The 69,283-nt window shown below is 53.1% G+C and overlaps 4 protein-coding genes and 1 long non-coding RNA gene across 12 annotated transcripts in view; 1 reads left to right on the forward strand and 4 right to left on the reverse strand.

The window, feature by feature from the left end:
* Positions 1–6: 6 nt before the first annotated feature.
* Positions 7–9,693, reverse strand: LOC140904500 (uncharacterized). Its single transcript, XR_012156539.1, has 3 exons — positions 9,573–9,693; positions 4,726–8,995; positions 7–4,063 (listed from the first exon to the last, which is right to left on the reverse strand). It is a non-coding gene; the product is annotated as an uncharacterized lncRNA (long non-coding RNA).
* Positions 9,694–19,188: 9,495 nt separating this feature from the next.
* On the reverse strand, positions 19,189–36,740 carry LOC140904505 (uncharacterized). The gene is given in 7 exon segments (XM_073326881.1): positions 19,189–21,183; positions 21,928–24,286; positions 24,288–25,642; positions 26,003–26,116; positions 26,797–26,923; positions 27,561–27,628; positions 36,585–36,740. Coding segments are annotated over 6 exon segments (1,962 nt in total). The 5' UTR covers positions 36,694–36,740; the 3' UTR covers positions 19,189–21,183; positions 21,928–24,097.
* Positions 36,741–41,289: 4,549 nt separating this feature from the next.
* On the forward strand, positions 41,290–47,708 carry LOC140904506 (uncharacterized). 2 transcript variants are annotated; one of them, XM_073326883.1, is made up of 6 exons: positions 41,290–41,385; positions 43,910–44,136; positions 44,504–44,642; positions 45,726–45,856; positions 46,362–46,414; positions 46,569–47,708. In XM_073326883.1, the coding sequence occupies exons 2-6, from the start codon at positions 43,922–43,924 to the stop codon at positions 47,351–47,353; spliced, it is 1,323 nt and encodes a 440-aa protein (XP_073182984.1). In that variant the 5' UTR covers positions 41,290–41,385; positions 43,910–43,921; the 3' UTR covers positions 47,354–47,708. The 2 variants fall into 2 exon arrangements, with proteins under 2 accessions (XP_073182984.1, XP_073182983.1); XM_073326882.1 differs by lacking the exon at positions 41,290–41,385 and adding an exon at positions 43,659–43,682.
* A 1,243-nt stretch (positions 47,709–48,951) lies between these two features.
* On the reverse strand, positions 48,952–63,170 carry LOC140904507 (lysophosphatidic acid receptor 6-like). Of its 7 annotated transcripts, XM_073326889.1 has the most exons (4): positions 61,120–61,302; positions 57,059–57,164; positions 53,353–53,512; positions 48,952–51,852 (listed from the first exon to the last, which is right to left on the reverse strand). In XM_073326889.1, the coding sequence occupies exon 4, from the start codon at positions 51,702–51,704 to the stop codon at positions 50,691–50,693; it is 1,014 nt and encodes a 337-aa protein (XP_073182990.1). In that variant the 5' UTR covers positions 51,705–51,852; positions 53,353–53,512; positions 57,059–57,164; positions 61,120–61,302; the 3' UTR covers positions 48,952–50,690. The 7 variants fall into 7 exon arrangements, 6 of the variants coding, with proteins under 6 accessions (XP_073182990.1, XP_073182988.1, XP_073182986.1 ...); XM_073326887.1 differs by lacking the exons at positions 53,353–53,512; positions 61,120–61,302 and adding an exon at positions 63,137–63,170; XM_073326885.1 differs by lacking the exons at positions 53,353–53,512; positions 61,120–61,302 and adding an exon at positions 61,971–62,110.
* The window catches only part of LOC140904501 (beta-galactoside alpha-2,6-sialyltransferase 1-like), a 14,361-nt gene continuing 8,239 nt past the window's right edge, over positions 63,162–69,283 (reverse strand). The window contains 3 exon segments of the mRNA XM_073326877.1: positions 63,162–63,388; positions 65,895–66,034; positions 67,014–67,119. Of these exon segments, the coding sequence (XP_073182978.1) occupies positions 63,162–63,388; positions 65,895–66,034; positions 67,014–67,119 (473 nt within the window).

The raw sequence follows: 69,283 nt of genomic DNA on the forward strand, positions 1-69,283 counted from the left end.
TGGAAACTGGAAACCCTGCTCAGGGGAAAGACGACCAGTGAGATCAGATAACAGCAAAAGAAGAAGTTACTCAACTTGTGCATCAACGATGGTTCTTTGAGATGTGCCTCCCTGTGGGTGCTCCACTGTAGGTGCTAGCCCATTAAAAACAGCTGTGTAGACCAGTGGCTTTCCACACTACTGTGCCCCTTCCAGGAGTCTGATTTGTCTTGCAAATTACACCAAGTTACACCTCATTTAAAAACTACTTGCTTATAAAATCAGATATAAAAATACAAAAGTGCCATTGCACACCATGAATTGCTGACTTGCTCATTTTTACCATATAATTATAAAATAAATAATCGAAATATAAATATAGTACTTACATTTCAGTGTATATGTCAAGGTTCCTTCCCCACTCTGTACTCTAGGGTACAGATGTGGGGACCTGCATAAAAGACCCCCTAAGCTTATTCTTACCAGCTTAGGTAAAAAACTTCCCCAAGGTATAAACTTTGCCTTGTCCTTGAACGCTATGCTGCCACCATCAAGCATGTTAAACAAAGAACAAGGAAAGAGCCCACTTAGAGACGTCTTCCCCCAAAATATCCCCCCAAGCCCTATACCCCCTTCCCTGGGGAAGGCTTGATAAAAATCCTCACCAATTTGTACAGGGGAACACAGACCCAAACCCTTTGATCTTAAGAATAATGAAAAAGCAATCAGGTTCTTAAAAGAAGAATTTTTATTAAAGAAAAGGTAAAAGAATCACCTCTGTAAAATCAGGATAGTAAATACCTTACAGGGTAATTAAATCGATGATTTAACTGGGAATTGATGATTTAACTGGGAATTGGTCCTGCTTTGAGCAGGGGGTTGGACTAGATGACCTTCTGGGGTCCCTTCCAACCCTGATATTCTATGATTCTATAATGAGATTCAAAACATAGAGAATCCCTCTAGGCAAAACCTTAAGTTACAAAAAGACACAAAAACAGGAACATACATTCCATTCAGCACAGCTTATTTTACCAGCCATTAAACAAAAGGAAATCTAACGCATTTCTAGCTAGATTACTTACTAACAGAAGTTCTGAGACTGCATTTCTGATCCGTTCCCGGCAAAAGCATCACACAGACAGAGAGACCCTTTGTTTCCCCCCCTCCAGCTTTGAAAGTATCTTGTCTCCTCAATGGTCATTTTGGTCAGGTGCCCACGAGGTTATTTTAGCTTAACAACCCTTTACAGGTGAAAGGGTTTTGCCTCTGGTCAGGAGGGATTTTATAGCACTGTATACAGAAAGGTGGTTACCCTTCCCTTTATTCTTATGACAGCATAGTATATAGATCAGCATAAGCAAGTCATTGTATGAAATTTTACTTTGTACTGACTTAGCTAGTGATTTTTCCATAGCAACTCTGGAAGACCTCTGCGTACCCCAGGGGTACACAGACCACTGGTGTAGACACTGCAGCTCAGGCTTAAGAGACTGAGCTCCAGAACAATCTGCAACCTCTCTCTCTCTCTCTGTGTTGCCTTGTTTTTTTGCCCTGGATAGCAGCAAACTTAAGCCCAGTCTGTTTGTACCCTAATACCTGTGTCCCAAAGTGCAGTGCAGTTGTGTTCCCGTGTTCTGCTTCCCTTGGACCCAGTCATTACACATTAACCTCCAGGAGACTTCCATTGTCCAGTGTGCTTCATACATATGTGGATAGTCCTTGATAGTGTTTCCATGTAAATGGAGACAGGCCTATGATACTTCAACAGGAATCACATCCCCATCCCAGAAGAGGAATTCACTCCTTCACACCCAGTGGCTAACAAAGCAGATTGAGAGGGAAGCTGACCCATGCATATTTTTCATTAAAAAAACCTACTAAATAAAGCTGCCATTCTCCAGAGGGAGACAAGGTCAAAGTGAAGGGCTAGGATAATGAAACATAAAATCACAGAAACACATGGGGTAAAAGGACCTCAAGATGTTAGCTAGTTCATCCTCCAGCCCGGAGACAGGACCAAGTATACACAGACCATCGGTCTAACCTCTTCTTAAAAACCTCCAGTGACCAAGATTCCACAACCTCTCTTGGTAACGTATTCCTGTACTTATCTATATGCACAGCTGGAAAGTTTTTCCTAATATCCAACCTAAACATCCCATGCTGCAGAACAAGCCAGTTTCTACCTCTCCCTACCTTCACCCTAAGCAGGAGAGGATAAGGGAAGATCAGATTTCAAGAAGACGACCATGGTCAGTGGTGTCAGACAGCTGACAGGTCAAGGAGGAGGAGGAGGATGGAGTGCTGGTTCTGAGCTTCGCCTAGGGACCGGTCATTAGAGACTTCAGCAAAAACAGCCTCGGTGAAGAGCTACAATCTCTGACTTCCTGAATCCTTCCCTTCCTACCCCTCACCAGACCCCCCTGTGATGGGTTGGGTCACAGAGACCCTCTGGTCACCGAAGGTGCTGGAACTACCTCTGAGCCCATTGCTCTGTCAGTTAGTGATGTCAAAAATTGCATCCCCACCTGACATAAATTGCAGCAAAAACTGTAGTGTCAACATAGTTACAGTGGCTAAAAAGTCCATTAAACAGAAAACCAAGAAAATTAAAGGCCCATAAAGTACATTAAGCAGAGTTAAGGATGCCTAGTGCTGCCTCGTGCCCTTCCAGCATGTGGATGGTGGTGAAAAATAAAACCTCTGAAAATCAGGAAATGAAGAATTAAACTACACACCACTCCTGCAATGTAACCTTAACTTCGCCCCTACCCCCTAGCCCTGGAGCTGGAAAATATCATTGGGAATAGGTCAGGAAGGGTGGTGCCAAGGTTACCAAACTACCCAAGGAAGGGGAAAATTTTCCATCTCTTGAAGTCTTCAAGTCAGGACAGGATGCCTTTCTGGAAGATGTTTTCGTCAAACACAAGGAATTCAGCGCACTACAATGGTAACTAGATGAAACTCCATGGCCTGTATTACACAGGAGGTCAGACTAGATGACCTAATAGTCTCCCCCAGCCTTAAAATTTATTGATCAACAGAAGGAAGGACTAAGAACATGCCGCTGTGTGTTTTACATTCCTCAGATTTGAATACCAGCATTTCTCCCCATTCACCCCAGCAGTGTGCACCGTGCCAGCTGCAGCTTTAACTGAACGGTGGAGGGACTAGTTGGAGCAGCTGGGCAGAGCTGTGCCATGGAGAGAGGTGCACATGAAACTGTAAGGAACGGGTATTCCTCATTTCAATGCTGAGCGGCGTAGGCAGCGTCAATAAAGGCGCACAAGGGCATGTTCTTGCCACAAGGATTGTCAGCAGGCTGGTGCCGTACATGCTAGGGGTCTCCAGGGCTCAGTAAGGGGTAAGTGAAGGCAACGACTCAGAAGGAATCCTCATTGGAAGGGTAAAGGGTTGGTGACATTATGGAAGTCTGAGATGGACTGTGCGCAGTAGGCTCAGTGTCTGAGTGCAGGCCAGAGGTAGGCAGCTTCCGTTCCCTACATCAGACCGAATCCCAAGTTTTGCCCTAGCAAAGAGACGGTGTTAGCGTTTGTGCTGTCCTGCGCCTGTGCTCTGCTCCCAAAAATCGCATCCCCACCTGACATAAATTGCCTCAAAAACTGTAGTGTCAACATAGATACAGTGGCTAAAAAGTCCATTCAACAGAAAACCAAGGAAATTAAAGGCCCATAAAGTACATTAAGCAGAGTTAAGGATGCCTAGTGCTGCCTCGTGCCCTTCCAGCATGTGGAAAGAGACGGTGTTAGCGTTCGTGCTGTCCTGCGCCTGTGCTCTGCTCCCAAAGCGTTCTGTAGCGGGGAGGGTCGAGTGCTAAGTCTGTGTGTCATTGGCCTGCCAGGGGGTTGCTGAACCAGGGAAAAACTGAGGGTGCAATGTGAACCTTAACTCTTCATTTCTCCTTCTAAGAACCGAGGGGACAGGAATCCTTACCCAGCGAGGTCACATTCTTATAGTTCTCCTGCATGACATCTCCGTAGAGGGCTCTCTGAGCGGGGTCCAGCAGAGCCCACTCTTCCTCAGTGAAATACACAGCCACCTCCTCGAAAGTCACCGGCCCCTGAAAGAGCAAGAGCCCCCCACTCTGCGCCTGCTGCCCAGTGACAACCCCACCGTTCACAGGGGAGGAGGGCCAATCACATGGAAGCTCTGGGAGGCAGGCAGGCAGGCTCCGACCCCCTCTCCATCAGAGCAGCCAGGAGGCATCAGGGTGAGGGGAGAAAGAGAGAGAGCCAGACAGAGATGGCCAGGGTCTTCACAGTCAACACTCACCTACCAGTCAGAAGTGGATACAAGAGATAGAGCCCCCAGGAGAGTCCAGGGACAGCCAGTCCCCTGGTAGGAATCCCAACTCCCGTCCCCGTGCCAGCAGTTGGATGGAAAGGGATGGGGTGTCTTCCCTGGGCCTCACTGGAGGTTACCCTCTGGCTATTAAGTTCAGACTCCAGTATTGGAGTCTGGTACATTTCCCCAGCCCAGTCCAGGGGGGTATTTCCTGCTTGACAAATTAGGGAATTTCCACCCACAAACCCCATGGGTCTGTTGCTAGAATCTAGGCCCCACTGTAAACAAATCCCAGCAAGTCCCCCTCCCTTTCTCCAGCCTGTGTATTTCCTGCCCCCTCCCACCTGCCGACCACCCACAGAAGCACCCACCTCCTATGTCTTTACTGCCCTTCTCCTGCCAACAGGAGCCCACCAGCAACTCCCCGATAATCCCTACCTGAACTGGCCCCACGGCAGCCATTTCCCTTCCCTGGTCCCTGGAAGGATGGGACGTAACGTTGCAGCCTGTCAGGGCAAGAAGGGGACGTGTCAGAACAGGACAGTAACGTCATATCACAATTCCCCGTGGCTCTTTCCCTGCAGACTGATGTTCTCGACTCTGTCATGCAAATAAGAGAAATATTCAAAACACAATTAGTAATGGGGAGGGATGGGGGAAAGACATGGGACTTTAACTACCCAGACATCCGTAGAAAAGGTATTCAAACAAACACAAAGTGTCCAATAAGTTCTTGGAATGTGTTGGGGACACCTGTTTGCTTCAGAAGATGGACGTAGTAACCAGGGGGATGGGCATTTTAGGGTTGATTCTGACTAAAAGGCGGGAGTTAGTTAGGAAATGGAAGGTATCTGGCTGGTGAATCTTGCCCACATGCTCAAGGTTCAGCTGATGGCCATATTTCGGGTCGGGAAGGAATTTTCCTCCAGGGCAGATTGGAAGAGGCCCTGGGGGTTTTTCACCTTCCTCTGTAGCATGGAGCACGGGTCACTTGCTGAAGGATTCTCTGCACTTTGAAGTCTTTAAAGCATGATTTGAGGACTTCAATAGCTCAGACATAGGTGAGAGGTATATTGCAGGAGTGGGTGGGTGAGATTCTGTGGCCTGCATTGTGCAGGAGGTCAGACTAGATGATCATAATGGTCCCTTCTGACCTTAATATCTATGAATCTATATGGGTGAAAGTGTTCATAAAATGATGATTTTGTGATTCTAAGAGAAGGAAAGTGTTAGAGCAGGAAAATAAGGACAACGGACTTCAAAAAAGCAGACTTCAACAAACTGTGAAAACTGGTATGTGAGTGTGACATTTCCCTCCATATTCTTTATGAAAATATGCTTATGAAATGAATAGGCGATAACGGAGATGTACTCTGTGCAAGATAGGTCTTGTAAGATATCATTGGAAAGGTTATAATTTACTGACTACGATTATCCAATTTGTGTGCACGTATCATTTCTGTATCTGAAGTTGGGAATATTGACTACGCATTTGTATTTCAACTATGCTACTTTGGGTGACGCCCACTGCTCACACTTCAGGTACAACAGTGGAAAAGCCAGACAGGGCGGATGGGCCATCAGCAAGAACAATGGACTGTGAAAAGGCTCCATACTGCCACTAACTCCTGGACGCTGTGATACTACAGAGTCAGGTGGTCTTGTCACCGGATACTCAACATTACCTGGGACTTCTTGTAACTTTCCACTGGAAGGGAAGGGGGATCAAGTTTGGGAAACAAAGGATTCCCACCTTATGTAAATCCTATTTAAGGCTGGGGAGGTAGGCAAATAAAACAACTCCTCTCCAAGGCCTGTCTACCCAAGAAGAAAGACTGCTAAAGCCACCTGAAGAGAAGGCCGGGGGGGGAGGGAGGGGGGGCGGAGAGAAGGGGGGAGTCCAGACTGAGACGGGTCCAGTCTGAAAAGAAATATAACTGGAACTCTGAAACACAGAAACATTGGAACCTGCCTAAAATAACATTTCGGGAAATTACATGGTGTAACCTGTTTTTTAAGTATATTGAGCTTAGCTTGCGTATTTTGCTTTATTCAGTCAGTAATCTGATTTGTTCTGTCTGTTAACTCTTATATTCACCTTTTGTAGTTAATAAACGTATTTCTTGTTTATAATTTAACCCAGTTTATATAATTTCTACCTGCGGGAGGCAAGAAGTTGTGCATATATCCCTCCACATTGAGGGAGGGGGCAAATTTCATAAAATCCTTTGAGTCTGTACCACTTAAAGGGAGTCGGCACCAGAGTGCTGGGGCAAGTCCCTAAGGCTGAGTATTTCCAGAGCGGATCTCTCTCTTTCTGTGCAGCTGAGCAGGGCCCTGCCCGTGTGCTTGGCTGGAACAGGCTTGTGAGCCTAACCCAGCCAGGTAAAGGGTACCGAGGCTGGTAGAATAGGCTGCCTCACTGGCACCCCAGCACATCAGGTGACACCCCAAAGGACCCAAACCTGTCACAGTGAAGTCCCACGGGAATAAGATTCTAAGGAGACTAAAGCTCAGGAGAGCTGGCCGTTGCTCCGTTAATGTGAAATCATAGAATATCAGGGTTGGAAGGGACCTCAGGAGGTCATCTAGTCCAGCCCCCTGCTCAAAGCAGGACCAATCCCCAATTTTTGCCCTATATCACTAAATGGCCCCCTCAAGGATTGAACTCACAACCCTGGGTTTAGCAGGCCAAAGCTCAAACCACTGAGCTATCCGTCATGCTGTCTCTGAGAAACAGCAAACTATCCCAATGGGAAGGAAAGACAGAAAGAATAGTAAACTGCGAATATGGCTCCGATAGGAGCTCTTTCATGACCAGACAATAAAAAGGAATCCTACAAAAACTTGAATCATGGACAAATTGCTGTGGAAGAGTTACACGTTAGATATGTTAAAGTCAGCCATAAAATTCATCTTAGGGCGCTCAAGTAATTAGCTGAAGCAATCTCGGAACCATTAGCAATTATCTTTGAGAACGCCTGGAGAACAGTGAAGACTGGAGAAGGGCAAACAGAGTACCGATCTTTTAAAAGGGGAACAAAGAGGACTGGGGAATAAAGCCAAGTCTCACTTAAATGCCTGGAATGAACCAATTATTAAACCATCAATGTGTAAGCACCTAGAGGCCAGTAAGGTGATAAGTAATAGCCAGCATGGATTTGCAAAAACAAATAATGCCAAGTCAATCTAATTTCCTACTTTCACAGGGGTACTGGACTTATAGATCCAGGGGACACTGTAGATAGGACATATCTTGATTTTAGTCAGGCTTTTGACACAGGCCCCCATGACATTCTCACCGTGAACTAGGGAAATGTGATGTACATGCAAGTGCTATAAAATGGGTGAAAATGTTGTTGAAAGGCTGTACTCAGACAGGAATCATTACTGGTTCACTGTCCAACTGAGAGGATGTATACAATGGGGTGCCCAGGGGCCAGTCCTGGATCTGATATATTCAATATTTTCACTAATTACTTGGATAATGGACTGGAGAGCATGCTGTCTAAATATGCAGATAATAGCAGTTGCGAGGGGTTGCAAGCACATTGGAGGACAGGATTAGAATTCAAGGTAACATTTACAAATTGGAGAAGTGGGCTGAAGGAATGAGATGAAATTCAATAAAGACGACTGCAAAGTACTAGACTTAGGGAAGGAAAACCAAATGCACAACTACGAAGCGTTAGTTACGAGGCAGTACTACTGAAAACGATCGGCGGTTAGCGTGGATCACAAATTGAATCTGAGTCAACAACGTGACTCAATTGTGAAAAAACCTAATAAAGCACTGGAATAGACTAACAAGAGAGGTGGTGGAATCCCCATCATTAGAGGTTTTTAAGGACAGGTTGGACAAACATCGTAGTGCTGGGGGCTGGTCTAGATGCCCTCTCGTGGTTCATTCCAGCCCTACAGTTCTACAATTCTATGCTGGGGAAACGTCTGGCCACTTGATTACAACCAGCCCCTCCCACTAGCACTAAACCACCGAGACATTTTGAAACCCTCGCAGTAACAAAGTCTGAAAACCGAATGGGAGAGAAGAGCAGAACAAAAGGAGTGACACTGGGGGATTCCCCCTGACATTGTCCCCAGGGCAGCACACTCCTACAGCAGGGGGTACAGGGAGAGTCAGGAGCTGGCTTTTCCTCCCCCTGTACCTCATCTTGTTCGTAGCAAAGTGAATCTGCCCAGGGATGCAGCAATAAACGTGCGTGGGCCGGTCAGAAATCTGGGAATCTCTCTCCCCAGTTATTTCTCCCACTGCCCTTTTCAGTCTCTCTCTCTCTCCTTTTTCTCCTTATGTCTCCCTTCCCCTGTCTCTGGCTGGCAGCCAATCCTGGGGGTTTGCTCTCCTATGGCTGGATCGGCTCCTGAAATTGCTGAAGGGAGGAGAGACATGGGGTGAGGAGGGGCTGTTTGTGCAGAGTCCTTTCATGCCCAGGCCCTGCACGTTCCCTGAGGTCTCGATCAATCACCTGGAGTCTCTGGCTCAGACGTTGGAGTGGGCAGAGCCTTGAGTTGACGTATGGGGCTAATTACAGCTGGAGAAAATCCTCACCTTGGCTGGGCACAGAGGAAGCTTTACTCACAGTCGCTCCCCAGCCCCGATCCTGCTGGGGGAGCAGCAGCTGCTCAGCCTGGGCTCCCAGATCACAATCGAGGCAGCAGCGCCTGAACCAGGAAGCTCAACCCCAATATCCTGAGGCAGAGAAAGAGATGGAGAGAAAGTGAGTAACTTTCCCCCTTTAGCAACAACTGAAACCCCCTCCCCACAGGGACACACCCTGATCGTATCTGCCCCCCATGTTAATTTGGAGTCACTCCCTGTTCTGCCTTGCAGTGACTCCGGATTAACACGCCTCTCAGAGAGACCAGAAACCTGGCTCGGGCAGGAGGAGGCCAGACTCCTTTGAAACGGATCATTGCGGCGGGGATCGAACCTGCTCCCGCCCCCCTCGCTGAGAGGGATTCACAGCTACAGTTTTCCATCCCCCCCCACCTGACCCCCCCTTCACACCCTCTGCCCCCCCCGCCTGACCCCCCCTTCACATCCTCTGCCCCCCCGCCTGACCCCCCCTTCACATCCTCTGCCCCCCCCGCCTGACCCTCCCCTTCACACCCTCTGCCCCCCCCGCCTGACCCTCCCCTTCACACCCTCTGCCCCCCCCGCCTGACCCCCCCTTCACATCCTCTGCCCCCCCCGCCTGACCCTCCCCTTCACACCCTCTGCCCCCCCCGCCTGACCCCCCCCTTCACACCCTCTGCCCCTCCCCCACCCCTGGCTCCGGGAGTCTCTGTCCGCGCGGCTGCCCCCGGGGCCTCTCCGCCAATCAGCGAGCGGAGCGCCCTCACGCGCGCCGTTAACTGCCTCCGCCCGTCGGTTGGGAAACGTCATTTCCGGCCTGAGGTGCGTCAGAAACTACATCTCCCAGCCTGCCCTGGGGAGCTGCCGAACTCTCGGGCCAGGCCCGCACCCATCCCCCCGTTCATACAGACCCTCCCGCCCCGCCTGGCCGGTCAGACGCGGTGTTGTGTGTCGTGTTGTGTGTCTGTGACATGCTGTGTGTTGTGGGTCGTTGTGTGTGTGTCTCTGTGTGTTGTGTTGTTTTGTGTGTGTGCCATTTTGTGTGTCATGTGACGTGTCGTGTGGGTGTGTGACGTGTTGTGTGTACGTGTGTCGTGTTGTGTGTCATGTTCTGTGTGTAGTGTGTGTGCGACGTGTTGTGTGTCTTGCTCTGTGTGTGTGTTTCGGTGTCATATGTTGTGTGTGTGGAGTGTTGTGTATCGTGTTCTGTGTGTGTGTGATGTTTTGTGAGTCGTGTTGTGTGTGTGTTGTGTGCCCTTTTGTGTGTCCTGTTGTGTGTGTGTCTCATGTGTTGTGTGTGTGTTTGTGAGACTGGGTGTGTGTAGTGTTGTGTGTGTGATGTGTTGTCTTGAGTGTGTGTTATGTGTCGTCTTGAGTGTTGTGTGGAGTGTGTGTGTGTCATCTTTTCCGTGTGTGGTGTTGTCTAGTGTGTGTGTGTGTGTCGTATTGTTTGTCTCTGTGTGAGATGGGTTGTGTGTCGTGTTCTCTGTGTCTGTGTGAGACGGGTTGTGTGTGGTGTTCTCTGTGTGCTGACGTGCTGTGTGTGCGTGCGCGTGTGCGACGTTTTGTGCGTGTGCCTGTACAAAGTGTGACGTGTTGTGCGTGATGTGCTACGTGCGAAGTACATGCGATGCACGACGTGCGAAGTGCTCTGTGTGCCATGTGTGACGTGTGGTGCGTGTATGTTGGTGTTGTGGGTGTGATGTTTTGTGTGTGTCATGTTGTGGGTGTGTTGTGTTGTGTGCCGTTTTGTTTGTCGTGAGGTGTGTGTTTGGTGTCGTGTTGTGGGTATGATGTTTTGTGTTGTGTTGTGTGCCATTTTGTTTGTTGTGTGGGTGTCGGTGTCATGTTCTGTGTCATGTTTTGTGTGTGATATTGTGTGTTGTGTGTGTCATGTGTTGTGTGCCGTTTTGTGTCTCGTGTTCTGTGTTTGTGTGTCGGTGTCAGGTGTTGTGTGTGATTTGTGTGTCGTGTGCCGCTTTGTGTGTTGTGTGACGTGTTGAGTGTGTCATCTTCTGTTTATTGTGTGTTTCCTTGAGTGTCATGTGTGTCAGTGTCCTGTGTTGATGTGTTGGTGTGTGTGAGACGTTGTGTGTCGTGTTGTGCATTGTCATAAGTGTTAAGTATGCATGTGACGTGTGGTGTGTTTGTGTCGGTATCGTGGGTTTTGTGTGTGATGTTTTGTATGTGTTGTGTTCCATTTTGTGTCGTGTTGTGAGTTTGTGTGTCAGTGTCGTGTGTTGTGTGTGATGATTTGTGTGTCGTGTGCCATTGTCTCATGTGACGTGTTGTGTGTGTGACTTGTGTGACTTGTGTGTTGTGTCTTTTGAGTGTTTTGTGTCATGTTGTGTGTGTGAGACGTTTGTGTATCTGTGACATGTGTGTCGTGTGCGAGGTGTTGTATGTCGTTTTGGGGGTGTGTGTGTCGTGTTGTGTGCCGTTTTGTGTATCGTGCAACATTTTGTGCATGTGTCGTGTTGTGTGTGACTTGTAGTGCATTGTGTGTCATGTGTGTGTCAGTGTCATGTTGTGTGTGTGAGAGACATTTTTGTGTGTGTGACGTGTTGTGTCCTGTTCTGTATGTGTGTGACACGTGTTGTGTCGTCTTCTGTGTGATATTTTGTGTGTGATGTGTGCGTGTGGTGTGTCATGTGCCTTTTGTGTGTCGTATGACGTGTGTGTGGTGTTGTGTGTGAGCTGTTGTGTTGTGTGTTTCCTTGAGTGTTGTGTGTCATGTGTGTCGGTGTCAGGTGTTCTGTGTGTATGACGTGTGTCATGTTGTGTCATCGTGTGTGTGTTGTCTTGAGTGTTGTGTTGAGTGTGTGTGTGTAAAGTGTGTCGTATTGTGTGTGTGATTTGTGTGTGATGTGTGTGGTGTGTTTGTGTGTCGGTCGTGTGTGATTTGTGTGTCGTGTTGTGTGCCGCTTTGTGTGTCATCTGACGTGTTGTGTGTGTTTGGGTTGTGTGTTGTATTGTGTGTGTCCTATGCATGTGACGTGCTGTACGTGTGAGTGTGCAAAGTGCGACTTTTTGTGCGTGACTTGCAAATTGTGACGTTCAACGTGCTGTTTGTGCGACATGTTGTATATGTGACATGCAATGTGTGACTTTTGTGCGTGACGTGCGACATGCGATTTTTGTGTGTGATGTTTTGTCTGTGCGACGTGCAATGCGTGTGAGCGACGCGTGAGCGAAACGCGACGTACGATGTGCGACGTGCGAGCGATGTGCGACACATGTGAGCGACCTGCAAAGCGCAATTTTTTGTGTGTGATTTTGTGGGTGTGGTGTTTTCTGTGTCAAGTTGCGTGAGTTCTGTGCGTTTTGTGTGTCGTTTGTCGGTGTTGTGTGTGATTTTTTGTGTGGTGTTGTGTGTCTTTTTGTGTGTGTGTTTTTGTCATTTTTGGATCATTTTTGTGCATGATGTGCATGTGTGAAGTGTGTTGTGTGTGTGATCTTGTGTGAGTCGTGTTTTGTGTCTTTTTTTGTGTGTCGATTTTTTTTGTGTGGTGTTTTGTGTGTCTTTTTTTGTGTACTTGTGGCACCTTAGAGACTAACCCATTTATTTGAGCATCAGCTTTTGTGAGCTACAGCTCCCTTCATCGGATGCTCATGCTCAAATAAATGGGTTAGTCTCTAGGGTGCCACAAGTCCTCCTTTTCTTTTTGCCAATACAGACTAACATGGCTGCTACTCTGAAAGCTTTTTTTGGTGTGTAATTTTTTTGTTTTTTTGTCATTTTTTTGCCGAGACGTGCGACGTGCGATGCGCAACGTGCCTGCGACACCCTATTTTTTGTGTGTGATGTTTTGTGTGTTGTGTTGTGTGCATTGTCAGCTATGTGCAACGTGCGATTTTTTTGTGTGTGATGTTGTGTCGGTGTCATGTGTTGTGAGTGTCTTTTTGTGTGTGGTGTTTTCTGTCTCTTTTTTGTGTCGATTTTTGTGTGTGGTGTTTTGTGTGTCGTGTGTGTGATATGCAAAGTGCAATGCACGACGTGCAACATGCATGCGATGCGTGACATGCGACACATGATTTTTGTGTGTGATGTTTTGTGTGTGTTGTGTTGTGTGCGTTGTAAGCGGCATGACGCACGATGTGACAGCGACGTGCAAGTGACGTGAGTGCGATGTGCAAGCAACGTGTGGGGACACACGTCATGTGAGCGAAGTGCAACGTGCGTGCGACGTACGTGCGATTTGTGTGTGTGATGGTTTGTGTGTGTCTTGTGTGTGTTGTGAGCGACGTGCGAGCGACGCGCAACATACGATGTGCGACATGCGTGCGACGAGTGACGTGTGAACGACGTGTGAGCGACGCGTGATTTTTTGTGTAGTGTTGTGTGTGTGGTGTTTTGTGCGTGGTGTTGTATGTGTTGTGTGCGTTGTCTCATGTGAGGTGTTGTGTTTGTGTGTCGGTGTCGTGTTTTGTGTGTCGATGTTTTGTGTGTGTCAATTTTGTGGTTTTGTTCTTTTGTTTTTTGTTCTGTGTGTCGTTTTCTGTGGTGTTTTGTGTATCATGTTTTGTGTGCGATGCACGATGTGTGAGTGACGTGCGACACGTGTGCAACATGCGACGTGCAATGTGTGTGCGAAGCGCGATTTTTTTGTATGTATGTTTTTTTGTGTGTCATGTTGTGTGTGTTTTTTTGTGTATGGTGTTTGTCAATTTTTTGTGTGAGATTTTTTGTGTTTGGTGTTTTATGTGTCGAGTTGTGTGTGTTGTGTGCATTGTGTGTCATGTGAGGTGTTGTGTGTTGTGTGTGCTTTTTTGTGTCGTGTGTCATGTTGCGTGTGTTGTGTTGCATGCGTTTTGTGTGTCGTGTGAAGTGTTGTGTGTTTGTCGGTGTGATTTTTGTGTATTTTGTGTGTCTTTTGTATGGTCTTGTGTCAATTTTTTTGTGTGTGACACATGCGACATGCAACGTGCATGTGATGCGCGCCATACAACACTCCACGTGCAACACGCATGCAATGCACGACGTGCGACGTGTGTGCAACGCACAACGTGCGATTTTTTGTATGTCTTCTTTTGCGTGTGATTTGTGTGTGGTGTTTTGTGTCATGTTGTGTGTGTTCTGTGCGATTCATGTGTCGTGTGAGGTGTGGTGTGTTTGTGTGTTGGTGTCGTGTGTTGTGGGTGGTGTTGTGTCATGTGTGTCAACTTTGTGTGTGCTGTTGTGTGTCGAGTTGTGTGTGTTATGTGCATTTCATGTGTCGTGTGAGGTGTTGTGTGTTTGTGCATCTGTGTTGTGTGTGATTTTGTGTGTCGTGTTTTGTGTGATTTTGTGTGTCGTGTTTTGTGTGTGTTGCGTGTTCTGTTGCATGTGTTGTGTCGTGTTGCATGTGCGTGTTGTGTGTGTTGTGTTACATACGTTTTGTGTTGTGAGGTGTCGTGTGTTTGTGTGTTGGTGTCGTGTGTGTGTGTGTGTGATTTTTGTGTTTTGTGTGTCTTTGTTTTTGTATTGTCTTTGTGTCAATTTTTTGTGTGTGACATGCAACATGCAAGTGATGTGCATGTGCGACACGCGAGTGACGTGCGACTGCGGTGCGCAATTTTTTTGTGTGTGATTTTTTTGTGTGATGTGTTGTAAGGCCGTTTTGTTTGTCGTGTGAGGTGTTTTCTGTTTGTGTGTCGGCGCGTGTTGTGTGTGATTGTGTGGTGTTTTGTGTGTCGAGTTGTGTGTGTTGTGTGCATTTCATGTGTCATGTGAGGTGTTGTGTGTTTGTGCATTGGTGTAGTGTGTTGTGTGTGTGATTTTTTGTGTCGTGTTTTGTGTGTAGTGTTGCGTGTGTTCTGTTGCATGCGTTTTGTGTGTCGTGTTTTGTGTGTGTGTTGCATATGTTGTGTTTCATGCGTTTTGTGTGTCGTGAGGTGTTGTGTGTTTGTGTGTCGGTGTCTGTGTGTGTGATGTGTTGTGTCTTTGTTTTTGTATTGTCGATTTTGTGTGACATGCGACATGCGAGTGATGTGCGTGTGCGACACGCGAGCGACGTGCGACTGCGGTGCGCAATTTTTTTGTGTGTATTTTTTTCTGTGTGGTGTGTTGTGTGCCATTTTGTGTGTTGTGTGAGGTGTTTTGTGTTTGTGTGTCACGTGTTGTGTGTGATTGTGTGGTGTTTTGTGTGTCGTGTTGCGTGTTGTGGTATGTGCGTTTTGTGAGATTTTTTGTGTGTGGTGTTTTGTGTGTCATTTTTGTGTGGTGTTTTGTGTCTTGTGTCTTTTTTGTTTGGTGTGTCTTTTTGTTTTGTTTTGTGTCGATTTTTTTGTATACCATTTTGTGTGTCGTGTGATGTGTTTTGTGTTTCTGTGTCGGTGTCATGTGTGTGATTTTTTGTGTGTGGTGTTTTGTGTGTCGGTGTCGTGTGCTGTGTGTCGTGTTGTGTGCTACGTGCAATGCGCTTGTGACGTGTAGCCCAGAGCTGCCCCCCACCCAGCAGCTGTAGCCCAGAGACCCGAGCTTCCCCCCTACCCCAGCTGGGCCTTGGAGTTTTTAGAGCATGTTGCGGGGGGCTCAGAAAGACAAAGGCTGAGAACCCCCCGGTGCAGGGTGTGAACATGGGTGTTCGTCTGTCACAAGAGCCTCTTTCAAAACTACCTTGGGAAACAGAGACAGGGGCCTTTTGCCCAGTTCTTCGTTACTGACTGTGGAATTCTCTCCCCGATCATGAGACAATATTGACCTAAAACAATCGAGCAGCAGTGTGATTGTGTGCAGTCGCTTCAGTTAGTTGCACAAGTTGGGGTGTGCTCTAGTTTGCCATTTGTGACTGGAGATTTAAAACCAGTTGGTAGCACGTCCAATAGCTTGGAGGAGTCTCTCCTGTTGATTGAACTGCACTTGAAGTTTCTCCATGTCACCATGGAGGGAGCAGAGAAAAAGCAAAAATAAAATAAGAAATGACTATTTCAGTAAATAGTCACTTTCTCAAAGTCCCCAGGAAATCTGAGCTACAGTCTGGCAAATAAAATCAATATCTGATTTTGTGAGCAAATGTCCTGGAAGAGGAAGAACCCACATCACACAAGATACATCCAGTTTCATATAACTACAAATTCCAGGGCAGGTTAAACATGATGACTGTAGCCTGATTTAGGGTATGCTAATATAAAATAAATTAATTAAATTAATGTTATTTTATTTTATTAATTAATAATATTAACAGTATTGGTTTTAGGCTTCCGAATTTGTTTGAAGAGAAGATAAAAGTTTTTGTTCCGAATTAGGCTTCACGGAATTTACTAAGGACCCTCGGGGGTATAGAACCATAGAATATCAGGGTTGGAAGGGACCCCTGAAGGTCATCTAGTCCAACCCCCTGCTCAAATCAGGACCAATCCCCAACTAAATCATCCCAGCCAGGGCTCTGCCAAGCCAGACCTAAAAAATATCTAAGGAAGGAGATTCCACCACCTCCTTGGTAATGCATTCCAGTGCTTCACCACCCTCCTAGTGAAAATGTTTTTCCTAATATCCAACCTAAACCTCCCCCACTGGAAGCTGAGACCATTACTTCTCATTCTGTCATCTGCCACCACTGAGAACAGTCTAGCTCCATCCTCTTTGGAACCCCCTTTCAGGTAGTTGAAAGTAGCTATCAAATCCCCCCTCATTCTTCTCTTCCACAGACTAAACAATCCCAGTTCCCTCAGCCTCTCCTCATCATGCATTCCAGTCCCCTAATCATTTCTGTTGCCCTCTGCTGGACTCTTTCCAATTTTTCCACATCCTTCTTGTAGTGTGGGTCCCAAAACTGGACACAGTACTCCAGATGAGGCCTGACCCATGTCGAATAGAGGGGAACAATCACGTCCCTCGATCTGCTGGCAATGTCCCTACATATACATCCCAAAATGCCACTGGCCTTCTTGGCAACAAGGGCACACTGCTGACTCATATCCAGCTTCTCGTCCACTGTCACCCCTAGGTCCTTTTCTGCAGAACTGCTGCTGAGCCATTCGGTTCCTGGTCTGTAGCGGTGCATGGGATTCTTCCATCCTAAGTGCAGGACTCTGCACTTGTTCTTGTTGAACCTCATCCTATTTCTTTCGGCCCAATCCTCTAATTTGTCAAGGGCCCTCTGTATCCTATCCCTACCCTCCAGCGTATCTACCTCTTCTCCCAGTTTAGTGTCATCTACAGACTTGCTGAGGGTGCAATCCACACCATCCTCCAGATCATTTATGAAGATATTGAACAAAACCAGCCCAAGGACCGACCCTTGGGGCACTCCACTTGATACCAGCTGCCAACTAGACATGGAGCCGTTGATTGCTACCCGTTGAGCCCGACGATCTTAGCGAACTTTCTATCCACCTTATAGTCAATTCATCCAGCCCATACTTCTTTAACTTGCTGGCAAGAATACTGTGGGAGACCGTGTCAAAAGCTTTGCTAAAGTCAAGGAACAACATGTCCACCGCTTTCCCCTCATCCACAGAGCCAGTTATCTCGTCATAGAAGGTAATTAGATTAGTGAGGCATGATGTGCCCTTGGTGAATCCATGCTGACTGTTCCTGATCACTTTCCTCTCCTCTAAGAGCTTCAGAATTGATTCCTTGAGGACCTGCTCCATGATTTTTCCAGGGACTGAGGTGAGGCTGACTGGCCTGTAGTTCCCAGGATCCTCCTTCTTCCCTTTTTTAAACATGGGCACTACATTAGCCTTTTTCCAGTCGTCTGGGACTTCCCCGGATCGCCATAAGTTTTCAAAGATAATGACCAATGACTCTGCAATCACATCCGCCAACTCCTTTAGTACCCTTGGATGCAGTGCATCTAGCCCCATGGACTTGTGCTCGTCCAGCTTTTCTAATTAGTCCCGAACCACTTCTTTCTCCACAGAGGGCTGGTCACCTCCTCCCCATGCTGTGCTGCCTAGTGCAGCAGTCTGGGAGCTGACCTTGTTAGTGAAGACAGAGGCAAAAAAAGCATTGAGTACATTAGCTTTTTCCACATCCTTTGTCACTAGGTTGCCTCCCTCATTCAATAAGGGGCCCACACTTTCCTTGACTTTCTTCTTGTTGCTAACATACCTGAAGAAACGCTTCTTGTTACTCTTAACATCTCTTGCTAGCTGCAACTCCAGGTGTTATTTGGCCTTCCTGATTTCACTCCTGCATGCCCCAGCAATATTTTTATACTCTTCCCTGGTCATTTGTCCAATCTTCCACTTCTTGTAAGCTTCTTTTTTGTGTTTAAGATCAGCAAGGATTTCACTGTTAAGCCAAGCTGGTTGCCTGCCATATTTACTATTCTTTCTATGCATCGGGATGGTTTGTCCCTGTAACCTCAATAAGGATTCTTTAAAATACAGCCAGCTCTCCTGGACTCCTTTCCCCCTCATGTTATTCTCCCAGGGGATCCTGCCCATCAGTTCCTTGAGGGAGTCAATGTCTGCTTTTCTGAAGTCCAGGGTCCGTAATCTGCTGCTCTCCTTTCTTCCCTGTGTCCGGATCCTAAACTCAACCATCTGATGGTCATTGCCTCCCAGGTTCCCATCCACTTTAGCTTCCCCTACTAATTCTTCCCGGTTTGTGAGCAGCGGGTCAAGAAGAGCTCTGGCCCTAGTTGGTTCCTCCAGCACTTGCACCAGGAAATTGTCCCCTACCCTTTCCAAAAACTTCCTGGATTATCTGTGCACCGCTGTATTGCTCTCCCAGCAGATATCAGGGTGATGGAAGTCTCCCATGAGAACCAGGGCCTGTGATCTAGTAACTTCCGTGAGTTGCCGGAAGAAAGCCTCGTCCGCCTCATCCCCCTGGTCCAGTGGTCTATAGCAGACTCCCACCACAACATCACCCTTGTTGCTCACACTTCTAAACTTAATCAGAGACACTCAGGTTTTTCTGCAGTTTCATACCGGAGCTCTGAGCAGTCATACTGCTCTCTTACATACAATGCAAGTCCCCCACGTTTTCTGCCCTGCCTGTCCTTCCTGAACAGTTTATATCCATCCATGACAGTACTCCAGTCATGTGAGTTATCCCACCAAGTCTCTGTTATTCCAATCACATCATAATTCCTTGACTGTGCCAAGACTTCCAGTTCTCCCTGCTTGTTTCCCAGGCTTCTTGTATTTGTGTATAGTCACTTGAGATAACTTGCTGATTGTCCCTCTTTCTCAGTATGAGGCAGGAGCCCTCCCCCCTTGCGCTCTCCTGCTCATGCTTCCTCCCAGTATCCCACTTCCCCACTTACCTCAGGGCTTTGGTCTCCTTCCCCCAGTGAACCTAGTTTAAAGCCCTCCTCACTAGGTTAGCCACTAGGTTAGGGTATGACAGAAAGCTCATACTGAGACAGATATAGCCTTACAGACTTTTTATTAAAATTTATAATAGTAAGTAAATGGTAAAATACCCAGAATTACAATGTTACAATTGCATTACTGCTATTCAAAAGATACATATGATAATATAGTATTATATGCTACAAAGCTTTGGTTAATGTACTCACACCCTTCCTTGAAAACCTGGGGGTAAGAGACACAGGACCAGCCTTGCAGTTCAGGTTTCTCAATTCTTGATGCAGAGCTTAGAAAAACTAATGCTAAGAGCTAACTTAGGGTTTACTTGACTAACTTAAACTTAAAACCTAATAAAACAAAACTCAGAATAAAAGAAACCAAGCTGAGCCTAGTTCCCTTGAAACTTAAAGTTTAAGAAGAACAAGTATAGCCTACCAATAGTAGTAGCCATTGTAGATAGAAAAGATAGAGTGAGTGTAAGACAGAGTAAGTGAAAATGACAGAGCGGAGTGAAGTGAAGTGCTCTAGTGAGGTGCGTCACCTCTTTTATAGGGCACAAGTGCTGGAAATCCTTCCTCTTATGCCCAAATTTTATTCCTCACCCACAAATGTTAGGGTACACTTACCCCATAAGCTAGAAGGTTTGTGCGTATTGATGACACATATACAGTATACGCATATTAAGTTTCCTTGTGATGTACCTGTTAAGTCTGTGGGTACCACATTGAAAAACCCTCTATGCCATTCTTCATTATCTATTGGTCTAGGTAGAAGGTTATAGACATATGCGTGGAAACTTATTTATTTAGGTAACAAGATATAGGTTAACTTTACTTTTCTGGGTAAATGGTCTTAATATAGATGTGTTAACTTCCCTAAGCTTAACACACAAGATATGGCCTTTAGGTCTCTTGCGTTACAGCCAAGTTTTACTTTAATATAAATCTATAAACCTATTACAAAAAACCCAAATACTTAAACTTAAACGAAAAGATACATCTATGCAAGCAAGCCAGTTAGTCCTATAGGCTACACCTGTGGACTCCCAAGTGGGGTGCGCGCAACACAGCGGGTGCGCAAGACCATCCCTGGGGGTGCGCAGGAGGGTCACCGCTGAAGGAGCTGCCGCCTTTGATTCTTCGGCAGCATGCCTGCGGCAGCTCTTCCACATTTTTTCTTTTGTTTTTTGCTTTGCTAGAGCTGGCCCTGGGGGTGTGCGATCAAAAAAGTTTGTAGACCACTGAGCTACACGACTCAGAATCAGGACAAGAAATTCTCCCATTGCATTGTCCTCTGAGCCATTGAAACCTCCTTCACTCATTAGTTTTGAGTCATATTATTTACAAAAGTTCCAGTATTGTCATAATGGAAAAACCAAAAAACAAACCAACCAGCCAGCCTCCCCATCTGCAAACAATCCCATCTCAGTAGGAAAAGTCCTACAACAGGCTTTGCCAACAGTTGGAAACTGGGATTTAAACTCCAAATGATCTCACTGTATTTCAGATCCATTCAAATTCCCCATCCAGGTCTGTGACACTTTCATCTCAGGCCCTAAATTACTGTTTTAGGAGCAAAGAAAACAAACTGTGATCCACAAACAGAGGGCTGAGAACCCTGAATCATAGGACACATTGAGCGGTGGAACTGCAGAAAGTGGAGAAGATCAATTCTACATGGCTTAAAAAGAGGAAACACTGCTGGGGTAATTCGGAAGGTGGGAATCCCTCCGACTAAGCACTTCTTCAGGCGTCACAGAGGTTGAAAAAAAACCACTTTTTTCCCCCTCAGTCACAGAGTCACCAGGCAATGCTCTGGAACTACTCCATATAAAGCCAGCCAGGACTCTGGGGGCCATGTCTCCTCTCTCTCAGCACACTGTCACCAGGGCAAGAAGCTGACACAACTTCGACCTTCCTGGGTCTGACATCGAAGCATTCAGCATCCCCTTCCACACCATGCGCTTCCCGCAGCGAGTCCACCCAGACGAGGCTCCCAGGGAAGCCAGAGGGCCCTGCCCCCCAGCTCCGCATTCAGCAGTGACTCTCAGCCAGCTGGTAAAACAGAAGGTTTATTATTCGACAGGAACACGGAGTAGAACAGAACCTGTTAGACAGAAATCACTGACTTTTGGCCAAGTCCATTTTGGGGAGTCGAGGGCCAGATGCCCAGGACTCCTCCTCTTCCAGTCCCCCCAAGCAGACTGCCAGCTTCCAGCGACCCAAAGTCAGACACCCCCATTGCTCCTCCTCCTTGTCTTTGTCTCTCTTTCTGAGCAAAGAGTCACCTGGTTGCATCCCATTCCTGGGTCTCAGGGTACAAAGGCCACCATGTGACGTGTTTCAGACACAGACACCCCCTTGGGACTGTCACCCGATGTGCTGAAATTACCTTGGAGCCCATTTTCCCTGCCAGCTTGGGACTTCCAGAACCCTGTCTTGTTGAGTCAGACACGCTAGCCTGCTGCAACACAGACCCAGGGTCTGGACCATGCCCCCAAAGCTGCAGGCTTTAAGTGAAAACAGCTCAGCAGCTTACTTGTCTCCAGCACCCAGACACCAAGTTCCCAATGGGATCCAAAATAAATCCATTTTACTCTGTATAAAGCTTATACAGAGTAAATTCATAAATTGTCCGCCCTCTGTAACACTGATAGAGAGATATGCACAGCTGTTTGCTCCTTTAAGTGGTTTCAAGTAATAACAGACAGAACAAAGTAAGTCACACAGCAAAATAAAGCAAAAACATGCAAGTCTAAGCCTAATACATTAAGAAATTGATTACAGGTAATATCTCACCCTCAGAGATGTTCCAATAAACTTCTTTCACAGATTAGACTCCTTCCTAGTCTGGGCCCGATCCTTTCCCCAGGTAGTGTTAGTTCCAGCAGACATCTCAGGTGGTAAGCCGGGGATTTCTCATGACTGGCCCCCTTTGTCCTGCTCCACCCCCTTTTATAGCTTTGACACAAGGCAGGAATCCTTTGTCTCTCTGGGTCCCCACCCCTCCTTCCAAATGGAAAAGTACTAGATTTAAGACGGATTTCATCATCAGGTTACATGGTCACATGTCACTGTAAGACCCCTAGTCTCCATTCCCCATGGGCTGGCCCACACATACACAGGAAGGGTTTCAAGTAACTTAGGCCATTTAACTGATTGTTTCTGGAACACCCTTAATGGCCTCCACTTAATATATTTACATCAGTGATACAAGTTTATAGCTTATTCTCCTACCTCAAGATAATACATAATACATGCAAACAAATAGGATGGACATTTCGTAGATTACAAGCTTTCTAACGACACCATACAAGGGGTATTTAGTGTAAAGCATATTCCAGTTCTGTCATATTCAAAAGCATATTTCCATAAAGCATAGAGACTGCAACGTCACACAGCCTCACCAGCCCCAGACGTCTCAGCCAAAGTCACACACCCCTATTCCCACCACCGAGGTATTGGTGCAGCACACAGGAAAACTGAGGCACACGCAGTATTAATGCAAAACAGTAAAACTCACATAGGCCCAACAGTAAGGCTCACAAACAACATAAGGGAAAATCCCCACTTAGTCACACCCTCTATCCCTGCACCTTCTCTGTTATATTTACTTTGAGAAAAATGGTACAAAACCCAACTGCTATTCAGCAGAACCCAGTGCAACGTGGGAACAACTGGGAATGAGGCAATCTGTCCCTAATGGGGGAACCTGAAGACTAACAATCACTTTGCAGTGGGAGGAAAAGTATAAACTTGATGCTCCAAATTTGGTTAGACTAGGAAAAGTGCTGGAGCTTGTGTCCAGTGATGAGGAAATTTGCTATGTTACCCTGGCCGCTATATGGGCTATTTTCTTTCTTGAAAAAATAGTTGTGTCACTCCTGGTTCCCCCACCTGGGACTGATGGACATTCCTGTTGGAGGGATACACACTTCCATCACTGTCATAAATATACAGGGAAGGGTCACCACCTTTCTCTATACAGTGCTGGAAAATCCCTCCTGGCCAGAGGCAACATCCTGTTACCTGTGAAGGGTTAAGAAGCTCAGCTAACCTGGCTGGCACCTGACCAAAAGGACCAATAAGGGGACAAGATACTTTCAAATCTTGGGGGGGGGCTTTTGTTTTGTGCTCTTTGTTCACATGTTTGTTCTCTCTTGGGACTGAGAGAGGCCAGACAGAAATCCATCTTCTCCAACCCATCCTAATCCAAGTCTCCAATATTGCTACCAGCAGAGGTAAGCCATGCAAGGCAGATTAGTTTATTTTTTGTTTCATGTGAATTTTCCCTGTGTTAAGAGGGAGGTTTATTCCTGTTTTCTGTAACTATAAGGTTTTGCCCAGAGGCGGATGCTCTGTGTTTTGAATCTGAATACCCTGTAAAATATTTTCCATCCTGATTTTACAGAGATGATTTTTACCTTTCTTTTTTTTTTAAATGAAATCCTTCCTTTAAGAACCTGACTGATTTTTCCATTGTTCCAAGATCCAGGGGTTTGGGTCTTTGATGATTTTGTAACCAATTGGTTAGGATATTATTCTCAAGCCTCCCCCGAAAAGGGGGTGTGTAGGGCTTGGGGGGATATTTTGGGGGATGACGTCTCCAAGTGGTCTCTTTCCCTCTTCTTTGTTTAACACGCTTGGTGGTGGCAGCATAGGGTTCAAGGACAAGGCAAAGTTTGTACCTTGAGGAAATTTTTAACCTAAGCTGGTAAGAATAAGCTTAGGGGGTCTTTCATGCAGTTCCCCACATCTGTACCCTGGAGTTCAAAGTGGGGAGGGAACCCTGACAATGACACAGGACAAAGGAGTTGATGAAAAACACTGTGGGCTTCACTCCAAGGAAGGGTGAGCTGCAAAAGGGAAAAGCAGACAACTCACCTGAAGGAGCTGAGACACCACAAATGCTGCCTTAAAGTGCACTACTTGGGAATTAGGAAAAGGAAAAAAACATCTTTTCTGAGCCCTAGACAAGATTTTCATGGTGTTTATCTCCCTTGCAGCTTCTCTGGTGATAAATAAGAGAAGAGCTGTGATGGAAGGTTTTCCCGCACTCACAGCATTTATAGGGTTTCTCTCCTGTGTGACTCCTCTGATGTATAAGGCCTGATCTCCCAGCAAAGGTTTTCCCGCACTCACAGCATTCATAGGATTTTCTCTCCTGTGTGGCTCCTCTGATGTGTAATAAGGCCTGATCTCCCAGCGAAGGTTTTCCCGCACTCACAGCATTCATAGGGTTTCTCTCCTGTGTGACTCCTCTGATGTGTAATAAGGCCTGATCTCCCAGCGAATGTTTTCCCGCACTCACAGCATTTATAGGGTTTCTCTCCTGTGTGGATCCTCTGATGTATAATAAGGCCTGATCTCCCAGCAAAGGTTTTCCCGCACTCACAGCATTCATAGGGTTTCTCTCCTGTGTGGATCCTCTGATGTGTAATAAGGCCTGAGCTCTGAGCAAAGGTTTTCCCGCACTCACAGCATTTATAGGGTTTCTCTCCTGTGTGCCTCCTCTGATGTGTAATAAGGCCTGAGCTCTGAGTGAAGGTTTTCCCGCACTCACAGCATTTATAGGGTTTCTCTCCTGTGTGGATCCTCTGGTGGCGAATAAGGTGTGAGCGATCAATGAAGGTTTTCCCGCACTCACAGCATTTATAGGGTTTCTCTCCTGTGTGGATTCTCTGATGTGTAATAAGCTCTGAGCTCCCACCAAAGGTTTTCCCGCACTCACAGCATTTATAGGGTTTCTCTCCTGTGTGGCTCCTCTGATGTGTAATAAGGCCTGAGCTCTGAGCGAAGGTTTTCCCGCATTCACAGCATTCATAAGGTTTCTCCCCTGTGTGGATCCTCTGATGGCGAATAAGGTGTGAGCTCCGAGTGAAGGTTTTCCCGCACTCACAGCATTCATAGGGTTTCTCCCCTGTATGGATCCTCTGATGGCGAATAAGGTGTGAGCTCCGAGCAAAGGTTTTCCCGCACTCACAGCATTTATAGGGTTTCTCCCCTGTGTGGATGCTCTGATGGCGAATAAGGTTTGAGCTCTCAGCAAAGGCTTTCCCGCACTCACAGCATTCATATGGTCTCACTCCGGTGTGGATGCTCTGATGGCGAATAAGGGTTGAGCGCTCAGTGAAGGTTTTCCCACACTCACAGCATCCATAGGGTCTCACTCTGGTGTGGATTCTCTGATGGGTAATAAGGTGTGAGCGCCTCCTGAACTTTTTCCCACACTCAAAGCCCGTGTTATTTCTCTCTCCCGTCAGGATTCTCTGCGGGGACGTGGTTTCCTTGAGACCTTTGTGAGTTCCCTGATAATTAACAGGTATTCCAACTGTCTGCACTGGCTGGTTCTCCTGCCCCTTCTCTGGCCTGTGCTGGCCCTGAGAGCCTTTTCCCTGCTCACAACTCCTGGACACACTCCCTTTGCATCTTTGCAATAACGTCCCCTGCGGTTCCACTTGCTCCTCTTCCTGCTGAGGATTCTGCTCCACGGTCTCTCTCACCATCCCATCACCTGCTGGGACAGAGAAAGGAAAACCTCAGAAGCCAGAAGAGAAAAGAGGGGAACAAACCAAGAGAATAGCTGGAGATGGAGAAAAACCAGGGACTGAATTTCCCCCAACTCTTCCCCAAAGGGGCGAGAGGAGGGGATCAATTCTGCATCCAGTTCCCATACAAACACTCCCCAGGAAGAAGAGAGTTTGGGGAGGGAACTACTGCCAGGAGTTAGGATTGGTAGGGACCCATGAACAGTATCTGCCCTGAGGATACGACACCTGCTGGGGACCATCCTGAACCCAGAAACCTCACAAGGTCTTTGTTGGGAATCCCAGCTGTTTCCTTCAAGCACTGAGTAAGTTTAATCATCCCTCACCCACTCGGCTGCCTCTCAGGATCTCTCTTTCCTTTGAGCCCCGGAGATCTGGGGCCCACGGCTCTTCCCCTCGTTCCAGCTGGGAGATGACATCGGGTTTGGAAACTGGAAACCCTGCTCATGGGAAAGACGACCAGTGAGATCAGGTAACAGCACAAGAAGAAGTTACTCAACTTGTGCATCAGCGATGGTTCTTTGAGATGTGCCTCCCTGTGGGTGCTCCACTGTAGGTGCTAGCCCATTAAAAACAGCTGTGTAGACTGGTGCCTCAGTGAAGACTGGAACCCACAGAATCTCTGACTCCCGGAAACCTTCCCTCACCAGACCACCCTGTGATGGGTTGGGTCACAGAGACCCCCTTGGGACTTTCACTGGAGGTGCTGGAACTACCTCTAAGCCCACTGCTCTGTCAGTTAGCGATGTCAAAAATCGCATCCCCACCTGACATAAATTGCCTCAAAAACTGTAGTGTCAACATAGATACAGTGGCTAAAAAGTCCATTCAACAGAAAACCAAGGAAATTAAAGGCCCATAAAGTACATTAAGCAGAGTTAAGGATGCCTAGTGCTGCCTCGTGCCCTTCCAGCATGTGGAAAGAGACGGTGTTAGCGTTCGTGCTGTCCTGCGCCTGTGCTCTGCTCCCAAAGCGTTCTGTAGCGGGGAGGGTCGAGTGCTAAGTCTGTGTGTCATTGGCCTGTCAGGGGGTTGCTGAAACAGGGAAAAACTGAGGGTGCAATGTGAACCTTAACTCTTCATTTCTCCTTCTAAGAACCAAGGGGACAGGAATCCTTACCCAGCGAGGTCACATTCTTATAGTTCTCCTGCATGACATCTCCGTAGAGGGCTCTCTGAGCGGGGTCCAGCAGAGCCCACTCTTCCTCAGTGAAATACACAGCCACCTCCTCGAAAGTCACCGGCCCCTGAAAGAGCAAGAGCCCCCCACTCTGCGCCTGCTGCCCAGTGACAACCCCACCGTTCACAGGGGAGGAGGGCCAATCACATGGAAGCTCTGGGAGGCAGGCAGGCAGGCTCCGACCCCCTCTCCATCAGAGCAGCCAGGAGGCATCAGGGTGAGGGGAGAAAGAGAGAGAGCCAGACAGAGATGGCCAGGGTCTTCACAGTCAACACTCACCTACCAGTCAGAAGTGGATACAAGAGATAGAGCCCCCAGGAGAGTCCAGGGACAGCCAGTCCCCTGGTAGGAATCCCAACTCCCGTCCCCGTGCCAGCAGTTGGATGGAAAGGGATGGGGTGTCTTCCCTGGGCCTCACTGGAGGTTACCCTCTGGCTATCTGGTACATTTCCCCAGCCCAGTCCAGGGGGGTATTTCCTGCTTGACAAATTAGGGAATTTCCACCCACAAACCCCATGGGTCTGTTGCTAGAATCTAGGCCCCACCGTAAACAAATCCCAGCAAGTCCCCCTCCCTTTCTCCAGCCTGTGTATTTCCTGCCCCCTCCCACCTGCCGACCACCCACAGAAGCACCCACCTCCTATGTCTTTACTGCCCTTCTCCTGCCAACAGGAGCCCACCAGCAACTCCCCGATAATCCCTACCTGAACTTGCCCCACGGCAGCCATTTCCCTTCCCTGGTCCCGAGAAGGATGGGATGTAACGTTGCAGCCTGTCAGGGCAAGAAGGGGACGTGTCAGAACAGGACAGTAACGTCACATCACAATTCCCCGTGGCTCTTTCCCTGCAGACTGATGTTCATGCAAATAAAAGAAATATTTTATATTTTATATTTTATATTTTATTCGACTCTGTCATGCAAATAAAAGAAATATTCAAAACACAATTAGTAATGGGGGGGACGGGGGAAAAACATGGGACTTTAACTACCCAGTCATCCGTAGAAAAGGTATTCAAACAAACACAAAGTGTCCAATAAGTTCTTGGAATGTGTTGGGGACACCTGTTTGCTTCAGAAGATGGACGTAGTAACCAGGGGGACAGGCATTTTAGGGTTGATTCCGACTAACAGGCAGGAGTTAGTTAAGAAACGGAAGGTGGAAAGCAATATTGGCGAAAGTGTTCATGAAATGATGATTTCGTGATTCTAAGAGAAGGAAAGCATTAGAGCAGGAAAATAAGGACAATGGACTTCAAAAAACAGGTGATATCAAATGCCCAGCTAGGAAGCAGGGAGGCTCGGGACTGGAAAGAGAGAGACCAGGCAGAGTCCACCTGGAAGCAGGGGAGACTTGGATGTGCTGTGCTGAGGAAGGCCAGGCCTGAGGGCCCTAAGAGTTTCCTATGGTGTGTTCAGACATTCAATAAACCCTTCTGGCTGAGAGTTGCTCCGGTCTAGAGAACAGGGTTGCATCATTCCCTCTGGGCGTAGAGGCCCCGGGGCTCTAGAGCAAGTGGACTCCCTGAGGGGGCCCACGGCGAGAAACAGGTGTGCTAAGGTTCAGAGAGGTGCGGCTTCAGGAGGTAACCCCCAAGAGAGAGTGGACCCCTGAGAAGTGCTGTCTCACTGAAGGGGGTTTCCCCCAGAGACCGCATGGGGCCAAGAGTGGGCATGACCTGTGAGTCCGTGACACCTGGGACTTCTTGTAACTTTCCACTGGAAGGGAAAGGGGGGGTCAAGTTTGAGAAATAAAAGATTCCCGCTTTATGTAAATCTTATTTAAGGGTGGGGAGGAAGGCAAACGAGACACCTCCTCTCCATGGCCTGTCTCCCCAAGAAGAAAGACTGCTAAAGCCATCTGAAGGGAAGACAGGGGGGAGTCCACACTGAGACAGGGGTCCAGTCTGAAAAGAAATATAACTGGAACTCTGAACCACAGAAACTTTGCAACCTGCCTAAAATAACATTCAGGGTAAGAAATTACATTCTGTAACCTGTTTAAGTATATTGAGCTTAGCTTGCGTATTTTGCTTTATTTGGTCAGTAAGCTCTTTAATGACCAGACAATAAAAAGGAATCCTACAAAAATTTGAATCATGGACAGATTGCTATGGATGAGTACAAAAGAACAGCACAAGCATAGAATCATAGGACTGGAAGGGACCTCACGAGGTCATCTAGTCCCATCCCCTGCACTCATGGCAGAATTAAGTATTTTCTAGACCAGAGATTCTCAAACTTTGGTACTGGTGACCCCTTTCACATAGCAAGCCTCTGAGTGCGACCCCCCTTATAAATTAAAAACAGAATAATAGAATATCAGGGTTGGAAGGGACCCCTGAAGGTCATCTAGTCCAACCCCCTGCTCGAAGCAGGACCAATTCCCAGTTAAATCATCCCAGCCAGGGCTTTGTCAAGCCTGACCTTAAAAACCTCTAAGGAAGGAGATTCTACCACCTCCCTAGGTAACGCATTCCAGTGTTTCACCACCCTCTTAGTGAAAAAGTTTTTCCTAATATCCAATCTAAACCTCCCCCACTGCAACTTGAGACCATTACTCCTCGTTCTGTCATCTGCTACCATTGAGAACAGTCTAGAGCCATCCTCTTTGGAACCCCCTTTCAGGTAGTTGAAAGCAGCTATCAAATCCCCCCTCATTCTTCTCTTCTGCCGGCTAAACAATCCCAGCTCCCTCAGCCTCTCCTCATAACTCATGTGTTCTAGACCCCTAATCATTTTTGTTGCCCTTCGCTGGACTCTCTCCAATTTATCCACATCCTTCTTGTAGTGTGGGGCCCAAAACTGGACACAGTACTCCAGATGAGGCCTCACCAATGTCGAATAGAGGAGAACGATCACGTCCCTCGATCTGCTCGCTATGCCCCTACTTATACATCCCAAAATGCCATTGGCCTTCTTGGCAACAAGGCCACACTGCTGACTCATATCCAGCTTCTCGTCCACTGTCACCCCTAGGTCCTTTTCCGCAGAACTGCTGCCTAGCCATTCGGTCCCTAGTCTGTAGCGGTGCATTGGATTCTTCCATCCTAAGTGCAGGACCCTGCACTTATCCTTATTGAACCTCATCAGATTTCTTTTGGCCCAATCCTCCAATTTGTCTAGGTCCTTCTGTATCCTATCCCTCCCCTCCAGCGTATCTACCACTCCTCCCAGTTTAGTATCATCCGCAAATTTGCTGAGAGTGCAATCCACACCATCCTCCAGATCATTTATGAAGATATTGAACAAAACCGGCCCCAGGACCGACCCTTGGGGCACTCCACTTGATACCGGCTGCCAACTAGACATGGAGCCATTGATCACTACCCGTTGAGCCCGACATTCTAGCCAGCTTTCTATCTACCTTATAGTGCATTCATCCAGCCCATACTTCCTTAACTTGCTGACAAGAATACTGTGGGAGACCGTGTCAAAAGCTTTGCTAAAGTCAAGAAACAATACATCCACTGCTTTCCCTTCATCCACAGAACCAGTAATCTCATCATAAAAGGCGATTAGATTAGTCAGGCATGACCTTCCCTTGGTGAATCCATGCTGGCTGTTCCTGATCACTTTCCTCTCATGCAAGTGCATCAGGATTGATTCTTTGAGGACCTGCTCCATGATTTTTCCAGGGACTGAGGTGAGGCTGACTGGCCTGTAGTTCCCAGGATCCTCCTTCTTCTCTTTTTTAAAGATTGGCACTACATTAGCCTTTTTCCAGTCATCCGGGACCTCCCCGGTTCGCCACGAGTTTTCAAAGATAATGGCCAATGGCTCTGCAATCACAGCCGCCAATTCCTTCAGCACTCTCGGATGCAACTCGTCCGGCCCCATGGACTTGTGCACGTCCAGCTTTTCTAAACAGTCCCTAACCACCTCTATCTCCACAGAGGGCTGGCCATCTCTTCCCCATTTTGTGATGCCCAGCGCAGCAGTCTGGGAGCTGACCTTGTTAGTGAAGACAGAGGCAAAAAAAGCATTGAGTACATTAGCTTTTTCCACATCCTCTGTCACTAGGTTGCCTCCCTCATTCAGTAAGGGGCCCACACTTTCCTTGGCTTTCTTCTTGTTGCCAACATACCTGAAGAAACCCTTCTTGTTACTCTTGACATCTCTTGCTAGCTGCAGCTCCAGGTGCGATTTGGCCCTCCTGATATCATTCCTACATGCCCGAGCAATATTTTTATACTCTTCCCTGGTCATATGTCCAACCTTACACTTCTTGTAAGCTTCTTTTTTATGTTTAAGATCCGCTAGGATTTCACTATTAAGCCAAGCTGGTCGCCTGCCATATTTACTATTCTTTCGACTCATCGGGATGGTTTGTCCCTGTAACCTCAACAGGGATTCCTTGAAATACAGCCAGCTCTCCTGGACTCCTTTCCCCTTCAAGTTAGTCCCCCAGGGGATCCTGGCCATCCGTTCCCTGAGGGAGTCGAAGTCTGCTTTCCTGAAGTCCAGGGTCCATATCCTGCTGCTTACCTTTCTTCCCTGCGTCAGGATCCTGAACTCAACCAACTCATGGTCACTGCCTCCCAGATTCCCATCCACTTTTGCTTCCCCCACTAATTCTAACATTATATATTTAACACCATTATAAATGCTGGAGGCAAAGTGGGGTTTGGGGTGGAGGCGGACAGCTCACGACCCCCCCAACATAATAACTTCACAGCCCCCTGAGGGGTCCCGACCCCCAGTTTGAGAACCCCTGATCTAGACCATCCCTGTCAGGTGTCTTATCCAACCTGCTTTTAAAAATCTCCAATGACAGATATTTCACAACCTCCCTAGACAATTTGTTCCAGTGCTTAACCACCCTGACAGTTAGGAAGTTTTTCCTGATGTCCAACCTAAACCACCATTGCTGCAATTTAAGCCCATTGCCTCTTGTCCTAGCCTCAGAGGTTAATTAGAACAATTTTTCTCCCTCCTCCTTGTAACAACTTTTCATGTACTTGAAAACCGTTATCATGTCCCCTCTCAGTCTTCTCTTCTCCAGACTAAACAAACCCAAGTTTCTCAATCTTCCCTCACAGGTCATGTTTGCTAGACCTTTCATAATTTTTGTTGCTCTTCTCTGAACTTTCTCCAAATCTTTCCTGAAATGTGGCACCCAGAACTGGACACAATCCTCCAGATGAGGCCTAATCAGCACAGAGTAGAGCAGAAGAATTACTTATTGTGTCTTGTTTACAACACTCCTGCTAATACACCCCAGAAAGTTGTTCGCTTCTTTTACAACAGTGTTACACTGTTGACTCTTGTTTAGCTTGTGATCCACTACGACCCCCAGATCTCTTTCCACAGTACTCCTCACTAGACAGTCATTTCCCATTTTGTGTGTGTGCAACTGATTGTTCCTTCCTAAGTGGAGTACTTTGCATTTGTCCTTATTAAATTTCATCCTATTTACTTCAGACCATTTTGTCCTGATCATTTTGAATTTTAATCCTATCTTTGATGAAGATATTGATCAGAACCGGACCCAGAACTGATCCCAGTGGGATCCCACTCGATATGCCCTTCCAGCTTGACTGTGAACCACTGATTACTCTCTGGGGACAGTTTTCCAACCAGCTATGCACCCACCTAATGGTAGTTCCATCTCAGTTGTATTTTTCTAGTTTGTTTATGAGAAGGTCATGCAAGACAGTATCAAAAGCCTTACTAAAGTCAAGATATACCATGTCTACCACTTCCCCTCTATCCAAAAGCTTGTTACCCCGTCAAAAAAAAGCTATTAGGGTGGTTTGACACAATTTGTTCTTGACAAATCCATGCTGACTGTTACTTATCACCTTATCATCATCTAGGTGTTTGCTAACTGATTGCTTAATTATTTGTTCCATTATCTTTCCAGGGAATTAAAAGAAGCTGATTGGTCTGAAATTCCCTGGGTTGTCCTTACTCCCCTTTTTATAGATGGGCACTAGATTTGCCCTTTTCCAGTCCTCTGAAATCTCTCCCGTCTTCCATGACTTTTAGAAGATAATCACTAATGGCTCAGATATCTCCTCAGTCAGCTCCTTCTGCATTCTAGGGTGCATTGCATCAGGCCCTGGTGACTTGAAGACGTCTAACCTAAGTAAATTTTTAACTTGTTCTTTCCCTATTTTAGCCTCTGACCCTACCTCATTTTTATTGGCATTCATTAAGTTAGATGTCCAATTGCTACTAAACTTTTTGGTGAAAACTGAAACAAAAGTCGTTTAGCACTTCTGCCATTTCCACATTTTCTGTTATTGGTTTTCCCCCCGCTCAGTGAGTACCATGACATGTGGGGACAAAATCAGAAAGATTAACTCCCAAAATAAGTTACACCTAGCAAGGGACATAGAAGGCAATAAGTAGGGTACTACTTAAATCACGGGGCGGGAAGGGGGAAACATATAATTTTTAAGGGTTGGTCATGGTAGAAATAGTGAACTTTGCGGATGTGTTATACACCCGCAAAATTTGCTATTTATGTAGTGAGTAACCCACGAAAAAGTGTGATTTCTCCACAGCGTTTCTCAAACTAGGGGCCCAGACCCAAAAGGGGGTTGCAAGCCTACTCGGGGGGTGCGGTATTCCCACCCTTACTCCTGAGTTGATGCTGGCAGCGGCGCTGCCTGGAGCTGGGTGGCGAGAGAGCGGTGGATGCTGGCCGGTGCCCAGCTCTGAAGGCAGAGAAGTAGGGGTGGCTTAGAATTGCCATCCTTACTTCTGTACTGTGGGGCACTGCCTTCAGAGCTAGCCACCCAGCCGGCAGCTGCTGCTTTCCACTCTGCCTTCAGAACTGGGCAGCCGGAGACCAGATTTCATGATCCGTGACGCAAATTTCCACCCTCATTTTTCTGCCCCATTTTTCTACTCCCCAGCCCTGCTTTGTGCCCTTGGCGGCCGCCCCACTCACCCCACCCTAGTTATGGCCCTGTAGCTGCACCAGATTGTTTGGTTACCAAAAAAATTCACAGGCGTAATGTAATAATTGAGTGTTTATATTATTCCAGCAGATTTTTATTAAACAAATAGATCTGCTGTGGCCTTTCCAAATTATGGCAATTAGTAAAGGTCCATTATTACTTTTCTGCGATTTTCCAAGTCTTCTTTGCAACTCAGCTGCAATTATTTGAAGATCATTCTGCGATTCAGGTAGGGTCTTAATTATTATTAACCAAGAGGAGGAAGAAACAGAAACCACAATATGGAAAGAACAGGTTAAAAATATGTAGATACATTATATATATTAATGTCAGCCATGAAATTCATTTTAGGGTGCTCAAGGAATTAGCTGAGGCAATCTGGGAACCATTAGCAGTTATCTTTGAGAACACCTGGAGAACGGTGAAGACTGGAGAAGGGCAAACAGAGTACCGATCTTTTAAAAGGGGAACAAAGAGAACCGGGAAATAAAGTCAAGCCTTCCTTAGATACCTTGAATGAACAAATTATTATACAATCAATTTGTAAGCACCTAGAGGCCAGTAAGGTGATAAGTTATAGCCAGCATGGATTTGCAAAAACAAATAATGCCAAGTCAATCTAATTTCCTACTTTCACAGGGGTACTGGACTTATAGATCCAGGGGACACTGTAGATAGGACATATCTTGATTTTAGTCAGGCTTTTGACACAGGCCCCCATGACATTCTCACCGTGAACTAGGGAAATGTGGTGTACATGCAAGTGCTATAAAATGGGTGCAAATGTTGTTGAAAGGCTGTACTCAGACAGGAATCATTACTGGTTCACTGTCCAACTGAGAGGATGTATACAATGGGGTGCCCAGGGGCCAGTCCTGGATCTGATATATTCAATATTTTCACTAATTACTTGGATAATGGACTGGAGAGCATGCTGTCTAAATATGCAGATAACAGCAGCTGCGAGGGGTTGCAAGCACATTGGAGGACAGGATTAGAATTCAAGGTAACATTTACAAACTGGAGAAGTAGGCTGAATGAACGAGATGAAATTCAATAAAGACAAGTGAAAGACAAATAGAAAAAGCACCCATGCCTACGTTTAAGACCTTTACCCAGACCAATGGACAACGAAGAATGGCATAGCGGGTTTTTCAAAGTTGTACCCACAGACTTAACAAGTACACTACAAGTGCGTACATACCTGTCATCAATACTGTTGTGGAAAATTAACCAAGCGTTGTATTTGGTTCAGAACAGCCTGAGGCCCACTTTATTACAAGCATGCAGGGGACCACAGCCAGCCTAGCTGCCGAACCCGAAACAGGGAACACAGAAGCTTATATAGATCAAAACCACAATCAATTGCACACAGTTCCTTATTAATTTTTTGCCTTATTAGGAATACATTTTCCTTATTAGGAATACAGCAAAAACAAGCTTTGTCCTGTTATTCACAGTTTTTTCTTTTGCCGTTATGAGCTTTCCTAACACTAGCTGTGGCTGTTATATTTCTCAAGATTGGCTATTACAAATTGTTCTGCTTGGAACTTTCCACTCTCTTCTCCTGCCCTCTGACCATGTACACAATTAACTTGACCAGAGTTTTAGGCCTACTCACTTTTCTCTTACAATACGCACGTACATATTAGCCTATGGGGTAAGTGTACCCTAACATTTCTGTGGGGGAGGAATGAAATTTGGGCATAAGAGGAAGGATTTCCGGCACTTGTGTCATATAAAAGAGCTTCATTCATCATCTATTCTAGATCTCTTCATCTTCAACTAGCCAGGAGACTCAATGAGTGTGTGACAGGAATTTTCAGGAATTCCAGGCATCCTTAGACCCCTAGAAATCTCACCTGAGGCATAAGTAAATGGTTAAAATTACAGAGACTTACAAATTGTGTGTCTCCCCCACTCTCTTAAGAAAACAGAAACCTAATTTCCTGTGACTGCAGCTTGGCAGCAGTCCCAGTATTTCTGGTTTTGTGTTGTGGTTTTGACTTAGAAGTTTAATTTTAAGGTTTTTGAATATAATACTGCAAGATAAAAAGTAATATTATAAAGTAATTGTGTTATTGTTAAAATAATATTATTTAAAGTGATACGATCGTCTAAGGGGGGGGGAGGAGGTTTAGAACAGCTGAGAAATAGCGAGAGGATTTCTGAGCATGTAACCCATGCGGTTTTGTAAGTGAGGTATTTGATGTAGAAACAGAGCAGAAAAAGAAAAGGGCTAAACTGGTAAAGGGAATGGCTGTTGAATGCCTGCTCGTGACTTGTAGTTCACTGGGAAAGAAATGGAATAAAAAAGTAGGGCTACTCAGGGAAGCCCAGCAAAATTTGGATGCCAGCTTAAAGTCGCTGAAGGGCTATAGATCAGACCGTGATCAGCTGTTGGAAAGAATTAGAAAAGAGAGAAGATGTGTCAGAGGAGGATAAAGAATCGATTCCCATCCCTGTCAGCATGATGGAACCAACAGAGGTAGACAAACCTGCAGCGCCAACTCCTAGAAGTAGGGCAAGAGAATTCGCTCAGGCTGATACGGTACCTTTAGGAGCGGGATTGGAGATGGAGTCTGAGAGCCACGGGGAGAGTCAGAAGAGGAAGTTAGCTGTGCAGGAGCTACCGGCAGTCTGCAGATAGGAAAAGGAAGTCCCAGGGTGGCACCACAGGAGGCGGAGCTGAGTGCCACAGAAAAGGCAGCTGGTGATGTAAAGGAGGAGTTGAGCAAAGCAAAACGGGAGGAAATATCCTCTCCTCTGTGGGTGAATAACCGGGGGCACGGCCTCACTTAGCCAGCAGGGGTCCCTACCCAAATAGTGGAGACACACACGGCCCCACCTGGCCTTGAACACGCCTCTCAGCGAGACCAGAAACCTGGCTCGGGCAGGAGGAGGCCAGACTCCTTTGAAACGGATCATTGCGGCGGGGGATCGAACCTGCTCCCGCCCCCCTCGCTCCCCATGTCCTGAGAGGGATTCACAGCTGCAGTTTTCCATCCCCCCCGACCCCTCCTTTCACATCATCTGCCCCCCCCGGCTGATTTTCCATCCTCCCTGCCTGACCCCCCCATTTCACACTGTCTCCCTTCCCCCACCCCTGGCTGATTTTCCATCCCCCCCGCCTGACCCCCCCCATTTCACACCGTCTCCCCTCCCCCACCCCTGGCTGATTTTCCATCCCCCCCGCCTGACCCCCCCCCATTTCACGCCGTCTGCCCCTCCCCCACCCCTGGCTGATTTTCCATCCCCCCCCCGCCTGACCCCCCCCATTTCACACCGTCTCGTCTCCCCTCCCCCACCCCTGGCTGATTTTCCATCCCCCCCGCCTGACCCCCCCCCATTTCACGCCGTCTGCCCCTCCCCCACCCCTGGCTGATTTTCCATCCCCCCGCCTGACCCCCCCCCATTTCACGCCGTCTCCCCTCCCCCACCCCTGGCTGATTTTCCATCCCCCCCGCCTGACCCCCCCATTTCACGCCGTCTGCCCCTCCCCCACCCCTGGCTGATTTTCCATCCCCCCCCGCCTGACCCCCCCCATTTCACACCGTCTCGTCTCCCCTCCCCCACCCCTGGCTGATTTTCCATCCCCCCCCCGCCTGACCCCCCCCATTTCACACCGTCTCGTCTCCCCTCCCCCACCCCTGGCTGATTTTCCATCCCCCCCGCCTGACCCCCCCCATTTCACGCCGTCTGCCCCTCCCCCACCCCTGGCTGATTTTCCATCCCCCCCGCCTGACCCCCCCCATTTCACGCCGTCTGCCCCTCCCCCACCCCTGGCTGATTTTCCATCCCCCCCGCCTGACCCCCCCCATTTCACGCCGTCTGCCCCTCCCCCACCCCTGGCTGATTTTCCATCCCCCCCGCCTGATCCCCCCCCATTTCACACCGTCTCGTCTCGTCTCCTCCACCCCTGGCTGATTTTCCATCCCCCCCCGCCTGACCCCCCCATTTCACGCCGTCTGCCCCTCCCCCACCCCTGGCTGATTTTCCATCCCCCCCCGCCTGACCCCCCCATTTCACGCCGTCTGCCCCTCCCCCACCCCTGGCTCCAGGAGTCTCGGCCCGGCCGGCTTCGCGCGCCCCCCTGCCCCCAGGAGCTCTCCGCCAATCAGCGAGAGGGGAGGGGGAGGCCCCCTCACGCGCCTCCCTAACAGCCTCCGCCCGTCGGTTGGGCCAACATCATTTCCGGCCTGAGGTGCGTCAGGAACTACATCTCCCAGCCTGCCCCGGGGCACGGCCGTCCGCTCGGGCCCAGCCTGACCCGAGGCGGGTTCGGCAGCTCTGAGCCCGCGCGCGCGCGCGCTGCCTTGGGTGGGACTGAGCATGCGCTTGGAGCACGGATGGCGCATGCTCAATTGCACCCGCTGAAGCCGCAGTGCCCTCACTCTGCCCTGACTTGGCCCTAAACGCCTGGGCGGGGCGGGGGGAGGGGCGGAGTCTGGGCAGGGGGCGGACACTGACTGTGCGGGGGAGGGGGGGGGCAAATCAGGGGTTGGGGCGGGGGGAGCTGGGGCTAAGCGGGGGAGGGGCAGAACCCCGGGTGGAGGAGGGGCGAGGGGGGCTTTTTTATCCCCCCCAAGCACAGCCCCCGCTTCCCAGGGCCCGGGGCTTAAAGGCCACCAGGGGTCACTGCCTCGGTGTCGGGGGGGGGGGGTGCCCCACTTAGCCAGCAAGGGTCACTGCCCAAATCGTGGACACACCCCCCCGGCCAGCAGGGGTCACTGCAGGAGTTGGGGTGCTATACCCAGGATACTGCCCCATGTGGAGGCCAGAGATCATCCCCCCCATGCCCCCCGCCCATGTGTGGGGCTGGGGGATACACACAGGGCACTGCGCCATGGGGCTACAGTGGGTGAGGGGCTTACAGGGCACTGGCCCATGGGGTTACCAGCATCATTATCCTTTGCGGGAGGAAGGGGGGGCAGGGAGGAATACATGCAGGACACTGTCCCTCCTGGCCCCAGGAGTCATTGCATCAATGTGGGGGGGGGACACCCAGGGCATCGGATCTGGGGTCTGGTCCCAGCAAGGCTGCAGGGCACGGCCCTGCAGCTCCCCCTCAACTGCCCGGCTGGGGGTGGAGAAGCTCAGGGCTGCCCTGTGCTCCCCCCCTCATATGTCCATCGAGGTTGGCCCAGGATTGGCGCAGCACCAGACAGGGTGCTGGCCTTCTCACTTCCTGCCGCTCAGGGGTTTCCCAGTATGGGGGACACCAGGGGGTGATTTACTGCCCTCATCGCCCCCGGCCGTTAACATCCAGCCTCCGCTGCTCCCTGCCCAGGGCCGGCTCTACCTTGTTTGCTGCCCCAAGCAGCGAAGATAAAAAAAAAAGCTGCCACCCGCATTCCACTGAAGAGGGAACCGGAGGAGCCACCGCAGTGCCCCACTCAGACCGCCCAGGAAGCCGCCCTTTCCCGTTTGCTACCCCAGGCACCTGCTTGCCAGGCTGCTGCCTAGAGCCGGCCCTGTCCCCGCCACAGGCTCTCTCCACTGCATTTTCTATCCAGGTTCCTTAATGGGCCCCATCCCCCTGGTAGCTGGGAGCAGCCATCTCCCCCCTTGGCTTTTCAGCCCTGAAACCCTCCAGGTCCCTCTCACAACGTATGATCCTTTTTCTCGTTCACCCCACTCAATCACTGGGCCAGCACCCGGAGCACGTCCGAGGAGAGGTGGAGACGACACCCGACACCCGTTCAGCTCATGCTCAAATAAATTGGTTAGTCTCTAAGGTGCCACAAGTACTCCTTTTCTTTTTGCGAATACAGACTAACACGGCTGTTACTCTGAAACCTAGAATTAGTGTGTTACCCTTTTTCTAGTCACTTACAATAGCATCACTAATTAATTAACAGTGTCTGGCTTTTACCAGATCTATCTTTCTGCTACCTTAAATTGAAATACCTTCTACACCCTCATTGGCTATTTAAAATTTTTATTAAAGTTAATGTTTAAAATCACATTTACACAAGTGAAGAAGGAAGGTACTGTACCTCTGGGGTCAGGCTTGGGTTATGAGGGATTACAGGTGTTGGTTACAAGGTTCATAAGATGCATACATAGCACATAACCAGCAGAGACCCAGATTGGGGTGCGGGATTTTTTAAAACATCAGTGGATAAGTGATGTAGGGTACGCCACCCATAGACTCTATTCAGAGTCCAAGTCAGTGTTGGTGTAGTGAATCAGTACATGGGTGGGGTGCGTCCCTTGGTTCATCAGGGAAGGAAGTGGGTTGTTTCCCTGACCAGTGTTCTCGATTACTTGACCTGGTGTTAGGGGGCTTATTCCTTCACCCACTTACTTCCCTGGTCCTTCTCGCATGAACAGAGAGCAACAATACCCTAAGTCCAAAGGTGCAAACAATTCAATATTTATTGGGGTGAACTTCCAGCAAGCATGATTCCAGGTTTCTTCCTTAGTGTCCCCCTTCCCAGCTCTGACACCACAAAGCCTTACACCTGTGTCCCTGTTCCCATTCCTGCTCTTAGCCAAACACGATTCCAATTTCCACACCCCCATTCCCTGTTCCCATTTCCCCCACCCACACACCCACACTTCCTGATTGACTACAGACTATATAGTAAAACTTGAGTTCTGCTTAGCTATACCTTAACCAGTCATTTTCCTGAAATTTAACTAACCAATCCTAACATATTGTAACATGATTATGTAACCAGTTATATCCCACCACCTTAATTAGTTTACACCCAGCAAATTAATTATACAGCAAACAGGAACAATCACAGCACCAGACAGAGATTATACAGACAAACAATAGCAAAGTGGGAACTATAATGACAAAACACTATAGAAGTGAGGATTTCACATCCCAGCTATTGATAAGTGAGTTCTTGCCAGACAGGATGCTCTCAAACTAAGTTTCCTTTTACATTTTCTAGGCACTTCCCTTTCTCTGGAGGCGATAGGCATTATCAGGACAGGAGTGTATCCTAACAGCCCAATAGCACCTTCTTTCAATGTGACTAGTTTGGAATGTGAGGAGGTGACCGGTGGCTTCCCAGCTCATGGCTGCCTCTGCTGCTTAGCCAAAGGCCTTAGCCTAAGAACAGGGCCTCAGACTGTCACGGTGAGAGAAGGCCCTTACACCGGCAGACAGTGATTTTGATTCTTTCTTTTATACCTCTAGAACTAGCTAAGTGATAAGAATACACCTAAATTCTTAGAGTACAGGCCTTTACCGACAGGCCTGAATATCTATATCCTAACACCTGGTACTGTCGGTGTCCCATGATGTGCTCTGTATGTCTCTGGACCACCTGATGGTGTCAGACACCATGAGCGGGCTGTATTTCAGCACCTTCCGAGCTCGGGCCTCGTGGAAGGCCAATGATCTGTTTTCGAATGGCACCGTGACGTCCACAATGAGGATCTTCTTCTCTTCCGCATCAGTCACGACAATGTTGGGTCGCAGCCGGCTGTTCTTTTCAGGGACGGTGACCTTCCCCAGGGACGGCGGGATGGTGCTGGCATCCACTGTGGCTGTGCCGCCAGGCTCCGGAGTGGTGCTGGCATCCACACAGGACGTGGGGCAGGGTCTCGTTGGGGTAGCCGCACTTCCTGCCGCGCTTGTCCCGGTTGCTCCGTTGAGGGGTAAGTGCCATCCCAGTAATTAGCACCACAGACAGCCACCTTTCGTCTAGAAGAGTCATTAAGACCCAAATCTGTTTACAACATGCCCTGGGGGCTTGTCCTAACTTATCACTAACTCGCCTCCAACCTCGAGTCTCACGCCACTTCACCCGCTTTGCTCAGCGTTTTTTTTTTTACGTCTCCAGCACATTTAAGGCCGTTTGACATAACTCTTAAAAACCCAACTTCCAAATGCTGTTTGTACTGATTTCCATCGGCCGCACTGAGCCTGCGGAGACACTGGTGCGGGTTGCAGTTCACCGGACCCAACCCTGGCGCCCTTCTGGCCTCTGGGAAAGGGGGTTGGTTGCTGTCTCCCCGGGGCGGCGGGGGGGTGGGGGGCGCTGAGGAGGTTCAGACGGGGATACAGGACCCCACACCTCGGCGCCAAGTTTGGGCAGGAAGCAGAAGACTACAACTCCCAGCATGGTATGGGGTGCCACCGAGGCAGGAGCATGTGGGTCTGAGTGCAGTGGGTGAGTCGGGGGCAGCCGTGGGGCTGAGAGGGGGCGGGCAATGAGCCGTGCCCGGGGTGGGGTGGGAGCCCCAGTTACCAGGAGGGTGAACTGAGGGGCGTCCCTTCTGCCGGAGCCCCAGGGAGCAGCTGGGGGGCAGCCCCTGCCTGGGGCGAAGGTGTTGGGAACACTGGGGCATGGCCACTAGGTAACTCGAGGGGATAAAAGACCACGAGTGTCAATGAAGCCCCCTTGCACTAGGCCCAGGTGTCCTTGGCCCCCCTCCTGCCTGGAGGCACTCACAGCAGCTCTGCGTACTAGGCCCAAGTGTCCTTGGCCCCCCCGGCTGGAGGCACACACAGCAGTTATGCTGAGACTCTGCAACAATATGCTGCAAAGTCAGACTGCCTAAAACTAAGCAAGGCTACACAGGGCAAATATAAAAAAAACAATGCTGAATAAAGCAGCTTTATATATAGTTTAACAAATAATACAAAAAATCAAAAAACTAGCTAAAAACTGAATTGGCTGGCTATATAAATACTTAGGCTTTTATACATTTTTTTTTTAGCATATTTATTTAATAGCAAGCTGCCCTATGTAACTTCCTGCTCTATATACAAAATTTAAAATTCAAATCTCCCTGTACCTATTTAAAGCTTCAAATAAACTTTTCTGCTTCTCCACCCCATTGTAAATATTGGGTGTAGCACACCGGGTAACAAACCAACTTCAGCTGTTGTTTAGCCTCTTGGCACTAGGTGCCAGCAACAAAGGGACTGAGACCCCCACCCCCTGCCCTGCTGTGCTGGTCAGAGACCAGTGTCCTGGCCCCAGGGAGGGGGAATATCCCTCGCAGTGTCAGCTGGAAACAGGGTTATCTTTCACTTCCTGACCCTGTAAACCCGCTAGAGAACGCAAGGGTCAGTTGAAATACCTGGTTACTTGCGGATCAGAAGTAAACTTTCTTTATTTCTTTAAGAATCAGATGTGTTAGCACATAACAAACCCTGTTTAGGATATATCTGGAATAAGTATAAATGGTTTAGTCTTGGTATTGGGGCACTTGGGTGTATTTTTTTGCCGGTTAGCAAACAAGAAAAAAAAACCCATTGATACGAGAACACATCAATATCGACACCCATCCCAGGAAGTGGGGAGTCACCCACGAGAGCTACGGCACTTAGTCGATAAGGTGTCACCGGACCCTTTGCTGCTTTTACAGATCCAGACTAACCCGGCTACCCCTCTGACACTTATTGATGTTGTTGAAACCAAAGAGGAAGGTTGCATCCTGTGGGCTCAGAAATGACCTGATATTATCGTGCAGAAATAGCAGAAACTCGTGTTGCTAGAGACACATTTGATTAATTGTAAAAACCTCCGAGTTATTAGTAGAAAGCACTTTTGAAGGACTGAAGGGTAGCAACTCTAAAAGTTCTTGCACTGCTCTTTCTTTTCCATTTTTCTCAATATTCCCAAGGTTTCCAGACTAGGCCTCACAAACATACACACATAAAAATCCCCCTCCTCCATGTCCCTTACATCTCTATAAATAATCCTTACACTCCACCCCAGAGGCAGCTGCACCTCAGTGCTGGGCAAGGGATCCCTGTTGGTGTAACTACTTTGTCTGGAGTCAGTGGTGGGAAGGTTTTGGGGATATGGGTGCCAAACGCTTTACAAAAGTTTTTCCCCTGGTGACTACGGCAGCGTGATGGCATGTGGGGAATCTGCTGAGTGTCTGTGAGATGTGGCCAAAGTCCACTCAGGCTTTGGACGTATTTTGTGCCTGTGAACGGGGTAGGAGCCTGTTCTAGTGAGGAGGCAGGAAGGGAAAAGTGGGGGGTAGTTATGGGGGTGAGGGGAGGGTTTGGACGGAGTGGCTGGGAGAGATCTAGGGGTGAGGGGCAATGGGGAACTTTGGCGGGTTGTGGCATTTGCAGGGAGTTTTTGGGTAGCGGGAAGGATGGGCGGGAGCGAGAGAGGCCTGGGCCCCAACTCACATCCCCTGCTTTGCCTGTTCCCAGCCGCGCTGCAGGATGACGGCCCCAGGGAAGCTGCGGGTGGTGGTGATCGGGGCAGGAGCAGCCGGGCTGTGCGCAGCCCGTCACATTGCTGCCTGCCCCGAGTCCTTTGCGCCCCCCGTGGTGTTCGAGGCGTCCGACCGCGTCGGGGGCACCTGGGTCTATACCGAAGAGACGGGGCAGAGCCCGGACGGGCTCCCCATCCACTCCAGCATGTACCGGGACCTCAGGTAGCCGGCATGGGGCCGCAAGCGTCATGTGTTTCTGGGCACCAGGCAGGGTCAGAGGAGTTGTTCCTAGCGTCAGAGTCCCGTGAGCTTGCCAAGCCTCCAAGTATTCGTGGGGGTAGGATCCCCTCCCCTGAGACCAGCCCCCCCATCTTTCCAGGGGGTCTATCTCCTCACTGCCCCCTCTCCACACCTCCCCCATTCCCCGCTGCAGCTGGGGCACCCTCTGCTACCCACATGGGCCAGTCCTGGGGATGCCGAGCCCTGGAAGGAGCAGGCAGGTGCAGGAGGGGACGGGGACCTTGTGAGGGGAGGGCAGCACATCCCTCCTGGCGAGGGGGGGGGCGTTAACCGGTGTTTGCACCCCCAGGACCAACCTGCCCAAGGAGGTGATGGCGTTCCCAGACTTCCCCTTCGACCCCTCCCTGCCGTCCTTCCTGCACCACTCGGACGTGCTGGCCTATCTGGAAAGCTATGCCGACCACTTCTGTGTCCGAGAACACATCAGGGTGAGTGGGGGGGCCGGGCAGAGCAGGAACGCCTGGGGATCCCTATTGCCTGCCCCCCAGAGACAGAGCCTGAGCACGGAGCTGGGCCCTGGCTGGCAGGACGCGGCCCCCTAGGAGCACAGACCAGACCCCCCCAGGGGTACAGACCAGCCCCTCCACCCAGAGACCAGGCCTGAGCACGGAGCTGGGCCCTGGCAGGACACGACCCCCAACTCCCTCCACCCAGAGACCGGGCCTGAGCACAGAGCTGGGCCACGGCTAGGGGTGCCAAGTTTCTATTGGCACAAAACCAAACACCCTACCCCCGCCCCTTCCCCGAGGCCCCCTCTTCCCCGAGTCCCCATCCCCCCGCTCACTGCATTCCCCCTCCCTCGGTGGCTCGCTCCCCCTCACTCACTTTCACGGGGCTAGGGCAGGGGGTTGGGGTGCAGAAGGGGTAGGGCTGGGGATGAGTGGTTCTGGGTGCGGGAGAGGGCTCTGGGCTGGGGATGCGGGCTCGGATTCAGGAGGGGGCTCCAGGTTTGGGCGGGGCTCGGGGCTGGGGTGTGGGAGTGGGTACAGGCTCTGGGCTGGGGCCAGGGATGAGGGGTTTGGGGTGCAGGAGGGGGCTCTGGGTTGGGGGGGTTCAGAGCTGGGGCAGCAGGTTGGGGTTTGGGATTGGCGTGCAGGCTTACCTCGGGCGGCTCCCGGTCAGCGGCACAGCGGGGCTAAGGCAGGTTCCGGCCGATGGGAGTGCGGAGCCGGTGCTCGGGGCAGGGGGAGTCGGTGCCACAGAGCCCCCCACCCAAGGAGCCGGACCGGCTGGCTGCTTCCGAGGTGCAGCGCGGTGCTCCAAGGGACACGCCTGCCTTAGCTCTGCAGCCCTGAGGACTGGACCTTCAACGGCCCAGTCGGCAGTGCTGACCAGAGCCGCCAGGGTCGAAAACCGGACACCTGCTCGCCCCGGCAGGACGTGACCCCCCCCCAGAGACACAGCCGAGACCCTGCCCAGCCAAAGCCCCTGCATGGGCTGCTCCGGCAGTCCCCGTCTGAGGTTGTTACTGTTCGCCGCCCGGATCTGACCCGTCCTGTCTCCCCTTCCAGTTCTCGCGGCTGGTGGATGCCGTGAGCCCGGCCGAGGGCCCCGAGGGCGGCTGGGATGTCACCACCTGCCGGGCCCAGGACCGGACGGTGCAAGTGACCGAGCACTTTGATGCTGTAATCGTCTGCAGCGGGTGAGGCCCTCGGGCGATCGCGTGGGGTGGGGGGGTCGCTCCCAGTTTCCTGCTGCTGCTCCCCCGGCCCTGCGGGCGCCTCGGAGCTGCTGGCAAAGGGGCTGAGCAGGGTCACTCGCCAGGGTGGGTGGGTGCGTGGGGGGGGTTCCCGGCTCTGCAGGGGGGGCTGTGTGCTCTGCAGAGGCCTCTCCCCTGGGTGCAAGGGTCCCTAGGGGTGTGCAGAGGGTGGCTGTGGGGAAGCCCAGACCTGGGGGGGGGGGGTAAAAAACGGTGGCTGTGGGGGAACCCAGGGTGTTGGGGGCAGTCATGGACCAGTCCCTGGGGTGTCAAGGGGGAGCCCCAGAAAAACCCCTCCCCAGGGGGTGAGCAAATTTCTGGTCCTGGGCTGGAGTTTGGAGATTCCCCCCTCCCTGGGGGGCCTCTGTAAGTAAATGGGGGGCCCCAGGCCCCAAAGGGCAGCCCCAAGGAAGCAGTAATAGGGTCCCTCTTTCTGCTCCCTTTGCAGTCACTACTCCGACCCCTTCATCCCCGCCATCCCCGGCCTGGAGACCTTCCCAGGTAAGAGCCTCCTGTGACCCGCCCTTTGCTCTGGGCTCCGGGCATGGGCTGCCCTGGCGAATACAGCAGGAGGGAGATGCTCCGTGGGGTCGGGCAGCCCTGTGCGTGGGGAACCCCCGCAGCTCCCCTTTTCACCCCCTCTCCCTTCCCCCAGGCCGGCTGCTGCACAGCCACGAATACCGCAGCCCGGAGCCTTTCGCCGGCCGCACCGTGGTGCTGCTGGGGGCCGGCCCGTCTGGCGTGGACCTGACGCTGCAGCTGGCCCCCGTGGCCCAGCGGGTGATCCTGAGCCACCGGCAGCCCCCGCTGCCCCTGCTGCCCGGGAACGTGCTGCAGGCAATGCCGGTGGTGGCCGTGGCCGGGGACACGGTCCAGTTCGGGGACGGCGCCGAGCACAGGGCCGACGTCCTCATCCTCTGCACCGGGTACCGGTACCGCTTCCCCTTCCTGGCGCCCGCCCGCCTGGGCCTGCGGATCACGGCCCACACGGTGACGCCGCTGTATCGGCACCTGCTGCCCCCGCACCACCCTGACCTCTTCTTCGTCGGGGTCTGCCAGCAGGTCTGCCCCTTCCCCCATTTCCACTGCCAGCTGCTCTTCTGCCTGGCGGTGCTGCGGGGCGCCTGCCGCCTGCCCTCCGCTGCCGAGAGGCAGGCGGCCGCCGAGGGGGCGCTGCGGCAGCACCTCGCGGCCGGCGGGGCCCCCAGGCACTTCCACCAGCTGGGGCGGCGGCAGTGGGGTTACTGCCAGGAGCTGGCACGGCTGGGCGGGTTCGAGCCCCTGCCCCCGGTGGTCAGGAAGCTCTACGAGGCCACGCAGGCGAGCCGCAGGCAGGACGTCTCCAGCTACCGGAGCCTCAACTACAGGGTGTTGAGTGCTGAGGAGTGGGCGCTGGTGGGGGCTGACCCTGGGGGGAAGGGGGCTGAAGATGGGCGATGAGGGGGACCCCAGGCGAGGGGATTTAACTGCCCCTTTCTGCACAATGGGGACAGCCCAGAGGGGCAGGGGGCAACGCCAACACCCATGTCGTGCCACGCTCCCGGACTGGCCCCGGTCTTCGGCTGAGGGTTAGCGGGCGGGTCGTCGTCTGACCCAGCCAGTGCCGCCGGAGCCCCTTCCCCTTCCCTAGGATGCCGGGGGCTCGGCCAGCCCTCCCACCACACCCGAGCAGGGATAAAATCCCCAGGAGCATCGGGGCCGGTGGGGAATCGGCGCCGTTAGCACGAGGAGCCGAAACCTCGGTCTTGGGCGGTTTGATAGGAAAGAAATGAGCAAATAAAGTCTAAAAACTGAACCTGCTGCCCCATGGACGTTAGCTGGGGCGGGGGGAGGGGAATCACCCCTCACTGCCCCATGGTCTGTGATGGGGGAGGGGCAAACGGGCATAGGCCACTGTCAGCTCCTCTCCCCTGGGCACAGGGCTCGATGCCTGGCGCAAACCCAGTCTCACCTCCCTGACTGGCACGGGGCTGGTGGTCTCTGATTTGGACCAAGTTCAGACCAGCTCAGATACCAGCCTGGCCACGGGGATCTGTGCCCCCCATGATCCCCCTAATCCCTCTGGGACCTGTGTATGGAGGGGGCGACCATCCCAGCGGGCAGTGGGCCCTGTTGTGATAACCCCTCCCTGCCCCCACAGGCTCTGTGATCAAAGGACTAGAGCACCCCTTCCTAGACATAGACAGCCCCATAAATAACCCCCTATAGACACCGTGAACACCACCCCGACAGGAGCACACAAACATCCTCGACACCCCAGATAGAGACACCCTTCCAAACATCCCTTCTAGACACACAAGCACCCTATATAAACAAGTGCACCCCCCCAGACGCTCCCTATAGATACAGGCAGACACCCCATAAAAACTCTGGTAGAACCACAGACCCCATGAACAGCCCCCAAAAACACACGTACTAGGATCTCCCCCATAGTCACGCCCCCAGACAGACACAGCCCATCAATAATCCCATATGCACACCCACACACCCACCCTAGACAGCCCTACAGACCCCCCAAACACCACCCTAGACACATGCTATAAACGCCCCATAGATATGCAGACACTCCTGGACCAACCCAGCCCACCCGCCAATGGACACGCTCACACATAAACCAAACCAGTTCACAGGCCAGGTGCTCTGCTGCTGGGCCTCCTGCCCTCTATTCAGCAAAAGGCACCAGAATCAGGGGCAGTGGGGCGGGTGGAAGGGCTGGGAGCTCAGGGGGGTGGAGGGACAAGCACCGGGGGGGGGGGTATTAGCAGCCGCGCTTCCTGCCTGAGGGCCCCCACCCCGGCAGTGCCCCCAGTGACCTGCAGCGTCACACTTGCCTCTTGCTTCAAAATTATTATTTATTTGCTGCTGCTGTAAAAGAACCAGCCCCATCAGAGCTGGAAATGAGTCACTGCAAATACAAGGATCAAGCCCCAGGGTCCAGGCACAGCCCCTCCCCTGTCCAACCCCTCAGAGTCTCCTGCATTATTACTACAGCCCCCCCCGCACGCACGCACACACGCCCCCCCCCCCCCCCGCCGCCTGTTCCTCCTTCCACGGGGGAGGTTCCTGGCTGCATGCCCAGCCCATGCTGGCAGAGGCCTGTGGAGGGGAAGGGCAGGGGGGGCAGCCCCCTGAATACCACCGTCTGGCCCGACGTGCCTATTACCTCCTGTGCCGGCGCTAAAGTGCAAATGTCACAAAGTGGCTGAGTTCCGGCCCCTTTGCTGGGCCGCGGGGCTCCACCGGGTCCTGGCATCTCGAGCGAGCAAACACCCCCCGTCCGAAGTCGGGTGGCATTAACTCCATTGCACCGCCAGGGAACCGGAGCCGTTTAGGGGGGACAGGATTTGGCACGCGCTTGGCAGAAGCCCAGGAGTTCTGGCGTCACCCTCCGTTCCCGCCAAGAGTCAGGCCCCGAACCTGAGTCCCGGCTCCCCGCCCTAACCAGCTCCCGGGCTGAGAGCCGCCCGCCCAGCCTGGCCACTCCCCTGGGCTGCCACAGAGACTCTTCGAAACCCCGGGGCAGAGTCAGGACTGGCCAGGCCGATCAGTTAAAGGCCAGGATTTCAGGCTCCCAGAGGGTCACCCCCGCAGCAGACAAAACTTCTTTGATGCACCCAGATGGGAGCTGCGCTCCTGTGAAATCTGACCTCACAAAACCCTGGCCTGCCCCGTGCAGCTTAAAGCCCGTTTCAGCGGGGCTTGGCTGGCACAGGCTGCATGTCTGATGCTCAAGCTCTGGGTTTGGTTCCACCCCGGTGCTGGCCCAGACAGGACACTGGGGTTCAGACGCTGCTCAGAGTAGAAATGCCCGTGTGATGACCGACAGCTGGGGACGGAACTGGGGACCCCTGGAGCCCAGAGCAGGAGCGGCCGCTGCTCAAGCCCTGAGTCATCCTTGGCACCGGGGTGGGGCGGTTTAACCGCAAGCGCTTGCTGCTCAGGGCGGAAATTCCTGCTGCCTTTGCCAGGAGCCTCGGCGTGAAACCTCAGGGCAAACCCCATCAGCACACATGGCGGAAACGCTGCACTATGCTGGCCCCCGGGCTGCAGTGGAGGCCTGGGATGGTGAGACGCCTCCCCATGCCACAATCCTGCAGGCTCAGCCCCAATTAACACCCCCCTCTGCCCAATTTCACACACACGCACCCCTGAGCAGCCCTCGCTGCATGGAGAGGCAGCTGCGAGCCGGGCTGGGGGAAAGGGGAGCTCGGGGTCTCTGGGCCCCACGATGAGGAGATGGGGCTGCGAGCCCTGGGCAGCTCAGGGTGACAGTTCACAGCTGGGCCCTTGCTGATTATAACACCTCCCACGGGTTAACAGTCTGGTGAGAACAAGAAGGGACCCATGCAAAGCTCTGAGCAGAGTTAAAGGGCAACGAGCACTACATTTCCCTAGCCAAGAGACTGCCACCGCCAGCTCCCAGTGCCACCCAAGCCCACAACGCCCCCATCCCACCGCCCGGCGCAAACCCAGCCTGTGACGTCCCAGCGCCCGGCGCAAACCCAGCCTGCGACGTCCCAGCGCCCGGCACAAACCCAGCCTGCGACGTCCCAGCGCCCGGCACAAAACCAGCCTGCGACGTCCCAGCGCCCGGCACAAAACCAGCCTGCGACGTCCCAGTGCCCATCGTAACCCAAGCCGGCGACACCCCCGTCCCAGCACAAACCCAGCCTGGGATGCCCAAATACCAAACTGCACACCTCCCTCGCTCCCAGCCCTGCTCATGCATGTCCCACTGCCCTGTGCCTTGCCCAGGGGAGCCCAGCCCCATGGCCAGTTAGCTCCTGGGCTCCCTGTTGGGGCTGCCCACCAGTGGGGTGCTGTTAGGCAAAGACATGGTGTTCTGCAGGTAGACGCATTGCCCAAGTGCAGTCTGGGAGCGGCTCTGCCCCTCAGCGCTGTCACTGTGGAAGCCCCAGGCCTTGCGCAGATTATCCATCACCACCATGCGCTGGAAGGTCTCGGTGGCGAAGTAATAGGCCAGCGGGTCCAGGGCCGCGTTGGCGGAGGCCACCAGCAAGGTGAAGCGGTAGGAAAAGTCCAGCATGTCGCCCTGCAGGGCATCCACCTGGTAGCAGATCAGCACCAGGTGGAAAGGCAGAAAGCAGCCCAGGAAGATGGTGATGTTGGCCACAATCATTCTGCGGATCTTGGCGCTGTTCACCAGCTCCATCTGGGCGGCCGCGCTGCGCTGGATGGCTCGGAGCAGGGCCCAGGAGCAGACCACCATGACCAGCAGCGGCAGGACGAAGCACAGAGCCATGGCCGAGGACACGCTGGGCTGGGTGACGTACTTGGGCTTGTTGTCGAAGCAGTGGTCCCACGGCAGCTCCTTCCCAGGCTGGGTGAAGTAGGTGGGGACGGTACCGGCACAGCTCAGCAGCCAGACGCCCAGGCAGATGTACTTGGCCTGTTTGCGCAGCGCCTTGACCCGGGGGTGCAGGGGGAAGCAGACGGCCATGCAGCGGTCCCCGCTGATGCAGGTCAGCAGGAAGATGCTCCCGTACATGTTGACCAGCAGCAGCAGCCCCGTGATCTCGCAGACCTGGACTCCCAGACTGGGCCGCCCGCTATAGTAATAGATCCGGACGGGCAGCGACACCACTAGCAGCAGGTCGGAGACGGCCAGGTTCTTCATGTAGACGGTGGTGAAGGAGCGGACGCTGCTGCAGCGGAAGAAGATGTAGAGGGCGGCCAGGTTGAGCACCAGCCCCAGCGTGAAGATGAGGGCGTACAGCCCCACGAAGACCGGGTCCGTCGAGCTGCTGTTGCTGCTGTAATTGGAGGTCATCTTGCTGCAAAGCTCCAGGCCACGCGAGGGACAAGCTGGGGCAGTGTCCCACGAGGGTCAGGGAAACATCGGCCCCACTGAGCACCAGATGCTGCCCCACACGTGGCTCCGTGATCCACGATCTCTCCGAGCACCGCCCGTCTTCAACCTAGGAGAAATCAGGGAAGAAGTGAGTGCGTCCCACTGGCCGTGGGGTCAAAGAGGAGCCCGGGATTAAATAGATTTGTGGGAACATTCTGGGGTCTCATATCGCCCCAGCACCGGGCTCCTGCATACAACCCAGATCTGAGGAACTATAAGAAAGAGATGCCTAATTTCCACATGCTGGAGAATTCGCCCCCATCCCTGAGTCAGTTAGCCCCTGTATGTTCATGGCATGCATGTGCAGACGTGCACACACATTAGATAAAAACATAAAACACCCTTGCTGTAGGGTTGCAAAGCAACATTAGTTTACTACTTAGAATCCAGAGCCCTGTCACACACAAACCGAAACAGAGAGAGAGAAAGCAGGCTGCTCCATAAGGCAGAAAGGCCCAACTCACCCCATTTTGTGGTAGGCCATCTGCAGACTGGCCAATGCTAGAGCCAGATCTCCTACTTCCCTACAGAGCCCCCAGCCTGCAAGTAGGACCAGGAAAACCCCTGAGTCAGCAGCGTGCCCTTGTTGCCAAGAAGGCCAATGGCATATTGGGCTGTATTAATAGGAGCATTGCCAACAGATTGAGGGAAGTGATTATTCCCCTCTATTCAGCACCGGTGAGGCCACACCTGGAGTAGTGTGTCCAGTTTTGGTCCCCCCACTACAGAAGGGATGTGGACAAATGGGAGAGGGTCCAGCGGAGGGCAACGAAAATGATCAGTGGGCTGAGGCACATGACTTACGAGGAGAGGCTGAGGGAACTGGGATTGTTTAGTCTGCAGAAGAGAAGAATGAGGTGGGATTTGATAGCTGCTTTCAACTACCTGAAAGGGGGTTCCAAAGAGGATGACAGAACGAGGAGTAATGGTCTCATGTTACAGTGGGGGAGGTCTAGGTTGGATATTCGGAAACACTATTTCACTAGGAGGGTGGTGAAACACTGGAATGGGTTACCTAGCGAGGTGGTGGAATCTCCTTCCTTTGAGGTTTTTAAGGTCAGGCTTGACAAAGCCCTGGCTGGGATGATTTAGTTGGGGATTGGTCCTGCTTTGAGCAGGGGGGTGGGACTAGATGACCTCCTGGGGTCCCTTCCAACCCTGCTATTCTAGGATTTAAAGTGACGGCTTATAATTGCAATACAATTTTCAATACACCATAGTCCTGAGGTTAATTCCCATCCCTTCTGAAACCTTCGCTACTTCTTTTCAGTCTGAATTTGTCCGTCCGTTGCATCTTGTTCTGCCTTTTCCTGTGGGATAAAGGAGAACATGAGGACCAGACATCTCTTCATTCAGCAACTTCGCAGAGAGGGTAGAAAAATCTTTTCCAGTGGAAAATGGCTTTTGGGTTGAACTGGAAACGTCCATTGTCAATGACACTTTTGGAGGATTTGTCAAATTTTCAGTTGGCCAAAACCTGTGAAAAATTTCAACATGCCCAGAAGACGTCTGTTGTTGTGGAAGCCGCCTGTGGTGAGAAAGCCTGTTTGCTCGAGCTGGTACTTACGGGCAGAGATCCTTAGGCAGCACCAGGCGGGACCGGAACCGAGGCCCGTCTTGTCTCCTGCAGCGGCAGCATCCTGGCATGAGAACTTGCGGTGGCAGCAGTGGGATAATCGCCCCCCACAGTAGGTTTCTTCCTGGTCATTAACTGTCCCTCTGTGAAGCTGAAGAGAAGACACCCCATTTTCTATCGCAGGGCCACCTGGCCCATTGTAGCCAGACTGTCTCTGTGCTGTGGACGCCCAAGTCGGGGATTAGGGCCTGCTGTGCCCAGCGCTGGGCAGACACTTTGCCCAGACAACCATCGCTGCCCAAGTGAATGATAAACAGATGGATAGACAGGGCAGTGGGCAGGAGGGGCAGGGTGAAGTCACACGAACAAGGGTGGCTAATGCAGAAAAGCAGAAGTCTCTTCAGGGAAACCACGGGCTTGAGACACAGACACATAAGAGACAAACCTGGATCTGATCCTCAGCGTTGCTGAGCGCCTGGAACTCCCCACTGCAGCTGGGCGGGGGGCCATGCGGGCGAGAGATTGCCCAGGGCCCAGTTCTGCCGAAAATCAAGCCCCTAATTTCAATCCCTAAATAGGGAGTCATCCTGTGGTTTGGGTAAGGGAAGAGATCAGAGGAGAGGATCACAATGGATCCATCTGGCCTTGTGAAACCCACCCTGTACAGAGCACCACCACCAGGAGACTGCCTCGGGCTGGGCTAGCGGGGGCTGCGGGTTGGGAGTGAGGGGCACCGGCAGGGCTGGGGGGAGCCCAGGGCTGGGGTAGCAGGGGGCTGCGGGTCGGGAGTGAGGGGCACCGGCAGAGCTGGGGGGCCCAGGGCTGGGCTAGCAGGGGCTGCAGGTCAGGAGTGAGGGGCACCGGCAGGGCTGGGGGGAGCCCAGGGCTGGGCTAGCAGGGGCTGCGGGTCGGGAGTGAGGGGCACTGGCAGAGCTGGGAGGAGCCCAGGGCTGGGCTAGCAGGGGGCTGCAATCCAGGATTGAGGCACACTATAATGTATTAAAATAATAATTATTTTTTAATTTTTAATTAAATTTAAATTTTAATTTTTTAATAATTATTTTTTAAAAGTAATGCTGTTATTATGCTGGGGATTGAGCAAAGCCTAATTGAAGCTGGTGGGTGTAGTAGCCATCCTGAATTCACGACAAATGTACAGAGGAACAGAGCCCCTTTGTGGAACAGTCGCTCGAAACACTAGGAGCCACCCACACAAAACCAAGCCCAAGTCTGCGGGGTTCTCCTTGGAGTGAGAAAGCTGGTTGTCGGAGGGAGAGAGCTGGGTCTGGGTCCGTGTGAAAGAGGGAGCAGAAAGGCCACAGCAGCACACAGAACTAACAGCAGGAAGTCCCAAGAGACAGCCAGAGAAGCGCTGAGAAATGGCGAAGAGAAGGAGCTTTTGGGCAGAGTGCTAGCTTTGTAAATAAACAGGATGGCGTCAAATAAATGCTTGAGACCATCATCAGTTTCTCCCCCCCCCCACCCCCCCTCCAGTGGAAACAACCCCTGCACTCCGAATATTGGTGAACGACTCAGGTCAACAGTGGCAACGATATTCAAGCAGGACATGAAACCACTGAATTGGTGGATGTCACTGGCTAAGCACCGGAAACCACAGTTTGTTGACGGTGAGGCCAGTAGTTTCTTCACGAGGTGCAGAGGGAATATTTTCTTCATTGAAGTTTATTCAGATAGTTCAGTTCAAAGCTTTGAGCAGGGGGGTTGGACTAGATGACCTCCTGAGGTCTCTTCCAGCCCTAATCTTCATGATTCTGTGTGACATGGAGTGCGAGTTGAAAAAGCAGGAAAGCTTGTTTTTCCTCTTCCAATACCTGAATAAAAACTAGGTGTGAGGATGAGATCTACTAATTCTAAAATCTTGAAGGGTGAGGTGACCAGAAACAATAAGTTCAATTCACTTGACTGCAGATACTAATAGTTCCTCTGTTTAATAAATCCATCAGTTTTAAATGCAAAACATAGTTTGAAAACTTCCTTTTTCTCTTCACGTGTCCAGCACATGTAAAATAGTTTGATTTACGCAACAAAAACAAATTTAAAATGCTGGTTTTGTGCATTGAATTCCAGTTTCCACCCAAATGCAGCATGACCAAATGACGAGTAAAAAGTTCCTCATCTTGTCAATAGGAAATGTGTCATTCACCATTTTCTAACATCACAACAAATGTTAAAATGAGGACTGATAAAAGTATGTTATGCTGTGTAACTGCTTGACTAAATGAGGTTAGATACACTGTATCATCCTGGTTCACAAAAGAAAGGTCCCAAATTATACCAACCAATGAGAATCTACCTTTCTTTAGGAAAATAATGAAGTACAAAGGCAAAAGAAGATTAAAACCGATGATTTAAAACAAGATTTCCTGCTTGCTGATTTGTGTCAGTGGCTTGACTCACTTGGATTTAAAGCAATCTACCCAGGGGAACAGAACAGCTGTTGTTAACAAATCTATGTTAAGACGCAGTTGCATTTCTCAGGCAATAGCTAAGCCCTTGGGGGTGAGGGAATCTGAGCCGGGCAGTTTGCTAAGTGTTTGGCTGAACAAAGTCCTGGCCTCTGCCCTGGTGAGACACTGCATCTCCTCTCTCCAAAGGCCGTGAGGGTGGCAAAGCCATGTCGAGCTGTTGGCTGCCCCGCCAATGTCATCAGTGAGGAGAGGACACGGCTGAGTCAGCAGCCACAGATCGCAGGTAGCAATGGGGGCAACCTTATGCAGGGAGAGGAAAAAATAGCTCAGCATTTGTGCAAACAAGACACTTCGAAGGAATTATCTTTCCTCTGTTATCATCCGGTTCTCACCCACCAAACCGTGGGGAGGCGAAGTCTAGGGCATGACTGAGGGGCACCAGCAGAGCTGGGGGAGGGGGACCCAGGGCTGGGCTAGCAGGGGGCTAGAGCAGGTTGAGATTGAGAGGCACCAGCAGGGGTGACTATAGCGGGAATCTGCCTCATGTTTCATGCTCAGAAGTTACAGCATGTTGAGCCACAAGCCCTTTCTGCCCCCCGCCCCCTCCACCACCACCACGTCCGTCCGTTGGGGGATTGTGCAAAGATGCTATCGGCTGAGTTTGTTTGTGTTTGTCTGTGGCTTGGGGCCTGCTTTGGGTCTGCTCGCTCAGAGATTGCGTGTGTGTGATGGTGGGGGGGGGTTCGAACAGCCCTGGGAGATGAAGCCTGCACCAAAGAACTGGGCCTGCTACCAGGAGTCGGGTTCCAGCAAGCTCCTGGGGCAGGGAGAAGGAAATCATTCGGAAGGAAGGATGGAGGGAAGGAAAGAGGGAAGGATGGATGGATGGAAGAAAGAAAGGAAGAATGAAAGGAGGGATGGATGGATGAAAGGAAAGAGGGAGGGAGGGATGGATGGATGGTGGGAAGGAGGGAGGGATGGAAGGATGGACTGAGGGATGGAGGGAAGGGGGAGGAATGGATGGAGGGATGGAGGGTCGGAGGGAGGGATGAAGGGAGGGAAGGATGGACAAAGGGAGGGAGGGAGGAAAGGAAGGAAGCATGGATGGAGGGAGGAAAGGAGGGAAGGATGGAGGGCCGGAGGGAGGGAGGGATGGTTGGATGGACGGAGGAAAGGAGGGCCGGAGTAGCACCGTTATGGTTAAGATTGATACTCTGTGACTCTTTACTACCCATTTTTTCTACGTGCTCTAGAACCGAGACACTTACCTGGATTGACGTGGAAAGCGCCGTGTCTCATGGGGATCCCGGGTAACGTCACTGATCCAGGTTGGAGGCTGTTTGCGGGAAGGTTTCCCAAGAATCAGCTCCCCCCCTAAAATAAAAATCATGGAAACCATCAAAATGTTGCCATCCTTACAAAGCGCCAGGCTAGGGCGCAGACTCGGCCTCCCCCAGCTGATCTCGGCCCTTGGGACTGATCCCAGCTGGGGTCCGGCCCCCTCGGCCCTGTTGGAGAACCAACACTGAAATCCTTACTGAGGGTAAAAGTGGCTGGAGCCGACACACAGTCACGTTTGCACGATTCGCAGGCAGCCTGGCCCCAGACCGCACGAGAGGCGCAAGGGGACATGCTGCAGCCCTTGGCAGTGCCCGCGTGCCGCAAGGCTGAGCCCTGCCCTGGGCAGGTTTCTGAGAAATGTGTGTAGACAGCCTTTGCGGTGCCGGGCCTCAGATTTTACTTCAGAAGTTGTGTCGGGGGTTTGGCAGAGGGCAGATGAGAGACTCTTGGAAGCAGCAAACAGGACGGGGGCTGCTTCCCTGGGCAACGTGACTGAGTTTGAGCCATGAATAGACAACAGCTGCTCCACCCTTCAAAGCGTTCAGAGCTGTCAACCTGTCTTCACACCTGTGAAACCAGCCATCGCTGGAAATGTCACAGGCTAGGAAAGCGTTATGTCGTCTGCCCCTTTTAAACCCGTCAGAGCAAACTACCAGGGATGCCCCCACCCGTGCCCCCCACTGGCCACCAAAAAGAGAGACCCTCTGCCGACCTCCCCTCTTCCCTGTGGGGATGGAAATCCCGGCGCAGAAGGGATCATTAAATTGGCTAGTCTCCCATGAAATCATTACACCAGCAGGGTCTCTTGCATAATCCTGGCCAGCTAGCCCTGCATGGAGCCCAGTCACTTGTGCTGGACTAAAGCATCTCCCAGAAAGGCTCCAGTCCGAGAGAGGGACCATCCACCACTGCTCGGGGGAGTTTGTTCCCATGGTTAATCACCCGCACTGCGAACAATTGTGATTTCTAGCTGGAACGTGTCTGGCTTTAACGCCCAGCCATTGGTTCTTGCTCTGCCTTTCTCTGCTATGTTGAAGACCCCATTAGTACCTGGTATTTTCTCCCCTTGAAGCTACGTAGACACTGGAAGCAAAGTCAGTTTGATTTTTGAGAAGCGAAACGCATTGAGTCCCTCACGGTAAAGACATTTCCTCCAGCCCTCGAATCCTGAATCACTGGGGCTTTTTTTCTGCCTTTTTGCCAACTTTTCAGCCTCCCCTTGATAACCTGGACAGCGGAGCTAGGCACAGTAGCCAGTATCCATCTGATCAGCACTGTGTAAACACTCCACCCTGCTCCTCTCACTCCACCCGTTTCTCCATCTGAGGATCACATTGGCCCTTTTCCCCCAGCAGCGTGCTGGGCACGCGGGTGGAATTGTTTGCCCACCATGCCCCCTAAGTCCTTTCCAGTCGCCACTATCCAGGATTCAATCCCCTGCCGTGCTGCAGTACGGCCTGGCTTCCTCGTTCCCCGATGTATAACTGTGCCCCGGCTGTTGTTATCCATCTCACTGGGTTTGGCTGGGCCCAGCTGAGCGCCATACAACTGTCCCAGCCTCACACTTACTTACCAATTATCTGTCAGTCTTTGCTTCCTCCCCCACCCCCAGTTCATCAGCAGGGAGTTTATCTTCACAGAATCATAGACTAGCAGGGTTGGAAGGGACCTCAGGAGGTATCTAGTGCAACCCCCTGCTCAAAGCAGGACCAATCCCCAACTAAATCATCCCAGCCAGGTCTTTGTCAAGCCTGACCTTAAAAACCTCGAAGGAAGGAGATTCCACCACCTCCCTAGAGAACGGATTCCAGTGTTTCACCACCCTCCTCGTGAAATAGTGTTTCCTAATATCCAACCTAGACCTCCCCCACTGCAACTTGAGACCATTGCTCCTCGTTCTGTCATCTGCTACCACTGAGACCAGCTGAGATCCATCCTCTTTGGACCCCCCTTCAGGTAGTTGACCTCATCATTGTACTTCATCAGTGACCTGGATTAAGTACAACAGCGAATAGCCTCTGGCCCAGCGAGAGCAGAGAGACCGTGTCCTGGGTCATCAGCACCAAGGATCCACGGGGGTGCCCACCCACACCCATGGAGACGCCATGTGCCCGCCCCCGTGCTGGGAACAGTTAGGTCCTGCCTCCTCCGACACCACAGCCCACCCCAGGATTTTCACCAGAGCAATTTCCTGGGGCTCGGGCCTAGTGACGGAACAAGGTGTCATGGAGAGTGGGGGAGTCCAGGCCCTGCACCCCTCTTCCTGGGATTCACCGTGACTCTCAGCCAGCCAGTAACACAGAAGGTTACTCAATTGTTCTCAATGGTAGCAGATGACAGAACGAGGAGTAATGGTCTCAAGTTGCAGTGGGGGAGGTTTAGATTGGATATTAGGAAAAACTTTTTCACTAAGAGGGTGGTGAAACACTGGAATGCGTTACCTAGGGAGGTGGTAGAATCTCCTTCCTTAGAGGTTTTTAAGGTCAGGCTTGACAAAGCCCTGGCTGGGATGATTTAACTGGGAATTGGTCCTGCTTCGAGCAGGGGGTTGGACTAGATGACCTTCTGGGGTCCCTTCCAACCCTGATATTCTATGATTCTATGATTCTAAGGTTTATTGGACAACAGGAACACAGTCCACAACAGAGCTTGTGGGTACAACCAGGACCCCTCAGTCAAGTCCCTCTGGGGGAGCAGGGAGCTCAGACCCCAGCCCTGGGGTTCCCTGTGTTCCTCCACCCAGCCCCAAACTGAAACTAACCCCCCCCCCCAGCCAGCTCCCTCCGGGCAGAGGTGTCACCTCCCCCTCCTGGCTCAGGTGACAGGCTCTCAGGTCTCCCATCCCCAGGTCAACACTCCCCCCTCCCTGCTGCCTCACGCACGGTGCGGGTGACGCCTACACTATGGAGGAAACAATGTTTAGACAGGGTTTGTGTCTATTGCCGTGGGGAGGGATGGGGCCTCAGCCGAAGGGGCCAAAGGACACAGCTCATGGCAAACGCTCCCCAACGCACCGCGCTCCAAATTCGCTTCCAGATCGGGCCCACTGGGAAAGTCAAAGGCACGAGAGGGACGGACACAGATGGACACCCACCCCCGCCATCCCCATGCCCATCCCCCAGCCAACCCCCTAGCCCCAGGCATACCCGGCTACCCGCCTGCCCCTCACACCCTGTCTCTGAAGGCTCCTCACCCTGCCTGATTCCCCACTCCCTGTGCTGCCCCTCTGGGCTGGAGCAGCCCTGAGCCATGGCAAGGGGTCTCACCCAGCAGGGCCTCTGCCCAGCCCGGGCCGCCTTGCTGCTGGTACAGCAAGAGAAAAGCAGGAACTGAGTCCGGCAGCAGCTCGGCACAACCACCATTGCGCCTGTCGCACGCTGTGTGTTTCGTAGCCGCTCGCCCTTCCTGAGAGCAAAAATATCACAGAATAACCCCCACCGCGGGGGCAGAGGTGCCAGCAGGCCCTGCTCCGCAGCAGCCCCCGCGGTCACCGTCACCCCGCTACGTGGCGGGGAAACTGGAGCAGCAAGGGAAGATCCCAGGAGTCCTGGCTCCCAGCCCCCCTGCTCTAATCCACCAGCCCCCGCTCCCCTCCCAGAGCGGGGAAGGGAACCCAGGAGTCCTGGCTCCCAGCTCCCCTGCTCTAATCCACCAGCCCCCGCTCCCCTCACAGAGCCGGGGAGAACCCAGGAGTCCTGGCTCCCCGTCCCCCGCCCCCCAACTACCAGCCGTCACTTCCATCCAAGAGCCGGGAGAGAACCCAGGAGTCCTGGCTCCCAGCCCCCCCTGCTCTAACCCACCAGCCTCCACTCCCCTCGTAGAGCCGGGAGAGAACCCAGGAGTCCTGGCTCCCAGCCCCCTGCCCCCCAACTACCAGCCATCACTTCCATCCAAGAGCTGGGGACAGAACCCAAGAGTCCTGGCTTCCAGCCCCCATCCCAAACCCACTATACCCCACTCCTCAGCAGTTATCCAGGGACCCACTTACCAGTTAACCGGACAGCCTTTATTTTTGGGGTGTAGGGAGGGCGCCGGGACTCCTGGGTTCCACCCCTGGCTCTGGAAAAGGAGGGGGCTGGGGGCTGGGAGCCAGGACTCCTGGGTTCTCTCCCTGGTACTGATGACTCTGATGACTCTGACTTGGGGGGCGGGTTGCCCGAGGCAGGAGGCGGGTGCTGGGGCGGGGGCCTGTCCTCCCAGCGACCTGGGAGCTGTTTGTGAAGGGCCCGTGGGCAGGAGGCGCTGACAGCGAGGGGCCCCACAGGGGAGCAGCCTGTGGTGGGGACCTGCGGCGGCCTGGAGCGCACGCGGTGGGGTGCAGCCAAACCCCAGGCTGCTGCAGGCTGCAGAGCGCCCAGCTGGGCGGGCCGGGGGAACTGGGGGGGCCAGGGGAGCGGGGGGGGGCCGACCACCCAGCTGGGGGGGTGGAGGAGCTAAGCGGGGGCCGAGCACCCAGCTGGGGGGGTGGAGGAGCTAAGCGGGGGCCGACCACCCAGCTGGGGGGGTGGAGGAGCTAAGCGGGGGCCGAGCACCCAGCTGGGGGGGCGGGGGAGCTAATGGGGGGGCTGAGCGCCCAGTTGGGGGGGGGTCTGTCTGTGGGCTTGGCTGGAATTTCAGCAACCACAGCACGGGGGAGGGGGGGGTTTCCACAGTCGTTTATTTAAAAATAACTGAGAGCACGTACACGCCAGCGCCCCCCCCAGTTCCAGGGGACCCAGAGCCCCCCCAGTTCCAGGGGACCCAGCGCACCCCCCCGGTTCCATGGGAACTTGGTGCCCTGCTCAGCGGCAAAGCAAGGCAGCCCAAGGGGTTGAAATTAGGCGACCAGGGGTCCGGTACCTGGTCCTAAAGGGTCCCTGGCGACTCCGGTCAGCCCCCGGTCACGGTGCTGTGGGGCTAGAGCAGGCGAGTCCCTCGGCTCCAAGGCAGGGGGGCCATAGAGCTTCGTGTGCTGCTCCTGCCCCGAGCACCGGCTCTGCACTCCCATTGGCCGTGAACTGGCCAATTCGGGGGGGGGGGGCAGCACATGGAGCCTCCTGCCCCCCCCCCGGCCTGCCTAGGACCCAGACTTGCTGGCCGCTTCTGGGGCACAGTGCGGTGCCCCAGGACATGCAAGAAGCTTGCCCCAGCCCTGAGCCCCCTCAAACCCAGAGCCCCCCCTGCACCCCAAACCCCTCATCCCTGGCCCAACCCCAGAGCCTGCGCCCCCTTCCCAGAGTCTGTACCCCCTCCTGGACCTCAACCCCCAGCCCTGAGCCCTCCCAAACCCGGAGCCCCCTCCTGCACCCCAGAGCCCTCACTCCCCTCCTGCACCCCAAACCCATCATCCCTGGCCCCACCCCAGAGCCAGCATCCCAACTCCCTGCCCCAGCCTGGAACCCCCTCCTGTACCCTGAACCCCTCATTTCTGGTCCCACCCCAGAGACCGCCCCCTCTCCCGCCCCCTCAGTTAGAGCCCGCCCCCTCTCCTGCCCCCCAACCCCCTTCCCCCACCCACTGAAAGTGAGTGAGGGTGAGCAAGCCACAGAGGGAGGGGGAATGGAGTAAGCGGGGGCAGGGCCTCAGGGAAAGGGGCGGGGCCTCGAGAAAAGGGGCGGGGCCTCAGGGAAAGGGGCGGGGCCTCAGGGAAAGGGGCGGGGCCTCAGGGAACGGGCAGAATTAGGGGGTCAGAAAGTTGGCAACCCTAGGTTGACTCTGGCGGGGTGGGGGAGCCCCAGTCCCTAGCGCTGCCCCCCCCGCAGGCCCCCCCTGTCGCTTCCCCATGTTCCCATTGCTCCATCCTTGCACCATTTCCTCCATGCCCTGCCTAGGTAGGGGACTGTGGGGCTTGGGGGGGGGGCATCTTCCCTGGGGAACTGCAGTTCGGGGTGCTCCACCTTCCAGGGCGACAGGGTGGACAGGGTGAACTTTGCAGTTCAGGGTGATCATCCCCCACAGGCACCCCCTGCAGTTCGGGGTGCTCCCCCCTCCCCCCAAGGTGCCCCCCTGCAGTGCGGGGCACTCACCCCCCCCGGGGGGCCCCGGTGCAGTTCAGGGTGCCGAGCCCTGGCAGCGTGACCCGGCCGTGCAGGGAGACGTCAGTGTCGGAGCCACGGTTCCTGCGAGCACCAGGCTCTTCTCGAAGAGCAGCGGGTGGTAGGCGCCCAGCGAACAGGCCGCCTCCCGGAAGGGCTCGTGACACCGGTCGGTCCGGCGCTGCGAGGGCAGGAACTCACACAACTGCACCAGCCGGCAAAGGGACGTCATCAGCACCGTGCCTGGGGGGCAGAGAGCGGGGTCACTGGCCCGTGGGGGGCCTACAGGCACCGCCCCTCCCGGCCACCAGGGGGCACTGCCCCATGGGGGGGCCTACAGGCACCACCCCTCCCGGCTCCTCCCGGCCACCAGGGGGCACTGCCCCTCCTGGCTCCTCCCAGCCACCAGGGGGCATTGCCCCTCCTGGCCACCAGGGGGCACTGCCCCTCCCAGCTCCTCCCAGCCACCAGGGGTCACTGCCCCTCCTGGCTCCTCCCAGCCACCAGGGGGCACTGCCCCTCCCAGCTCCTCCCAGCCACCAGGGGGCACTGCCCCATAGGGGGGCCTACAGGCACCGCCCCTCCCGGCTCCTCCCAACCACCAGGGGGCACCACCCCTCCCGGCTCCTCCCAGCCACCAGGGGGCACTGCCCCTCCCGGCTCCTCCCAGCCACCAGGGGGCACCGCCCCTCCCGGCCACCAGGGGGCACTACCCCATAGGGGGGCCTACAGGCACTGCCCCTCCCGGCTCCTCCCAACCACCAGGGGGCACCACCCCTCCCGCCTCCTCCCGGCCACCAGGGGGCACCACCCCTCCCGGCTCCTCCCAGCCACCAGGGGGCACCACCCCTCCCGGCCACCAGGGGGCACTGCCCCTCCCGGCTCCTCCCAGCCACCAGGGGGCACTGCCCCTCCTGGCCACCAGGGGGCACTGCCCCTCCCGGCTCCTCCCAGCCACCAGGGGGCACTGCCCCTCCCAGCCACCAGGGGGCACCGACCCTTCAGCCGCGCCCAGCCAACAGGGGGTCACTGCCCCATGGGGGGACACACACAAGGCAGGGGGTGCCAGGCGGTCTCTGGGCAGTCGTGGAGGGGTTCCAGGGGGGATGCCGGGACAGGTGCCGGGGGGATCCCTGGCTGGTCGTGTGGAGGGGTTTCAGAGGGGTTTCCAAGGGGGGGCCTCAGGGATGAGGGGTTTGGGACAGGTGCCGGGGCAGGTGCTGGGGGGGTCCCTGGCCGGTCGGGGGGGGTTCAGGGGGGTTTCTGGGGCAGGTGCCAGGACAGGTGCTGTGGGAGGTGCTGGGGAGGGGGTCCCTAGGCGGTCATAGGGGCATTCTGGGGGGGGAGTGCTGGGGCAGGTGCCGGGGGGGTCCCGAGCAGTTGTCAGGGGGTGGTTCCAGGGGGGGTGCTGGGGCAGGTGCTGGGCGGGTTCCTGGCTGGTCATGGGGGGGTGCCGGGGGGGGTCCTGGGCAGTCGTGGAGGGGGTTCCAGAGGGGGTGCTGGGGCAGGTGCCGGGGGGGTCCCGGGCAGTCGTGAAGGGGGTTCCAGGGGGGGTGCTGGGGCAGGTGCCAGGGGGGTCCCAGCAGTCGTGGAGGGGGTTCCAGGGCGGGTGCTGGGGCAGGTGCTTGGGGGGTTCCAGGGGGGTGCTGGGGGGTCCCAGGCAATTGTGGGGGGGTGGTTCCGGGAGGGGTGCTGGGGGGGTTCCTGGCTGGTCATGGAGGGGTTCTGGGGGGGTGCTGGGGCAGATGCCGGGGGGGTCTCAGGCAGTCGTGGGGGGGTGGTTCCAGGGGAGTGCTGGGGGGTCCCGGGGCAGTCATGGGGGGGTGGTTCCTGGGGGGGGCCGGGGCAGGTGCCGGGGGGGACCCAGGCAGTTGTGGGGGGGGGTTCCAAGGGGGGTGCTGGGGGGGCCCAGGTAGTCGTGGGGGAGGTGGTTCCTGGGGGGTACCGGGGGGGTTCCTGGCTGGTCGTGGGGGGGTGGTTCCAGGGGGGTTCTGGGGGGTCCCGGGGCAGTTGTGGGGGGTGGTTCCAGGGGGAGCCGGGACAGGTGCTGGGGAGGTTCCTGGCTGGTCGTGGGGGGGCTCTGGGGCAGGTGCCGGGGGGGGGCCTGGCCAGTTGTGGGGAGGCTTCCGGGGGGTGCTGGGGGGTCCCGGGCAGTCGTGGGGAGGTTCCAGGGGGGATGCCCGGGCAGGTGCCGGGGGAGTTCCACGGGGGTGCTGGGGGGTCCCGGGGGGTGGTTCCAGTGGGAGTGCCGGGAGAGGGTTCCTGGCTGGTCATGGTGGGGTTCTGGGGGGGTGCTGGGGCAGGTGCTGGGAGGGTCTCAGGCAATCATGGGAGGGTGGTTCCTGGGGGGGTGCTGGGGAGGTTCCTGGCTGGTCGGGGGGGGTTCTGGGGGGGGTGCAGGGGCAGGTGCTGGGGGGTCCCGGGCAGTCGTGGGGGGGTGCTTCCAGGGGAGGTGCTCAGGGGGTCCCGGGCAGTCCCGTGGAGGGTGGTTCCAGGGGAGGTGCTCAGGGGCCCTGGGCAGTCGTGGGGGGGTGGTTCCAGGGGGGATGCCAGGGCAACTGCTGGTGGTCCTGGGCAGTCGTGGGGGGGGTTCCGGGGGGGTCCTGGTCAGTCGCGTGGGGGTGCTTCCAGGGGAGGTGCTCGGGGGGTCCCGGGCAGTCCCGCGGGGGGTAGTTCCAGGGGGGTCCCGGGCAGTCGTGGGGGGGTGGTTCCAGGGGGGGGTCCCGGGCAGTCCCGCGGGGGGGCTCACCCCGAACGACCTCGGCCGCGCTCCCCTGGAGCAGGTCCCAGAGCTGCCACTGGAACTGCGGGTGCAGGCCGTGGGCGGCCTGGTGGGGGCGCCGTGGGCGGCCTGGTGGGGGCGCTGCACCCGCCCCACCCCACCCGGAGCTGGGTGAAGATGGGGTCGTCAGGGGCCCCGCTACCACTACAGGGAGGGGCCGGTCGGTGAGAGAGACAGATCTCTCCAGCCCCCCACTGATACCCCAATGCAGCCCCTCAGCCCCCCAACACAGCCCCCAGGACCCCCCACAGGATGGGGTCGTTCCGGCTTCGGAACCACTGTCAGGCCCCCTCACAGCCCCCCCCATCCCGCTGTGCTCAGCAGGGCCCTGGTGCCCATCACCCCCAATGTGTCCTCCCCAGCCCCCCGACTTTAACCTGGGACATTCGGCACCCACATCCCTGCAGCACCCCATACACCCCACCCCCAGGGGGCCCCCACGGGGAATGAATGCCCCACATCCCCCCCATTGCCCGCCACCTCCCAGCACTCCCGCGGTGCCCTGAACACCCCGCACCCGCCCCAGGGTCCCCCCAAGGGAATTCATCGAGTCCAAAGCTGGGCGGGATCCCGTCCGACCCCCCATGGGACACCGGCCAGAGACCTGGCCCCCCACTCATTCCTGGCGCGGCTCGCTCCGAGAAACTGCCCCGATGGTGACCCCACCGATGGTGACCCCACAGGCCCCTCGGGGAATCACCCAGGGTTAATCCAGCACTGTGAAAACCCTACACCTTCTTCTCCAGCCAAACCGTGGGGCGCGCCCTCCTAGGGGGCCATGGAGGAGTGTTCGGGGGTGAGGCTGGGGTGCGGCTGGGGTCCACCCCTGCCATCTGAGGCCCCAGCCTCGGCCCCCTTTCCCCCGTCTGCGTCCATCCCAGGACTTGCCGGGGGCCAAGAGCCGGCCCCTGTGGGGCCCACTGGAAACTCACCCGCTCAGGGAAGGGTCCCCACAACCCGCTACAGACCCCCGTCCCCGCAGGGACCCCGTCCCATGATCCTGCAGCGCACCAACCATCCATAACCCCCATTCCCCTGGCCCCATGGGCAAGGCAGCCAGTCCCTCCCTGGCCCCCCAGGTCTCACCTCCTGCAGGTCGGTTGCGTACGTGGCTGGTCCCAGGCCACCAGCCCCCCGGAGTCGTAGAGCGGATTGTCCAGAAAGTGGTGCTCCTTGGACGCCATCAGCTGGGGGGTGGGGGTGGGGTTAGTTAGGGGGAGAGCAGCACAGTCCCCCAAATGCTTCCTCCCCCACCCTCCAACCCCCCAGCCCCACAACCACCTCCGTCCCTGCCCTGCAAACCTCCAGCCCCCCAACCACCTCCTTCCCTGTCCTGCGAACCCCCCTACCCCCCCAACCGCCTCCTCCCCTGCCCTGCGACCCCCCTGTCATGGAGTCCCTGGGCGATGCTCTGGAACTGCTCCCCATGAAGCCAGGCAGGACTCTGGGGAAGTCTCCTCTCTGGGAGCAGCCTGTCTACAGGACACACAGCTCACCCGGCTTCCCCCTTCCTGGGTCTGACCTCGGAGCATTCAGCCTCCTCTGCCCCTCCGTGCGCTTCCCCCAGCGAGTCCGCCCAGGCGGGGCCCTGAGGCAGCCAGAGGGTCCTGCCCCCCAACTCCGCAGTCAGACGGGACTCTCAGCCAGCCAGTAACACAGAAGGTTTATTAGACGACAGGAACATGGTCTAACACAGAGCTTGTAGGTGCAGAGAACGGGACCCCTCAGCTGGGTCCATTTTGGGGGGCAGTGAGCCAGGCAGCCCCGTCTGCACTTCACTCCATGTCTCCAGCCAGCCCCAAACTGAAACTCTCCCCAGCCCCCCCTGCTCTGGGCTTTGTCCCTTTCCTGGGCCAGGAGGTCACCGGATTCCTTTGTTCTCCAACCCTTTAGCTCTCACCTTGCAGGGGGGAAGGGCCAGGCCATCAGTTGCCAAGAAACAGGGTGTCGGCCATTCTCTGTGTCCAGACCCCTGCACACACCTGCCCTCTAGGGCTCTGCAATGATCATACACCCTTATCCCACCCCCTAGATACTTAAGAACTGCCTAGGGGAAACTGAGGCACCCCCACACTATTCAAAGGAAATATTAAGAACAGTCCAACTTCGTCACATCTCTCCGCCCTTCGAGATCGAACTGAGCGGGTTCACTGTACCAGTGACCTGGGGAAGTTTGAAGCCACCCACGTTCCCATGGATGCCCCAGCATCTCTCCCATTCCTTGGTAGGAGTTAGAATCATAGAATCATAGAATATCAGGGTTGGAAGGGACCCCAGAAGGTCATCTAGTCCAACCCCCTGCTCAAAGCAGGACCAATTCCCAGTTAAATCATCCCAGCCAGGGCTTTGTCAAGCCTGACCTTAAAAACCTCTAAGGAAGGAGATTCTACCACCTCCCTAGGTAACGCATTCCAGTGTTTCACCACCCTCTTAGTGAAAAAGTTTTTCCTAATATCCAACCTAAACCTCCCCCACTGCAACTTGAGACCATTACTCCTCGTTCTGTCATCTGCTACCATTGAGAACAGTCTAGAGCCATCCTCTTTGGAACCCCCTTTCAGGTAGCTGAAAGCAGCTATCAAATCCCCCCTCATTCTTCTCTTCTGAAGACTAAACAATCCCAGCTCCCTCAGCCTCTCCTCATAACTCATGTGTTCCAGTCCCCTAATCATTTTTGTTGCCCTTCGCTGGACTCTCTCCAATTTATCCACATCCTTCTTGTAGTGTGGGGCCCAAAACTGGACACAGTACTCCAGATGAGGCCTCACCAATGTCGAATAGAGGGGAACGATCACGTCCCTCGATCTGCTCGCTATGCCCCTACTTATACATCCCAAAATGCCATTGGCCTTCTTGGCAACAAGGGCACACTGCTGACTCATATCCAGCTTCTCGTCCACTGTCACCCCTAGGTCCTTTTCCGCAGAACTGCTGCCTAGCCATTCGGTCCCTAGTCTGTAGCGGTGCATTGGGTTCTTCCGTCCTAAGTGCAGGACCCTGCACTTATCCTTATTGAACCTCATCAGATTCCTTTTGGCCCAATCCTCCAATTTGTCTAGGTCCTTCTGTATCCTATCCCTCCCCTCCAGCGTATCTACCACTCCTCCCAGTTTAGTATCATCCGCAAATTTGCTGAGAGTGCAATCCACACCATCCTCCAGATCATTTATGAAGATATTGAACAAAACCGGCCCCAGGACCGACCCTTGGGGCGCTCCACTTGATACCGGCTGCCAACTAGACATGGAGCCATTGATCACTACCCGTTGAGCCCGACAATCTAGCCAGCTTTCTACCCACCTTATAGTGCATTCATCCAGCCTATACTTCCTTAACTTGCTGACAAGAATACTGTG

The sequence above is a fragment of the Lepidochelys kempii genome, unplaced genomic scaffold (assembly GCF_965140265.1).
Source record: "Lepidochelys kempii isolate rLepKem1 unplaced genomic scaffold, rLepKem1.hap2 scaffold_148, whole genome shotgun sequence".
NCBI classification, from domain to species: domain Eukaryota; kingdom Metazoa; phylum Chordata; order Testudines; family Cheloniidae; genus Lepidochelys; species Lepidochelys kempii.

Coding starts and splice junctions, on each gene's coding strand:
- LOC140904506 (XM_073326883.1), top strand. CDS start 43,922: ATGACGGCCCCAGGGAAGCTGCGGGTGGTGGTGATCGGGGCAGGAGCA. Junction 45,857..46,361: donor GCTGTAATCGTCTGCAGCGG/GTGAGGCCCTCG, acceptor CTCCCTTTGCAG/TCACTACTCCGACCCCTTCA. Junction 46,415..46,568: donor CGGCCTGGAGACCTTCCCAG/GTAAGAGCCTCC, acceptor CCCTTCCCCCAG/GCCGGCTGCTGCACAGCCAC.
- LOC140904507 (XM_073326887.1), bottom strand. CDS start 51,704: ATGACCTCCAATTACAGCAGCAACAGCAGCTCGACGGACCCGGTCTTC.